This window comes from Apium graveolens, chromosome 6 (genome assembly GCF_009905375.1).
Source record: "Apium graveolens cultivar Ventura chromosome 6, ASM990537v1, whole genome shotgun sequence".
Lineage (NCBI taxonomy): Eukaryota > Viridiplantae > Streptophyta > Magnoliopsida > Apiales > Apiaceae > Apium > Apium graveolens.
This window is the reverse complement of record NC_133652.1, coordinates 32,721,748-32,793,836: the sequence shown is the minus strand read 5'-3', so window position 1 is coordinate 32,793,836 and position 72,089 is coordinate 32,721,748. Positions and strand designations below refer to the sequence as shown.

General features: G+C 34.2%; 5 protein-coding genes across 7 annotated transcripts; 1 reads left to right on the top strand and 4 right to left on the bottom strand.

Moving 5' to 3' along the window:
- Positions 1 to 13,463: 13,463 nt before the first annotated feature.
- LOC141664388 (glycerol-3-phosphate acyltransferase, chloroplastic) lies at positions 13,464 to 23,326 on the bottom strand. Of its 2 annotated transcripts, XM_074470328.1 has the most exons (13): positions 22,983 to 23,322; positions 21,496 to 21,593; positions 19,814 to 19,900; positions 19,615 to 19,712; positions 18,331 to 18,388; positions 17,803 to 17,904; positions 17,664 to 17,725; positions 17,449 to 17,559; positions 16,559 to 16,637; positions 15,760 to 15,879; positions 15,567 to 15,680; positions 14,740 to 14,918; positions 13,464 to 13,815 (listed from the first exon to the last, which is right to left on the bottom strand). In XM_074470328.1, exons 1-12 carry the CDS (start codon positions 23,230 to 23,232, stop codon positions 14,784 to 14,786), a joined length of 1,314 nt encoding a protein of 437 aa, XP_074326429.1. In that variant the 5' UTR covers positions 23,233 to 23,322; the 3' UTR covers positions 13,464 to 13,815; positions 14,740 to 14,783. The 2 variants fall into 2 exon arrangements, with proteins under 2 accessions (XP_074326429.1, XP_074326430.1); XM_074470329.1 differs by lacking the exon at positions 13,464 to 13,815 and having other exon boundaries at positions 14,739 to 14,918; positions 22,983 to 23,326.
- Positions 23,327 to 26,292: 2,966 nt separating this feature from the next.
- On the bottom strand, positions 26,293 to 28,228 carry LOC141664389 (dolichyl-diphosphooligosaccharide--protein glycosyltransferase subunit DAD1). The gene is made up of 5 exons (XM_074470330.1): positions 28,066 to 28,228; positions 27,912 to 27,959; positions 26,955 to 27,042; positions 26,842 to 26,885; positions 26,293 to 26,599 (listed from the first exon to the last, which is right to left on the bottom strand). The coding sequence occupies exons 1-5, from the start codon at positions 28,153 to 28,155 to the stop codon at positions 26,516 to 26,518; spliced, it is 354 nt and encodes a 117-aa protein (XP_074326431.1). The 5' UTR covers positions 28,156 to 28,228; the 3' UTR covers positions 26,293 to 26,515.
- Positions 28,229 to 36,696: 8,468 nt separating this feature from the next.
- On the bottom strand, positions 36,697 to 37,386 carry LOC141664864 (uncharacterized). The gene has a single exon (XM_074470819.1). It carries the CDS (start codon positions 37,384 to 37,386, stop codon positions 36,697 to 36,699), a length of 690 nt encoding a protein of 229 aa, XP_074326920.1.
- A 5,292-nt stretch (positions 37,387 to 42,678) lies between these two features.
- On the top strand, positions 42,679 to 48,242 carry LOC141666862 (uncharacterized protein At1g32220, chloroplastic). 2 transcript variants are annotated; one of them, XM_074473082.1, is made up of 7 exons: positions 42,679 to 42,925; positions 44,085 to 44,187; positions 44,288 to 44,376; positions 44,703 to 44,758; positions 44,975 to 45,121; positions 47,031 to 47,156; positions 47,865 to 48,242. In XM_074473082.1, exons 1-7 carry the CDS (start codon positions 42,804 to 42,806, stop codon positions 48,143 to 48,145), a joined length of 924 nt encoding a protein of 307 aa, XP_074329183.1. In that variant the 5' UTR covers positions 42,679 to 42,803; the 3' UTR covers positions 48,146 to 48,242. The 2 variants fall into 2 exon arrangements, with proteins under 2 accessions (XP_074329183.1, XP_074329182.1); XM_074473081.1 differs by having other exon boundaries at positions 42,681 to 42,925; positions 44,079 to 44,187.
- A 697-nt stretch (positions 48,243 to 48,939) lies between these two features.
- Positions 48,940 to 54,711, bottom strand: LOC141663808 (uncharacterized). The gene is made up of 5 exons (XM_074469634.1): positions 54,455 to 54,711; positions 53,848 to 53,957; positions 52,845 to 53,476; positions 51,946 to 52,060; positions 48,940 to 49,202 (listed from the first exon to the last, which is right to left on the bottom strand). The coding sequence occupies exons 1-5, from the start codon at positions 54,530 to 54,532 to the stop codon at positions 49,160 to 49,162; spliced, it is 978 nt and encodes a 325-aa protein (XP_074325735.1). The 5' UTR covers positions 54,533 to 54,711; the 3' UTR covers positions 48,940 to 49,159.
- Between the last annotated feature and the right edge of the window lie 17,378 nt (positions 54,712 to 72,089).

Here is a 72,089-nt window from a genome sequence, read left to right as displayed (position 1 = left end):
AACTCACTTTGGACGATTAAAGAAAATAATAACAAGATATCTTGAAGTTCGATTACTTATACATAACACAATCTTTAGCCAGTATGATGCACGGACATTCTCTAAATATGTATAAAATATTGATTTGTTCATAATTATTCAATTTGTTTGTATGTTAAAAATGTGATTAAAAATATTTTATGTATTTGATATGTTAAAAATGTGATTGATTAGTGATACAACACTTAGTGTCAATACAAGTTTGAATTGTACTTACATATATATACATACATATATATATATATGAAAGTTCCTTAATCTTTGTTTAAATTTGAATTTATTTGTATCATAAAAATATAATAGTTAAAGTGACAATAATATACATAATGTATCTAATTAGATGCATAAATAGTTCAATGCACATATGTATGTTCGATACATAGTTTTTTCAGTTGACATCTAACTCATATGTTATTAATTATCAAATTTATAATATAAATACGTGAATTATAAATGTTAATATTTAGAATTTTAAATTTCACTGAAATATCAAAAAGTACTTAATTTGAATTAGGTTTATGTTTGATACGTTTCTCACGTATAAGTATTGGATGATATATTATTAATAATAATATTATTGACAAAATATATGTATATTTGGACTTATTACTGAAACATAAATCTAAATCAAAATAAGTAGTTTTTGATATATATTTTAGTGATATTTAAAAATATAAATATTAATGGTGCATTAATTGAAAGAATAAATTTGAAATAAATATCATTAAATTATGAACGTACATGAAAATATGTATAATTTGTTGATTTTTTTAGATTTTATTATGTGTTTATATTTTAATTGCAGTTAGATTATTTTTTTTGTCAAAAATGTGATTGATGAGTAAAAATTAGTAGCCCGATCGAGTATTCAATTCGAGTATTCGCTTTTAAAATGCTAGTCTGGTTCGAATAAGTACATATACATGTGTGTGTGTATGTGTATATCTCTGTATATATATATATATATATATATATATATATATATATATATATGAATACTAATCATATAAATTTAATAAATTTTAACAAATGATTATTTAGTTAAATAAATTTTACATTTACGTTAATGTATATATAAAGTACACAATGATGAAGCATATTAATGATGCGTCAATTAATATATATTAATTATGAGCAACAAATATTATATAAGTATTAATAATCAACTAATAAATATTAATTTTGAGAATAAATATAAAATAAATATTATATAGATATTAAGTACGAGCATAATAGTCATATAAATTAATTTACTCAACAAACTCGCTTATTGTTGTATTATACTGATTGGGCCTATATATATATAGTAGTAGTTAATAAATTAATTAGTTATTAAGTATATTTTAATAAAATTTAGTTATTAATGCATAGAGAATTAAATATCTTATAATAATGGAGGTATTAATACGAAATAAATAGGATGCGGTTAAAATGTCTTTTTACACGTTAAGAGGTATAATAGTCATTTTACTTGATTAAATTATCTAACCCTCACTTACACTATTATATATATAATAGATGAGAAAACTGAGCCTGAGATTCTGCTTAGTTATCTTACCAAAGGTTATAACACTTTTCTATACAAATACTAGATGATATTTTTATAATAATTAAATTTCCCTCATGTATTAATAAAAATAACCCCATTTATATTATATTTGTTTTAACATCGTTGTTAGTTACCTGAGACCTCATGGCCAACAATCTATAAATTAATTAGTTTTTAATGATTAGTAAGTTAAGGAACTTACTAAATAATTTGACTTCAACAACATTTACGAACATTTACGAAGTTAAGGAACTGAGCAAGAGTATATATAACGACTCGTACATTTTTGTAATATTTAAATGTGTAATTATTAAATAAGTTATGTGTATGGGATCTGTCAGTTGAATATTATTTTTGTTAATATTTTATTAATTATGTATGATTATGGGTGTTCGAGGATCGTTGGTGTAATTAGTTGTGGCGTTGTGTTATTTGTTTTATGGTTAAAAGTGGTTATATTCAAGATTTATTTTCATAAATATTTGGGTTGTCTCTAAAATTATTTTTATCACTTTATAATGTTATTTATTATTTTTAGGAATTTATAAAATTTAGAAATTAATATATTATTGTTTATTTATCTTTAAATAATTTTCTGATTTCATTTAATAGATAAAAGCGGGAATAAACTTACGAAAATTTTATTTAACTAGCTTTAGTTAGTTTGGAAATTTCAAAATTTTAGTTGGAATTTATTTCAGATTATATTAGCCGTGTATATCGTTAAACTCATTTGCGGGTCGGATAATACTTTTGTTGCGGGATTTATAAACGAAAAAAAAAAACACAAACAAACAGCAAATAGGGGGCAAGGGTTTGTAAATCGGATTTAACCCGATCTCCTCCTCAGTTCATTAGCTCTACTGATGCTATTCAATCTCTCAATTGTTTTCTCTCTCATGCAAATCTCTTCCTCTCCTCTATTCATTTCGATCCCTGTTCGCGGTCTCGTTTTTCGGGCCCCTATTTCCCGGCTGTCGCTGCCGTTTTCTCTACCGCCACCATCAATTCCAGTTGAAATCCTTAGCATCCCGGTCAGTGCAAAGCCAGTCAGAAATTAGTGTTAAAGCGTATTAAGGCAAGTACCCCTGATCATATCTTTATGGTTCAGTATATATGAATATAATGTTGTCTTATTCTCATACTGGAACAGAATGATTTAAGTTACGTATTCCCTGGGTTTCAAATTATTTTATTAACTTGTGTTTTGGGGGAAAAGTAACTTCTGAAAATACCTATCTCTAAGCTTTGAATAAAATGGAAATGTTTTGGGAAAATGTGCTGTGTTATAATTGTTTTGACAAGAGATAGGTAAGTGATTTGGAAAACTGGATAAAAATGATCAGATAATTGGATGAGTGTGCGCAGAAGGCCCGTAACGGCCTGGAAGTTAGCGTAAGAGGCGAAGTGGTTGCGCCCCCTATTATAACCACCAGCCCAGCGTGACAGAGACCTAGCTAGTCTCTGAGTTCCGGAACAAGTTTCATATGATAGTCTGATCAGCTGTCTCACCAGGAATCATCCAATGCATGTATATCTGAGCAAATGATTTTGAGGTTCCCGGAAAGGGACAAGTTTTATGGTTCCCGTAAAGGAACAATTAGTTTTATAGGTCCTGCGATGGGACAAATGATTTGGAAATGTAAGTAGCATGCTAAATTTAATCCTGCTATTTACACAGCAATATTAATAAAATGTTTAGAGAGCATGCTAGCTATTAAAGATCCAGTTTCAACAGTTTATCAGTTTTTATCTATTTACACTTGTTTTACTTGTTTTCCACTATCAAGTTGTAATTTCTGTTCCTACAATTGTTTATTATAAACTGTTTTAGTTAGTAATCATATAGTGGTACTGCTGAGCGGTTGATCGCTCACTCTTGCAAATGTGTTTGTATATTTTCGCATTGCAGATGCTTAGGGGATGTTGCTGTTTTGCTAAGGGCCAGTTTCCAACTCCTCCTGTGTCGAGCTCCTCTGAATAGGTTGTGTCTGGGAAGTGTGGTCTGTGAGTTGCTATAGAATAATAGTCACATATGGCAGGTTGTTTTTAATAAGATGGTTTGTAATAAGTGTGTAACCTAAGTTATACTTGAACCTGGAAAAGGTCTTGTGGAAGAGTTGTTTATATTGAAATAAAGTAAGTAGTTGTCTTATAATTATAGTTTCATTTTGTTAGTGACGTCAACTCCTAACCCGGGGTTGAGGCCGTTACAGGTTGGTATCAGAGCTACAGGTTTGAGTCCCTGATTTAGGTTAGGAGTAGAGTCGAAAAGGGGTAATATCGGTATATAGGGAGTGAATCAGCAACTCACATCTAAAGGAGCAAGTTTAAGAGTCTAGTTGAGGGTTCGAAGGCGTAACCCTGGCATATTTGGAGGATTTTGGAACTGCCATAATCTTTAGTGTGTTTTCCCTGGTATATGTACCATTGGTAGTAGCCAATAAGGATTCCTAGATAGTTTTCCACGAGAACGAGTTCGACCATGTGAATTTAGTTAGTGTTATATTATAGGTGTTGTTGCATGATGCTAGTGTCGTGTTGTTATTACTGTTGTTATTTTATTGTTGCAATTGTTGCTGATTTTGTTAAATCTAGCCACTCATTACAGTCGGACCCCAACTCAATGAGGGTGGGAATATTTTATTGCGGCAGTATTCTCTTGGCACATGAAAATGTTGCTACCCGGGGGCAATTCTTTTAAACTAAAATCATTTGTTATATTTCAGGAGAATGCCGCCCAAGAAGAATATCCCACCCAATTCCTCTAGCAGAGCTTCTGAAGGGGGCCCAGTTATGGGTGAGTTTCTAGATTTGCTGCGCCAACAGTCTAATCAAATGGCTCAGCAGCAAGAACAATTTCAGCAGCAGCAGCTATTTCTACAACAACAGCAACAACAACAGCAGTTCATACAGCAGCAGCAACAACAAATTCAACAACAACAGCTGCAGCTTCAGCAGCAACCTCAACAAAGAGAAGTGAACCAAACTGTGAGTTTTAAATCTTTTCAGTCGGTAAAGCCTCCAGAATTTAAGGGCGAGGTGGACCCAGTTGCTGCTAGGATTTGGCTAAAGGAAATAAAGAAAGCTTTCACCCTTACGCAAGTAAGTGATAATCTTAGATCAGACTATGCGAGCTATTTTCTCAAGGGTGAAGCGAATTATTGGTGGGAATCCACCCGTGCCGTGGAAGGAGAAGGCCCTGTCTTGTGGGCCAGGTTTATAGAGTTGTTCTTGGAAAAATATTTTCCGGACTGTTTGCAGAACCAGTTAGAAGTTGAGTTTTTGGAATTGAAGCAGGATGAAAAGAGTGTGGCCGAGTATGAGGCTAAGTTTACGGAATTGGCCCGATTGGTGCCTGTGTATGTGAATACTGAAGCTCAGAAAGCAAAGAGGTTCCAGCAGGGACTGAAGCCAGAAATTCGCAGTGGGGTTGTAGCCTTGCAGCTCAAGACATATCCCTCCGTAGTTCAGGCCGCGCTGGTAATTGAAAGTGACCAGAAGTTGGCTGCCAAGGAAAAGGGCGATAAGAAGCGGAAATCTGAAAGCATCACTGGTGAAACGAATCCAGGGGGATCCGGTCAGAAGTTTCAGAAGAGGTTTGGCCAGAACAGAAATAAAAGATTTAGAAGACAGAATTTTTCTCAGGTTAGGCCTGCTACCACCTCAGTTGCCTCCACTCCAGCTCAGTCATCAAATTCCGTAAGAGATTGTAAGGTATGTGGGAAGAGACATAGTGGCCCGTGCAAAAGGGATGTTCAGTGCTTCAAATGTCATCAAAAGGGTCATTACGCATCTGAATGTAATATAGAGAAACCCGCAGTTACTTGCTACAACTGTGGGAAGGTGGGACATGTTGCTCGGTATTGTAAGGCAGCTACTCAAGGTACTGCATCTCAAGGACCGGCATCCAGCACAGCTAAAGCCAGAACTTTCAAAATGACAAAAAAATCCAATGCTCAGGACTCGGACGTAGTGGCAGGTACGCTCTCTCTCAACTCCGTACCTCTTAAAGTTTTATTTGATTCAGGAGCATCAAAGTCTTTTATATCAAAGAATTGTGTGGTTAAGATGGACTTAATGTTAGAAGATTTGGTTGAACCTTTGACTATAGAAGTAGCCAATCAGGATAGAGTTTCAGTGAGTCAGTTTTGCCCTAAGTGTCAATTGGAAATCCACGGATACTCTTTTTCGGCTGATCTAATACCCTTCGAGCTAGGAGAGTTCGACGTGATTTTGGGAATGGATTGGTTGTCCCAATATAAGGCTAACATTGATTGTAAGAAGAAGAAAATTTTGATGGTTACTGAGGATAATATTAAGGTGACTTATTAAGGACAAAGGCAAGAAAAGAAATTTCTCTCGATACTCCAGACGAAAAAATTGTTAAGACAAGGATGTGAAGCTTACTTAGCACATGTGGTGGACGTGGAGAAGGAAGTACTTGATTTAGATAAGATTCCAATAGTAAGGGAATTCCCAGACATTTTTCCAAATGAATTGCCCGGATTGCCACCAGATCGTGAAATTGAGTTTTCCATAGACTTAGTTCCCGGAGCAGAACCAGTTTCAAAGTCACCCTATCGCATGGCTCCAGTGGAAATGAAAGAACTAGCTAAGCAACTCCAGGAATTATTGGACAAAGGCGTGATTAAGCCAAGTATATCCCCGTGGGGTGCTCCAGTGTTATTCGTAAAGAAGAAGGATGGAAGTATGAGATTGTGTATTGATTATCGGGAATTAAACAAGTTAACCATTAAAAACAAGTATCCCCTGCCAAGGATAGATGACCTGTTTGACCAACTTAAGGGAGCGTGTTGTTTCTCGAAGATCGACTTGAGATCAGGCTACCATCAGTTAAAGATTAAGCCTGAAGACATACCAAAGACTGCATTCAGGACCCGATACGGACATTATGAGTTCTTAGTAATGTCGTTTGGATTGACCAATGCACCAGCTGCCTTCATGGATTTAATGAATCGGGTGTATAAAGAATACTTGGATAAGTTTGTGATTGTATTTATTGATGACATCCTCATTTATTCGAAGACTAGAGAAGATCATGCTAATCATTTGAAGATTTCCCTGCAAAGGCTAAGAGAGAAGCAGTTGTACGCAAAGTTTTCGAAGTGCGAATTTTGGTTGGAGGAAGTTCAATTCTTAGGTCACGTAGTAGGAAAAGATGGCATTAAAGTGGATCCCGTAAAGATTGAAGTTGTATCCAAGTGGGAACAACCAAAGACTCCAAGAGAAGTCAGAAGCTTTCTTGGGTTAGCAGGTTATTATCGAAGATTTGTAAAAGATTTCGCCAAGATTTCAACTCCATTGACCAAGTTGACCCGGAAGAATGAGAAGTTTAATTGGACAGAGAAGTGCGAGGAAAGCTTCCAAGAATTGAAAAAGAGGTTAGTAACAGCTCCAGTATTAGCATTGCCAGATGAGACAGGAAACTTCGTGATCTATAGTGACGCTTCCTTGAAAGGTTTGGGTTGTGTATTAATGCAACATGATAAAGTCATTGCCTACGCATCCAGACAGTTAAAGCCTCATGAGCAAAAGTATCCAGTGCATGATTTAGAATTAGCCGCAATCGTGTTCGCGTTGAAGCTGTGGAGACATTACTTATACGGAGAAAAATGCGAAATTTATACAGATCACAAAAGTTTAAAGTATATATTCACTCAGAAGGATCTAAACATGCGACAACGGAGATGGCTAGAACTGATTAAGGATTACGATTGTTCTATTAATTACCACCCAGGCAAGGCCAACGTAGTGGCAGATGCCCTAAGCAGGAAGGAAAGATTGAATGCAATCAAAATTTCCGAGGACCTCGCCAGAGAATTGGAGAAGCTGGAAATTGAGGTTCGAGTAACAGACGAAAATCAAGGACAATTGTATGAGATCACTTTTCGGCCAGAATTGATGGACAAGATCCAGAAGTGTCAGGAAGAAATGATGAATCGAGAGTTAGATAGTTTAACTGGAGAAGAACTCTGCACACAAAAGGATAGCAAGGGTATGTATAGGTTTTCCTCGAGGATATGGATTCCCAATGTAACTGAACTAAGGAATGCGATATTGCGGGAAGCTCATAATTCCAAGTTTTCCATTCACCTGGGAAGCACTAAAATGTATCAAGATTTGAAGATGCACTTTTGGTGGCCAGGAATGAAAAAGGAAATTGCAAGTTGGGTTAACAAATGCCATGTATGCCAGACAGTGAAGGCGGAACATCAAAGACCAAGTGGATTGTTACAACCGTTGGATGTTCCACAGTGGAAATGGGAAGAACTCGCGATGGATTTTGTAGTAGGACTACCAAAGACGAAATCGAACCATGATGCAATTTGGGTAATTATTGATAGATTGACCAAGTCTGCACATTTTCTCCCGATCAATGAAAAGTATTCTTTGGACAGGCTAGTTAAATTATATTTGGATGAAATTGTTACCAAGCATGGAGTTCCTGTTTCAATCGTATCGGATCGAGATCCAAGATTTAATTCCAGATTTTGGACGAAATTTCAGGAGTGTTTAGGGACTAAATTGAAAATGAGTACCGCCTACCATCCCCAGACAGATGGCCAAAGTGAAAGAACCATTCAGACGATAGAAGACATGTTAAGGGTTTGTGCTTTGGATTTTAAAGGAAATTGGGACGAACACTTACCCCTGACTGAGTTCTCTTATAATAACAGTTATCATGCTAGTATAAGAATGTCGCCCTACGAAGCCCTGTATGGACGTAAGTGTAGGTCCCCTCTTTATTGGGATGAAGTAGGAGAAAAGAAATTATTAGGCCCTGAATTGGTTCAACAGACTAAGGATGCAATTATATTAATTCGAAAAAGGTTAGAAGCAGCTCAAGATAGACAGAAAAAGAACGCAGACCTTCATCGAAAAGACGTGGAGATGGAAATAGGATCGTTGGTATTGCTAAAAGTGTCGCCCTGGAAAGGATTGGTTAGATTTGGACAGAAAGGTAAGTTAAGTCCTAGATATATTGGACCTTTTGAAATACTGAGGAAAGTTGGTAAGGTTGCCTATGAGTTGGCATTGCCACCGCAATTACAACATATCCACAATGTATTCCATGTGTCCATGCTGAAGCGTTATATCCCTGATTCAAATCAAGTTATTGAATATGAACCAATCGATCTTCAACCAGATTTATCCTACGAGGAACGGCCGATCCAGATCCTAGATCGTAAAGAGCGAGTTCTTAGAAATAAGTCTATTCCTATAGTTAAAGTACTGTGGCGGAATCCTCGAGTAGAAGAGTCCACTTGGGAATTAGAGTCAGATATGCTTGACAAACATCCTCATTTGTTTAATTAGATCAGATTCTGAGGACAGAATCTTTTAAAGGGGGAAAGAATATAACGACTCGTATATTTTTGTAATATTTAAATGTGTAATTATTAAATAAGTTATGTGTATGGGATCTGTCAGCTGAATATTATTTTTGTTAATATTTTATTAATTATATGTGATTATGGGTGTTCGAGGATCGTTGGTGTAATTAGTTGTGGCGTTGTGTTATTTGTTTTATGGTTAAAAGTGGTTATATTCAAGATTTATTTTCATAAATATTTGGGTTGTCTCTAAAATTATTTTTATCACTTTATAATGTTATTTATTATTTTTAGGAATTTATAAAATTTAGAAATTAATATATTATTGTTTATTTATCTTTAAATGATTTTCTGATTTCATTTAATAGATAAAAGCGGGAATAAACTCCATTGTAATAATTATTTTAAAACTTACGAAAATTTTATTTAACTAGCTTTAGTTAGTTTGGAAATTTCAAAATTCTAGTTGGGATTTATTTCAGATTATATTAGTCGTGTATATCGTTAAACTCATTTGCGGGTCGGATAATACTTTTGTTGCGGGATTTATAAACGAAAAAAAAAAACACAAACAAACAGCAAATAGGGGGCAAGGGTTTGTAAATCGGATTTAACCCGATCTCCTCCTCAGTTCATTAGCTCTACTGATGCTATTCAATCTCTCAATTGTTTTCTCTCTCACGCAAATCTCTTCCTCTCCTCTATTCATTTCGATCCCTATTCGCGGTCTCGTTTTTCGGGCCCCTGTTTCCCGGCCGTCGCTGCCGTTTTCTCTACCGCCACCATCAATTCCAGTTGAAATCCTTAGCATCCCGGTCAGTGCAAAGCCAGTCAGAAATTAGTGTTAAAGCGTATTAAGGCAAGTACCCCTGATCATATCTTTATGGTTCAGTATATATGAATATAATGTTGTCTTATTCTCATACTGGAACAGAATGATTTAAGTTACGTATTCCCTGGGTTTCAAATTATTTTATTAACTTGTGTTTTGGGGGAAAAGTAACTTCTGAAAATACCTATCTCTAAGCTTTGAATAAAATGGAAATGTTTTGGGAAAATGTGCTGTGTTATAATTGTTTTGACAAGAGATAGGTAAGTGATTTGGAAAACTGGATAAAAATGATCAGATAATTGGATGAGTGTGCGCAGAAGGCCCGTAACGGCCTGGAAGTTAGCGTAAGAGGCGAAGTTGCGCCCCCTATTATAACCACCAGCCCAGCGTGACAGAGACCTAGCTAGTCTCTGAGTTCCGGAACAAGTTTCATATGATAGCCTGATCAGCTGTCTCACCAGGAATCATCCAATGCATGTATATCTGAGCAAATGATTTTGAGGTTCCCGGAAAGGGACAAGTTTTATGGTTCCCGTAAAGGAACAATTAGTTTTATAAGTCCTGCAATGGGACAAATGATTTGGAAATGTAAGTAGCATGCTAAATTTAATCCTGCTATTTACACAGCAATATTAATAAAATGTTTAGAGAGCATGCTAGCTATTAAAGATCCAGTTTCAACAGTTTATCAGTTTTTATCTATTTACACTTGTTTTACTTGTTTTCCACTATCAAGTTGTAATTTCTGTTCCTACAATTGTTTATTATAAACTGTTTTAGTTAGTAATCATATAGTGGTACTGCTGAGCGGTTGATCGCTCACTCTTGCAAATGTGTTTGTATATTTTCGCATTGCAGATGCTTAGGGGATGTTGCTGTTTTGCTAAAGGCCAGTTTCCAACTCCTCCTGTGTCGAGCTCCTCTGAATAGGTTGTGTCTGGAAAGTGTGGTCTGTGAGTTGCTATAGAATAATAGTCACATATGGCAGGTTGTTTTTAATAAGGTGGTTTGTAATAAGTGTGTAACCTAAGTTATACTTGAACCTGGAAAAGGTCTTGTGGAAGAGTTGTTTATATTGAAATAAAGTAAGTAGTTGTCTTATAATTATAGTTTCATTTTGTTAGTGACGTCAACTCCTAACCCGGGGTTGAGGCCGTTACAGTATATATATCCAATATAAATCAATTTAGAATAGAAATTAGATTTCACATATTTTTTTAAAAAATTAATATAAAATATAACACATATAGTATGCAAATCGATTGTTGAGAGATGTAGAAAAATACAATGAAATCGGATTTTAAAAAAAACTTACGGTTTGACGGGAAAAATTAAATTAAAAACGTTAGGAAAAAGCTGGAATTGGGTGTGGGAAGGTGCAGAGTAGTTGAGTGAGGTGATTTAAGGGGACCATTAGGTAGATCTAATGGTTTAGATAATTCTAAGTTTCTATTTTAATTTTAGTTTGTACTTATCATTTCCATATATATATATGAGGCTACTCCGATATAAATCAATTTAGAATAGAAATTAGAAACCATATAATTTTTTTAAAAAACTAATTCGAAATATAACACATATGATATGCAAATCGATCGTTGAGAGATGTAAAAAAATATAGTGAAATCAGATTTTAAAAAAACTTACGATTTGACGGGAAAAATCAAATTAAAAATGGAGGGAAAAAACTGAAATTGGGCGTGGGAGGTAGCAGAATAATTGGGTGGGGTGATTTAGGGGGACCATTAAATTAGGTACATTTAGGCCTCATTTGGTTCAATGTAACCCAAAACAGTAAGAGCAAGTCCAATAGTGTTCTAGTGGATTCCTTATAAATATTATAAAATATTAGCTCTTAGTGATTTAAGACATGATTTTGAAATTGAACTCCAACAATGATCTTTATTTTCATTCCTTAATAATATTATATTAATAAATTTGAAAATATATGGACAAAAAGTGAAAGAAAGAGAGAGAGAAAAGTAAAAAGAAGAAAGAGAGATTAATTTTTTATTGAGTGTTATAAGGGAGCACTAGAAGTTCCTTAAAGATAAAGAAGGAAGACCATGTCTTAGTGATTTAAGAAAGCACTGAGACACTGTTGGAGCACCATTTTTTATCAAAATCCTTATAATTGAATTTAAGAGCTCACATAAGGGAGCTATTGGACTTGCTCTAACTCACACTTCCTTCCTTGGAACTTCTTAAAATCCCGTGTTTGGTTATGTAATTTTTTGATTTAACTACATAACTCAATGTTCCATGCTACTTCTTGTTAGGAACAAAACACTGTAACCTAGTTACTTAGTTAATACATGGTTTTTTTGAGTTAAGTAGTTGTTGCATATTCATAATTTTTATAAATGGTACCATATATCAATTACCAAAACTCTTATTTTATAAAATAAATAAAAATTTGTATATTTAGATTAAATGTTAAAATAAATTAATTTTAATTTAAAATTTATTAATCTTATCATATTTTATATATGTAAGTATAAATTTAAATTACTTTTAGTTTTAATTGAACATTATATATTATTTTATATTAATAATTTCATTATATATCTTTATTTGTCTTTAAATCATTATATATATCGTATCTTATTTACTATCTTATTTTAAATTTAGTTGCTACATAAAAATTCATATTCTTTTATTTTACTATTATTATTTATAATCAAATTGATTTGTCATTCAATAAGTAAATTAGTTTTATTATTATAAATGAATAATAATCAATAATATAGCTTTAGACAGTAAGTCAGATTAAAAAGAATAAATTAACCATGAGTATTTATAACCAAACACAGGTTTCTACTTTTTCACGGTAACTATAAAACCCTTGAAACAAACGAGGCCCTAATAGCTTAGATTGGTTCTTAGTTTTTATTTTTATTTTAGTTTGTATTTGATCATTCTCCTGTATATATAAGTAATAATTCATTGAAACGGGAAGTTAAGAATATTTGGTTCAATGGAAAATTTGTTCGAGGATTATAACAGTACCTTCTCTATATTCATGTTCACCTGACAATATTCTAACCGTGCCAAATACCAATGTGAAATGATTCTTTAGGCCAACGCACCAGAACTTAAATCTTGACAAACGGTAAACTTATATTATAAATAAATAGACTTCATGATCGATCTATACACACATTGCAAAATGCTGTAAGCTGCCATTAATCAACTATTTTAATTTCGCACTCTCACTTGTTATCCAGAATAGAAACAAAGACATACACATTATACAAAGATTGTGTTTGTAAGTCTCTGCATTTCTTTATTGGAAACATGCTGGTGAAGAAAGGATTTGTAATCTTCGTACCTCACAAGAAACAAACATCAAAGACAAGGGACACAAGCTAGATTTTAATAAGCTTATATTACTCTAGCTGTACTGTTAATGGTGTTTTTCACCAGGCTCCTGCATAAAACGAGGCGCCAACTCACATTTCTTGTTGTTTTATGGATGGACTTACTATGTCTAGGACTTGCGTTATTTCCCCCATATTTTCCGCTAATAAACACTTCTATCATCACGTTTTATCGCTAAATTCGCCAAACCAAATGTTTTAATAATATTTGAATAATTATGCTATTAAAAGCTCAAATGTGGTAGAAGATCCTTTAGCATTTGAGCATGATAATTTTCAGAAAAGTAGTTTCTAAGACCAAAAAAGAATATTAACTTTTACTTTTCTACAAGTTTTCTTTAAGTTATGTCGATTTCCCTTTTTTTAACATGTGATACTAGTATAACATTTTTTCTATTACACTGATATCCAGATTTAAATTTTATACATCTACATTCTACTTTATTTGACAACAAACAACTATATGAGAAGTAAGACAAAATCTGTACACTAAGCGACTAGTATTATACCTATTCAGGTAAACTGGTTTGTAAGCAGTCTTTAAAGAGCTCGACTGAAGGTTCTACCCGCCACTGGGCAATAAAAGTCATTGCTCCTTTGGGTTGAATCTTCATCAAGTTTGTGTCCAAGAGCTATACAATGTCAACTTTTTTCTGCCTGCAAATAAATCATTTCTAAGACTGACTAATTTTGATTGGCAACCAGATGATGCATGTTTTAATTTTCAATTAAGATGCTTCCATATCAGTACATGTTATATTGCATTGGAGAACTAAAACCTCCAATTAAGTGGAGATGATATGTGCTTCGGTTCCCAGGCCAAGGCATGCATATTTTCACATAGAACTAATTCTAGTCAGAGCTCATATAAGTTGATTAATTTTTTTGTTACATCTCTTATGTGTACGACATTGAAAGACAAGTGTTAAATAAAAATGAAACAGAGAACATCCTCAAATATTCACAAGGATGCATGCAGGCTGTTCTCAGTCTAGGTAGCAAAAAGATCCGCATTACACAAAAGGATGCAAGTTAATACATTTATTAAGCAACTAACCAACAACGAAAATTAGATACCAATTCTATACTCATCAACAAGAGTGCATCCCCATTTTCAAAGTTTTTTTCTGTTGAACTTGCTGTTTAAAATAAACACTTTATATATACACGCACTGCCCATTGAGAATTATCTGAAAAAATGACAAAAATAGCCGATTTTTGAAAAAATTTAACAAAAATAGTCATTCTGAAAAAAGTGGCCAATTTTGGCCGATTGAATACTCCACTGTCAGTTGGGTATCCCAATTTGTATAAGATACTCCACTGGTAGTTGGGTATTTCATATATGGGATACTCCACTGCCAGTTGGGTATCTTGTATAAAGTGAATACTCCACTGACAGTTGGGTATCCCATCGGCTAAAGTTGGTCAACTTTTCAGAAATTGGTTATTTTTGTCAATTTTGTGTAAAAATAAGCTAAATTTGTCCTTCACCCGAATTATCTTTGCATTTACATGTTAATATTGCAAACGAAGATGGTGATAAACTATGGCATTAAACTAAGAAAAGTAAGAGGATACCTGATTATATAGTAGGTTCAGATAAGAGGTTCTCGCGGTATGGACTATTGCCATGGTTGTGACAATGAAACAGTAGGAATTGATGCATCCAGGCCTTGTTTCCCATGTATAGCAGATTTTAGCACATTGTATTGTTCATTGACAGAGTCATAGAGTGCCTGTGAATATGCCACTTTAGCCTGTGGAAAATTAGAAAATGAGCAGTCATTACTAATGCCAGGTTCACAATTTCACATTCACAGAACTCAGAAGGATGCCCAACCTAACAAATTGACATATATATTTCAGAGGCCGTTTCCTTTCCAATAGACATTACAAAAAATATTTATTGGATCTAGACATAGTTAACATGATTGAAGCCTAAATAACATTGGCTCTGCACAATGTAAACATTTACTGGGACTGGCAAAAAATGGCTTTTGAGATCCAGATCAATTGCTATGTGCCTATGTCACATCAATGTCATAAAAAAGGAAAGGCATTAAACAGTGGAATGCCGAATTGCCACTTGCTAGTATTGACCCGAGGGCTGAGGCAGGCAAAGTCACCAGCAAAATAACTTACAAGGAAATTCAAGTGAGCAGTCTGAGGTAAATTTGAACCTAACGCCTATTCACCTCTCACTTCTAGGTGTGCACTTTTACACTTACGTTGAATTAACCTTACTTCTACAAACAAACTCGTGCGTGTACCTGTCCCTGTGTTGGTCTAATTACTTTGGTTCAGGATGAACGTGTATGGACTATGGACAGAGCCTCCCAATATTATGATTCATTGATGAGCATTTAAAAAAAAACTTACAGACCGGTAAAGTAAATATAACTAACCTCTCCGGGGTTCTTACAGCCATTAGTAATTTCATTGAAATTAATTGGGGGCGCTATCGACAATCCAGTCCCATGAAAAGCAATAACCCGCCTCTCTCCAATTTCTTTCTCTACCTGTAAAATTACTGTTGCTCAAGGCAGCGAATTGGAACCATGGTGAATAAGCCATGACAAACTAGTTAGAAGAACAAACCTGAGCTGGAGGGGGCATGATATCATGGCAAAGTAGAGCTACTGGATATATATGACCAGGACGACCAGCATGTTCCATCAGCCTTCTCATGTTGTCTGCTGAAGAAGCATCAAATGGTGCCTGTACATCTTGCATCAGTATAAAGCTAACAAGATTGCTTTACAAGAATAGCGAACTAACTTGAAATTCAATACATGAATATACAATCACAAAGGATGTGGAAACCAAACCATGACTTGTGTGATGGGGATGACAAAATCTAAGACGCTATCAAAATTCTCTCTAAGTATTCATTCACATATATAACTGCTTACAAGATTGTCTCTGCTTATAAGTACTTGAGCATCACATTCTACTGGTTGATACAAATATATAGTATATAAGCACTCCCTGTTTTTCCTAGATTCTTAATATTTATATAGAAAGCCTTGTAAAGTTGCTTGGCTCCATATGACCAATCTAGACAGGTGAGTGGCTCAATCTTTGTCGCTTACATACATGTCTCTTTTACATCTTGCTTTAAAAATTAAAAAAGTGAAATGCATGCCAATTGGCAAAATATTATATAATCAAAGTATAGGGAATAGATAATGTTACATTGCTATTTGCTACTATTTAGGAGCAAATGCCACATTCCCGAGGCAATTATTAACTATACAAAAGTCAAAAGGCTTTGTGTTTTTTTGCCACAGGCAGCACATAATAACCTTGCTTGTAAAAAAGTGAATAAAGAAAATAATGAGTAATTACCACAAAATAAAATTTAATGCAATCAAATATTTTTTTGGAGATAGTTTACCGGAAACCATTCTTTTGTGACAGGATCAGGACGATCTCGTCCACCACTTGGTGCAATCCATATTATTTTTGAACCACTCCTGTTGTATAAATTAGGATAGTTAAGACATGTAAAGCAAAAGTTAGCATCGAAATCACCATGCCCTAATCAGATAATCACAGACTTTTTTTGCATGTTCAAGGATCATAAATTCAGAAAGTAAATGGCATCCACTTCATGATGTATGAAACAGCTGCTTTCTTTGTACATATGAAAAAAATTCAGTACGGAAGTCCTACAGTTCCAAAGTGACCAGAATCAAGACTGTAATCAACACATCAACATTACTTCTTTTGCGAGAATCTGCTTTTAAATTCTGCTAAAAAGTGACGATTTATCACTCTTTAATCAATTAGGAAGTTATGTTGCTTACACAGATTTTCTGAGCTCTCAGATATTAATACTACAACTGAAGATTTTTGTTGATAGTACAACAAAACAACATATTTAATTTAGACTAAACATTAGAAATTACACTATCATACTTGGACAATAAGCTGGAAAACAAGCAGAAGATTCTCAATTACTTTATCATATCCAGGTAAAACAGAAAATATGTAAAATGCAACGTAATTAATAACATGTCAAAAAGTAGAGAATTATGGCATGATGTGGTACCCCCACGTTAACTAAATTTGATTCCTTGTACAAATAGCTACAAGGAACGATCAATTGGTAGACTTTTGTTTAAAAGATGAAACACTATACATTTGCACACTGCACATCTCTACAGAGTGTTAAAGCAGCCTCCTTTAAGCTTCACATCAATGAGGGAAATCCTAATTGTTCCTCTGGATATGTGTATCAACATATCTGGTGCAAATATAACACATTAGTAGGGCTTGGCTTACCTTAGTAACAAAGCCATCTCCTTCAGACTTCTTGTGTTTGCTCTCTTTTTCATGTCTACTAGGTCTGGATCATCATTCATGTGCTTCTTTGAATACACGCACAAGAGATTTCTATAAAATATTATGTAGAACAAGCATATATTTTAATTAGTGAGAAAAAATAACAGAAATATATGGTCAGTTTTTGCTGTGGATTAAAATACTGTGATAAGCACCTGCCCATACTGAAGGGCTTGCAAAGGGGATCGGTTACTACTCTATCTCCAGCTATATAAGTCTGCATCACAATTTCCAGATATTGGTACCACAAATATGTTCATCGCACTTGAAATAAGGTAATATAAAAATTATTACCACTCCCTCCCCAATATAAGGATGTGTGGATTCAAGAAGCAGCGCGATTACGGCTGGATCTGCTTCAGTTTGATGGTTGGAAATCAAGATTACGTTTTCACCCTGAATTTATGGCAGATAAGTACTGATTAGATTCTAGAAAAGCAGAAAAGAACTAGAGAGTAGAGACATCAAGAACGAGGAGATATTCTAGTATGGAAATCTGAATCAAATTAGTCTTAATGAGCCTGCTTCAAATTAATTATCAATTGGCGGCTATTAAAAAAAATAAAAAGCATATTTGAGCAAATATTTAGGTCAAGTTATAAAAAACATGGTAAACTCTCTGCATGAACGTTTTCCCTTGTTTTTTAAAGCACTAACAGAAACATACACTACTCAAATATGAACGATAAAGACATGAAAATCAATATCAGCATGGTAACACAAATTAGTTATAAAAACAATATATGATGACAGCCATGACTATTAACTGGATAATAACAGCAAGAAAAGATTGAAAAGACACACTACGAACAATTTAGATACCTTTTGAAGTTTTTCTTCCATATCGTTGAATATTGATATATTCCCAACATACGAATGCCTATATTAAAAGATATGCTCACGGTTACTAAGTACACCAAACAAGGTTAATTACTCAAGTACACCAAACAAAAGGTAAAAACTGGTACTGTAATACCTTCGACACCTAAATAAGAGCAAGTCCAATGCATAGCTAATTTAGGACTAGATTTACAAAATGATCAATACAATACATAGCTCTAACTGAACGAAAAATGCCTAAATGAAAAATTAAATCTAAAGATAGAACCAAAGATGACTATACACATCCCTGCAACATCATCTTCTATTAGAAAAGAAAGAGGGGAAATATCTTTGGTTGATGAGTTTTAACTTAAATACAACAATAGCTATAGCCATTTCGGCATAAATATTGGAGTATAAGTTCTATTTTAGCACCAAAAAGCACATTTTTGGTGCCCATGTATAGAAAAAGCTTTAGTCATTTTAGCATTAACATTGGACTCGCTCTAATGCAATGCAAAAAGCTTTAAAGTGGAATCTCTTATATGTATCTACATATCCAAAAAAAATATCTTAGGGACGAAAATACCTACTAGACTAGATAGACAGATGTAATAATTAATCATTAGATCCCAAAAAATCCGACATAGGATGCATATCTCGACAACATGCAGGCTTCGACCAGATGAAGCTTACAGTCGTGCATAGGGAGCCAACCTAACTTGGTACCCTAAGAAACTCGCAGTTAGGAACTTACAACACTGAGGCCTGAGCCGACTCCTTCTGTGTGTAACCAAAGATTTTTTTCCCATACTTTTTTTTAATTTAATCTTTGGCACAACCAAACATCCATCAATTGTTTCTTTTTGAGAACTATCACTCTATAAATCTATACTTCTGGTATCTTCTACTTTGCATTTTGGTGAAGAGGTGCAGCGATCAAATTTAGTGTGAAATATATATCTTCCTCCAATGAAGAAAGTTCAGGTAACTAAAGTAAGTTACATAAATCATATTTATTTCTAGGGACATAATATTGTCATACTTGACTAATTATCGGCAAATTAAAAGCCATATATTGAGATGTTGGAATTTAGTCATATGAAACTGATTTGTAAAGTATTTGACTGATGAGGACCCTTTAGCCTTTAAAGTGCTTCTGTAAAATGGACCACTTGACCAATCCAAGGCTTCAAGCATGACACATCCACTTAAAAGAACATTAGAGAGCCAATAATAGTATAATACAGAACAGAACAGCAAAACATGTATGTTGCTACTTACCTAAAATCGATCAGAGGACGGATATACTCTTGAGCAAACATGTAGTAGTCAAACGGTTCTCGGATGGCCTCATGATAAGGTGAGAAGAGGAAAGGGTCCTGTAAAATGCCAGTTACTTCTATTAAAAAAAATGCACTAGTGCATGATTATTGAGTTGTTGACAACATGAAGACAACTTGACTGTCCTAATATGTGATACCTTCACAACCATGAAGATACGATCCAATGCAACAGCCATGTTAGCCAAAACAACCTCCTCTGCCTTTGGAACTCCACTTTGAAAAACCTGAAACATTACACTGTCATGAAGCTGAACAATTTATTGAATAAATTTCCTACGAGATCTGAGAGTTTCTAGAAGACAAATTGCCTCCATCCACTTCAAATATTACTTGTAACACTAGTCCCCGTTAATATATAGTTGATATTTTTTAATCTACAAAACAAATAGAACCTTTTATTACTTTCTAATGAAGTTAGGACTGCATCGGCACTGTAACCCAAAATTATTAACACGTCAATGAAAGAGATTAATAACTGCTCTCATGACATTTAAGGCTCTTCCAAGAAAGAAATATAAATGTTGTTTCTTCTAGTAGACAAGAATAGATTCTTAAAGTTACAACAACGTGCAAAACTAGCCACTTAATGCTTCATCATCTAGGCCCAAGTATCAGAAGGCATGCAGAATTGGCTAAGAACTCACTGTCTAGACTAAAAAGAATATTTTTAGAATTGCTCATATTTACACATATCTACTATGAATGGTTTTCACATAAATAAGACCAGATCCAAACTACACAAATAAGGCAATTTTAATGTATTAAGCACAATAAAAAGTGATAAATGAAGTCCACTAGCTCTCAAGTTATCAGTTAGTAGTCCTTGCTCTTTTTCAGAGATCAGTACAAAGGGCTTGGTCATTTTAACATTGTATGAGCCGAAGTAGGTGCATTTTAAATATTATGTGCAACTCCTTTTTGTAAAACAAACAAAATTTCAAGATAAATTTAGCCCTTCAAAAAGCCTTAGAAGCTTCAAAGAAACAGTAAGCCTTTGCATTGATGGTTCCAATCAGAATTTGCTATACTTTCTTACTATAAAGAAGGATGAAAAAACATAAAGCATACAGCTTCAACTTCAGAACAAATGCTGCGGAGGCATATGTAAATTACCATTTTCAGTTACTGTCACAATGAAAATGAAAATAATGAATCTGACAAAAGAAACTTTACATGCTTGTATACAAACACGGAAAGTTATGTTCCAGTACAATCCTAATCCAGTTCTTTTTCATAAGCAGCAAGTTCTAGTATTGTCACGTGTTACTCTGACATAAAAAATATCAGGGGCATTTTGGTTATAATATGATATACAGGAATGAGCTTATGCTTAATGATTATACATAAGATTGTTTGGTTGTATATTTTTCAAGTTGAATAGGACAATAACACTGCCAAAAATCGATAATAGTGGCTATTTAGCTCACCTCAATTTTTGTGAGTCGTTCCAAATGTTAAAGGGAAGAAACGACAGGAAAGAAAAAGTGTAGGAACACCTTAAGCCTGATTCATAATCTAATTATAGTACATCTTGAATCATTGTAAATGATATCTTATGTTATTTTTCTTTTTGTTGTATAGAGTTCAGACATGGCATCCTGATTATGCAGTCAAACGGGACATTGAGTGTTTTGTACATGATATGAAAGTGTAATCTACATAGAGTGTCAAGTGCCTGTCAAGTGTCAAGCGCACTAGATGATTCAAAAAAATTACAAGTAATGCAACCTCACTCTAGTACCGAAATGTAAGTTGACATCTTACGTAAGTTATGCTTTAAGAATTTGATAAGAGTGAGCTAAGGAGGGGAAAAGAGTACCGCGTCTTTATAATTATAGTATAATTCCTCCATTCCACGAGCAACATTTGAAGGTAGCTTCCCAGCTTCCTTCTCTTTTTGGATTCCCGAAACTAGTTCTGTGGAAAGATTAAAGAAAACTTATTAAGGCAAAGAAGGAACACACAATCAGGTATATGAAGGAAGAAATTTAAATCTTATGTCACTGAGGCATGTTTGTAATACACTGAGAGAACTCTAGTAATAAACATACTAGCCATCCCATCCACTATTAACATGACAGGTTTTTTTAAACAGTACTTATTTGGATTTTTATTCTTTTTGTATTTGGCTTGAAAGCATTGCGAATTTGGTAGGTATTTCATCAATTTATTACTTGTCAGCAGTTGCATACTTTTCTGTTAATTTTTCCATATTTTTGTAATTTAATAAGTGGCAATAAGTTGTCCGTCGCGACTAGTGAATGAGGAAGCAGGGTGCTGCGAATTGATCTCATGTCTGTATATATCGAAGAATATAGCATTCCAACATAAGCGCGACAAATTACATGCCAACACATCACAGTACTCGTCTACTAAACAGGATGTTACCCTCAATCATAATTTAAGTGCCCCGAGGCACCAACAGATGAAATCAATATAGATACGACTCTTCCCAGTAGCTGCCACGAGGCACCCACAGATGAAAATTAATATAGACACGACTCTCCCCAATAGCTGACCTTGCTTCCACGATTTCCGGATGATCTCATGTCCAAAAATTATAAATTATATAATACAAGAACCCTGACTTGACACAAGTAGCGACAAAAATACAGCGCCAACTTGTCACATTAATAAATATATCTCTCCCTCACTCTTGAATCTGATTGCCACGAGGCACTAAACAAGTGGTAATCAAGATGGATACCACTCCGGCCAATAGCTAACTCAAAACATCAAATTGATATAGAATCTTTTATCCAAAAAATTCAAATTTTATTCTATGCTCTACCTCTACTACAATGCATCAATTCCTAATCTAACAGTAAAAACAGGATAATACTAGTATCAAACTGAGATACCAATAATACAGAAATAGATAATTACAAGAACACAGACAGATGCATAAACAAATTCACAATTTAGAGTGTATAGCAAAAGCAGTAGGACTTCGGAAATAGGAACAAACAAGAAACCATTAATAACAGATTACAGACATGAATAACAAAATTAACATCTAGAAGTATTTTTTAAATATATTTCGATAGTTTTAAGTACTAGTTAAAATAATCACAGCTAAACTAATCTTCTAGGCTTCCTTTAAACGGACAGTATATCATGCATCTCAATCATTATACATATTTCATTATTGCATATAACATATAAGCACAAGTAAAACATACTCATCAATACAATTAAAAATGCAACAAATACAAATTTTAAACTAATTTATTCAAATTTACATAAATTGGGTATATTAACACAAAAATGCACCGAAATTTAGTTAGCGGTGGATGAGAAGAGTACCGGCACCGGAGCGAGCATCGAGAAATGTGCGAGAATGCGAGGAGGAGAGAGATGACTTATTGTCCACTATTAATTCAACGACACCTCTCGCAGCATTAGAAGAGCAAAGCACCACCGCGAACGACGGCGGTCGGCGCCGGAGAGCAGATCGAAGGGAGTAAAAGCACGTCGCCGGAGGTGGAAGAAATGAAAAAGAAGTTAATTTAGGAGAGAGAAGTGTAGGAGAGGATGAAGTAGAGAGAATCGCCATGGAGAGAGAGAGAGAGACGAGCTGCTTGCTGCTGCTAGTTGTTTCTTATCTACGAGTTTGTTTTTGTTTGTGTGTATATAGCATTTTCGTATGTATAGCATAAACGTACGTGAATGAACGCAGCAGATTGGGGGAGTCGCGGTAAATTTTGGGGGTAAATTTTGTTTATATGTCGGAGAAAAGGGGTTAAATTAATGGGGGGAACTACGAAAGTGGTAGATTGTCGAGCTGAGGTGGCGTATGTGACGTGGCCTACATGTCACTGGTCAGCTTATTTTTAAATGTCTTTTATTTCAATCTGCATTAATAATTGGGAATTAAAACAATAATCAGTGGACTTTCCAAAATTTATGATAAATTAAACTCCATCGACATAATTTAAAATTTGCATGTGTGTTTTATATGGAAGATTAATGGAGGTGTAATTAGATGGTTTTATTGACTCTTGCAAAAAAATGGATCCAGTCTTCTTTGAAGATGTCTTCCGAGAATTGTAAAATTCAATGCTTGTTTGGTTAGATTTCTTTTTTAACTAAATCGGCGGAATAAATTAATCAAGATAGCGAGAGAAGTTATAAGCGTACTTTAGTTCCTCCACCTTTCAACTGTAACTCTGCAATGCATGAAGGTCAGATTAATACTCAAGGAAAACTCAACACCAACAAAAAAATACCGATGGAAATTGTTAAATTAAGTAATAATTGATAAAATAATTAAATAATTAAAATATCATTTTTTTTGTCCCAACATAAAGATAACAATGCATTTTTACTTTCAAAAAAATAAATTCGCTGAAATTATTTTTTCCCTGATTCCTGTTACTTAAAAGATATTTAACGGTAAATATTTCTCAAATTTTAAGCTACGATATTTATCTTAAACAAAAGTTGGACGTGTATATATACGTATCTCTCTATCTTATAAACATGGTAGAAATAGTTAAAATAAATAATAAATGTTTAGAAAGGAACGGATGTGGTTCACCAGTTCTGCACCATTCTCCTTTCGTCTGTTCCATGTGAACTTCGGGAGTTGGGACGATTATATCCTTATCTCCTTCTTATCCTCTGCATTTGTATCTTTCTGCATGTTTTTCTTTCCTCAACATGTTTTATTTACATCATTTATTTTATTTTTTTTAAATGAAACCAACTATTTGTTTGTTACTGAAATTCCAGCAAGTCCAAAGTATAATTCTATTTAGTCTTCATATATTATATGAATAAAATTATAAAACTCAACTCCAATTCATATTTATATATTAATGGATAATTAATATTCCATCTGTACCTTAATACATTGCCTATATTGTGAATGACACAGGTTTTAAGAAACAATCAGTGAGTGGTAATTAAAAAATGCAAGTGGTTTAAACAATTGTTTTACATAAAAAAATTCAAAAAATAGTGGAAAACATCAACAAATATTCCCGCCTAATTATGAAAGCAACTAATCAGATTGCAGCATTACATACATACAGATTACAATCAAAATTTACAAGTATAAATGGGAAAATAAACATCAGATTGCATCATTGCTTTACCCCCTCTATTCATAGTTATACTTTCCCTTTTGATTTGAATGAACTAGCAGAAGAAGACACATAGAAGAACCGGAAAATCATCATCACAGAAGGAGGCCAAATCTCAGTTGTGATTTAAGGATGCAAGTAATAATGCAAGTAGTAATGTGGCTTCTGAACAATCAGGCAGAGGGGAAACTGAAGCATGGTGCAGTTCAAGAAGTGGCAAATATGTTCAATGTATTAAGGAGAACAATCAGCACAATATGGAGCACTGCAAATAGGCAAAAGGCAGCAAGTGAGCCGTACAACATATCAACAAAGGGTCATAACTCAGGGAGAAAAAAAATACAGGTGCAACCTAATACAATAACTGAGATAAATATGGGGACAAAGCATGCATAAAAGACTTGGCAGTACAACTGAAAGTTTCTTCATCTACAACTAGGAGTGCCAAGTGATATTTTGCACCAAGAACTACTTTTTGATGTTATATTATAGCAATAGATATAATTATTTTCCATCCAGCAGACTTGCTCTTACATTTAAAAAAGAATCTGTTATATTCTAACTAGTACATTTTTGTTGTAAGTTTGTAATTTTTTTTAATTTGCAGACTAGTTATTTAATTATAAATTAATTTTAACAGCTTATAAAAAAAACCCGTCAAAAAGGCATTATTGTATAAAGTTGCATGATCTGACATGTTTAAAAGAATAATCTGTAAATTTTACATGAGAACGTGTTCGGGAAGCTTGGATGGCAATAAGTAGGTTTTTTTTCTAGCAGCTCAGATGACAACAATGTGCAGAGTTCGGAGCAGGTTTCTCTCCGACTCCCCTGCAGGCTAGATACATGTTACGTGTCCCGTAAATATATTCAATCCGTACTCTGTTTCTTAGATCTTTAATCCTTGTTTGAACATTCAGGTTCTTCTGATTTGTCCATCTAATCTATATTTCAGAAATTGTGCATAGAACTATATCTCGAAAATAGAAAGAAAATAATAAGAAGCTTAACAAGTATGAGCAGGGCCGGGCTAGATAGATTTCTTTAGTCCGGTATTTGCTATCCCTCTGGAGGGAATGAACAAGATCAATAAATTTGATTTGTTCACTATTATGAAAGCCGGCCCCATATGGTAATCACTCTTCTCTTCTACCCTTCACAAGACCAATGAAATAATTTCAAATCACTCTAAAGGATTGTGCACTTCTACCCGATAGGCCTGTAATAGGATTGATCTGCTCAAGAACAAAACTACAAATGTTGCATGACATTCTTCAGCCTACCCATGTCCAACCCTTTTGGAACTCTTAAAGGTTCTAAGCAAGGGCAACCTTTGAGGTCTACTATAGAGGCTAACCATTTTTACTAGATAGGGGCCTGCAAAGTTGTATTACTTTGCTCTTCGCCTTCATAAGATGAAAAACAGAAGAGGTTGCATGTCTTCTTTCATCCTACACATGTCCAACGCATTTGGACCCCTTACTCTTGAATTTTCAATAAAAAACATCTTACTTAACAATCACAAAACATTCCGCAAAATAAATATTTAAAAAGAAACAAAAATTCAACTTTTTCTAAACATCCAATCTAAATAAAAGTCTATAAAGTCATAAAGAGCTGTCCCAAATTCAATCCACAGATATAAAACTTTAACATAAGATGTGGTTGATGTGGCTTAAGCCTACAAAGAGAAACATCGGCGGCCTCTATAGGTTTTGTTTTATCTCAATATTGTCTTCGTCAATCAACTAATTATCCGAGGAAGTTCATGATAACTAAATGGAGCACCAAGTTGCAAAGAACAAAATCTGCAAATGCACGTTCTGGAGGCAAATCCTGCATATTTTCATACAATAGATGTCTAAGAAATGGATGTTGAAATAGAGGTTATGATGTATAGAGGCTTCAGAAAATGTTGCATCAAATATCCCAGGTTAAGAAAACTAAGAGATCCGCAGCTATGGTTATAGTAGTATATCATGAAAGGAAATAAAAAGCAATATAGGAAAGTATATTTCCAAGTAGCCAAATGGTTTTCAGCTTCTTGTCAACACAAAAAAATATAAAAAAAGCCTTACCTTAAATTCCTTGTTCTCTTTGTTGACTTGAATGCGAAGACAGACTGTTGAAAGGAAACAATCAGTAACAGTTCAATGTTCTCAACAAATAACCCCTTTTAAAGTATTCTTACCAGCGAGGACTGCTGTTCCGACACAAGAGAGCACTCCAGACAGGAAAGAGTTGAATGGGAATGACCCTACTATAGCCACGTAGACTACCTGTTCATAAAATGATTGACAAATATGATGTACAGAGTACAGGTAAGTTTGATTTGAATAAAAAGACCAACTACAAGAGTGCAGTTGCTAACACAGTTTCACATTAATAAGAATTTAATACTTTGTGCTGCCCTGTAGTCCAGTGGCCTAGGTTCATAGGATTTCACACTAATTTTCTGAGTATTTACAAGAGGTTACAAACTTAAACTCATTATATAACTTTCCATATTAGTTGCACGAAGTAGTCTAGCAAATAGCTTATAATTTATTTGTCAGAAAAGATGAGAAGAATTTCTTTGTGGCTTTGGGCCCAATCTGGCATAGGCTTATCAGCCTGCCGAAGATATTTAAGAAACTGTAGAACAGTGCTCCTTCAGTTCCTTGATTACTTGCATTTCGAAGTTTTACGTATTTAAGCAATTTTTATCCTATTTCTTCTTCACGAGGTTTCCTTATAAATGTTGTAGATACACGGTGGTTTAGGTAAAATGTGCAAGAATCAAGTTTTCGTAAAAGAACTTAACAAAAACTGAGCACGATCCAAGATATTCAACGTAACTAGAACCTGATATTCAGCATTTAGAATTCAAAACACAAATTTACAAAAATGACTGTTATTCAGGAGTGCGTGTGTTGAACCACTTGTTGTTTACATGAAATGTTAATTTTAATATACTTTAAATCTAAATTATGCTTAATTAGTGTTTGTATAATTACGATAGATCCTGAAACGTTCTAACAGGGCTAATTGCAAAAGATAAAGGATCGAAACTCGAACACAAATCCAGAAAACAAAACGAAAAGAATACATGAACAGATCTACAAAATTGATGTTTAAAATTGAAAATAAAAAAGGCGAATAAGGTCACCTGGATGAGAGCAGTGGCGACAGCAAACATCACGTACAGATCGATAATCTACCGAAAATAAGAGCGAATGTTAAAAATAATAGACACGAATAAAGAGAATTAGATGGATATATGTATGTAAGTATATATGTATAGAAATAGAGAAAAATAGTACCTTGAGATTGGTGGGAGTGGCGGCGTAGGCAGAACGGAGAGAGTGAAAAAGAGCCTGTGCATCCTTACTCGTCGCCGACGACTTCCCCATTTTCCTTTCTTCCCTTTCTCAGTCTACTATTTCGTTTTCGTCCCTTTTCTACTGATTCTTTATGAATTACTTGTTGGTTGCGTTGTTAATTTTTTTCATTTATTTTGTTTATTTCACTGTAACCCATCACTTTTAATTTTCAAATTGTTTTATTAATATCTATGTAAACATATTTTCTCAATTTATTAAATTAGTATGTTTTAAAATTCTAAATCTACTCGATTAATTTCTGATTAATCTACTATAAGGTACCCAACCCATTTGATTAATTCTTATAAGTTTTTCTTAATCGGGGTATTAATAGGACCGAGTAAAACTGAGCACAAACCGAAAAACCGAACCGTACAATTACGGTGCAGTTTGGTTTAGATTTTTTCAAAAATTTTGATTACTTCGATTTTTCAATTTAAATCGAAATAATATTGGTTTGATCCGGTTTGTCTGGAAATCAATTCGATTTAACTGAAATAACTGAAGTATGCATATATATAGGGGGCTACTCCAATGAAAATCAATTTAGAATAGAAACTGGAAACCAAATAATTTTTTAAAAAAAAAACTAATTCGAAATATAACACATATGGTATGCAAATCGATCGTTGAGAGATGTAGAAAAATATACTGAAATCGAATTTTAAAAAAAAAACTTACGGTTTGACGGGAAAAATCAAATAAAAAACGGAGGGGAAAAGCTGAAATTGGGTGCGGTTGGGTGCAGAGTAGTTGGGTGGGGTGATTTAGGGAGACCATTAAATTAGGTAGATTTAATGACTTAAATTGGTTCCTAATTTTTATTTTTATTTTAGTTTGTATTTGATTATTCCCATATATTCTTAATATAATATAATACATACGTGCAAAAGAAGTAAAGACACACGGTCAAAGCAGCATTATTTCCCCCTTGCACAATGTTAAAGCAGAGCATGATCATGATTTTTTGCATTATCTGATCATTTTGAACAGATTTTCCCGGCTCCGTCCCTTTTATGGTATAGATGAATAAGAAGTTCAGGTTTTTGGTATACAGATTCAAAAAATTCCAAAAATGGTACAGAACGCCTGTACTTTCGGGAATTCCCAATTGACACCCAGAACAAGTGGCGTTCTGGGGTCATTTATAATTTTTTTTCTGCCCGGAATGACTTGTGTTTGTTTTGTTTTGAACGGAATTAAATTAGATGAAGGGCTATTTTTGGACTACCATATTAAATAAATGGAAAATGTTTTCAGTTAATTTTTTTTGTGGGCTTGTAATGTAAACCTATTTTATGTGTTTATTTTTTAATTTAAATAAAAAACCGTATAAATAAGACTTTTCTAGCTCCAAAAAAAGGTGTCGTGCAATATGAGTGCAAAATTTTTAGGTGAGGGCATGTTTTGGCACGGGCGTATGTAAATAACCGTAGATTTTTTGGGTTCCAAATTTCTTTGTTGTGTTGTAATGTAAACCTATATTTTGGGAAAAATATAATTTTGAATTAAAAATGTATATGACCAACACTTTTGTAGTTTCGAAAATGGTGTCTTTAGCGGCGAGTGCGTAATTGTCACGCGTTGGCAAATTTGTTCACGAGCATATTTAAATAACCGAAAAAGTGTTTAGGTCCATTTTTCTATTGTTTGGTATCTTCTATTGGCATATATTCTCAAGCGGGGGATAGTCCAACTTGGTCAGGATTTAGGAAAAAAGTTATTAGGGTCGTGACAAGTATTAGAAACGAAAATAACTGAATGTTGTTGCGTAGGAGTCGTCACTCGTCAGTACATGTATGAACTGGCGCGAGATTCTGTCTGCGGCATTGGGATAGAGCTTACAAAAGATGAGCAACACAGACTATTACAAAATGAGAACTACCTTTCCGACGATTATATGTCCGATGATTGACTTTGAATTATGTGTTAACTTATTTTCTCCCTTTTTATATATTAAATTTTGTTTACTTATGGGAATATAAACATGTATTTTACGAATTCTGCAATTATAAATACACTTATGAAATCATAATTACTTTACGTGAACTGTCATTCAAAGTAGCTTATGTCTTCTTAACCAATTCACTTATAAATACAAGGTCACAAACTCATGAAGTCACACTCCTATAAAGTAATTATGTCTTCACTCCCAAACGGCCTCAGGTGGATGAGGTTTACAAAAAATATGACATAATGGAAATCAACCTTATCGAACAAGACGATAACTTAATAGCAAGGTACGTTGTGGCTCATCAATAACACCTACAGATGGAGGCTGAGGATGAAGAGTCTGGTGAAGAGTCTGATGAATATGTTGTTAACCTTGCTGATTTTTAGCAAATAATGTAACTTATTTGCCTCATTGTAATAGTTTTTTCCCTCGAATAGTTTTCAAAGGTAATGAACATTTAATAATTCAGAACTTTAGTCACGTGCAAATGTTTTATATGATTTGACAACTCAAACTAATAAATTCACCTTCATCATTATTGCCCCAGTTCAAAGTTTAAAGTTTTACCAGTTCATTTTTTTGCCTATAAATATCTACGAACCTATAAGTCATCATCTCAATTTCATCCCTCTCTAGTTTAACATTCTCCACATTTTTAGATTCATACACTGAGGTCATGGACAAGGGCAAGGGACACGCAAGCTCGGAAATGCATAACAACGGGGAAGTTAATTGGTATAAATGGACTGAATCTCAGGCACCTACTGAATCTCACAGAGCAAAAATCAGTGAGGTCAAGCAATTTATCTGAAGAATGCGAGCTGTGGCGCCCTCCAAACCCGGGTCATAAGTTTGGGGTCCACACACACACACCTTATTTATAACCTACTTATAATAATAAAGATAAAATAATATGCTGTGACCCTACTTACCAACTACCACGGACCGCAACAGGTTAAAGTATGTACACAAGCCACACACACACACTTTATATTACAAATGTCCAAATTCCAACTATTCAAACTCAGAACTGAATATTAATCATTATTACAAACTTTTACAAACTTAAACTATCTCAAAAGCTGTCAGTTAGCTTAACTCGATTAACCTGGACCCCTAGCTCTCGCACTAGATTGGCGATTCTCGCTACCAACTGGTTCCTTCTTAACTGAAAAAGAATATGAACAACATCGCATAAATGAGCTAACTAGCTCAGCAAATCACAATGACAAGACATAGAATAATGATCATCAAGTGAAAAGAGCTAAGGTATCAAGTGAATAATGATTTAGAATTGGATATTATGTTTTCATTTTTCTAAAAAAAATAAGGTTAGGTTGTTGATCAGTCATGCACTAACCCCGAGCAAGGCACTCAGCTCTGCTTTAATTACTAGATCCAAGGCACACATTGGCCTAACTTGACCACCAATCTGGTCTGACCACGAATCTGGTCCACAATTTTATAAACAATCAAATTCTAACATAATAACAGAATAAATAATGTAAATCAATAAACAAAATCATAAGCAACATTGGATGTTCAATAATGAAATGGTTTTAATATTCACAAAGGATCAATATGGAAATTTCAAAGAATGGTTGTTAGGTAATGAAAGAATTGGATAACAAAGGAATCAAAGTTTTAAGGTTGCAAGGATTTTGTCTTTCAAAGCATAAGGTACAATGGTTTGAATATGTAAGTAATTTGATTTAGTGTTTGGCATTTAGTTGATATGTATTTGTGGAGTAGTATCGTATATCTGTGGTTCGTATTCGGGTATACAACAACCAATGGTTCAGAAATAATAAGGTTTACGACTCAAGGATCAACAACTGGAATCAAGGTTTAGGGTCCAGTGCTTCAAAGCACTTGCAATATAAAACAGGATTATCAATCAACTACAATATATCTCGAGTAAGTTCAGAACACTTGTCTGATATTATCTTGCTATACTTCTCTAACTTCCGATCACAATCTCCTACTCCTCGACTATCTGTTTCCCTTTCCTACGCCTTGCCTCTTCTGCTCACATATCATAAACATCTATCAATACTCAACTCATACGATTTTATTTGATATACATTTCTATCTACCCTTCGTTTTACCCAAATTCGATTAACGGATTGAAAGTTATGCTATAAACAAGTAAACACCGAACATATAGACCGACAGTCAAACAAACAAGTCACATATAGAACATAGCATGTCAGATAATCAATGAAATTTCATTTATAAGGAAGTTTCGGGTCATAAACAGTCGTTCGGATATTTAATATGATTTTTAAAACATTTTTCGGAGTCAAAACGGGTCGTTGGGTAGATTTTAAAGCAATAAACAGGGTTCGGTTGACCACATCTGGCTTCAAAATAATTTTCTAATAATTATCGAGCCTTAAAAACAATTTAAAATAATATTTTAAAGTTTGAAACTATTTTTCAGAATTTTTAAATTATTAATAAATAATTGAATCTAATTAAATAATTAATTAAAATCAATTAATAATTAATTAAATCAATTAATCAATTAATTTTCGAATTAATTGACCAAATAACTAATTAATTATTAACTAAAATTAATTAACTAATTAATTCAGATTTATTTTTGAATTTAAAATAATTTTTGGAATTAAAATAATAATTTTTGGAATTTTCAAAGATTGAAAACGAATTTTTATAATTAAAATAAATAGAAAATATGATTTTTAAATAATTCAGAAACAGGAATCCTAAATTTGCAATTTCTGGAAAGTTGAGGAACTCAACTTCGTCTTCTTCAAAACTTCAAGGGTCTGTTTGCAATTTTGCAAACCCCCGCCGTCAACTCGCCGGAGTGTGGCCGGAGAACACGATTTCGGCCACCTCAGGCCACCAAACTCTCCAGAATTAAACTACATGCTACCAACAACTTGTATATGCAATCAAAACACACAACCATTTCCAGAATTGGCCGGAAAAAGCTCAAGAAACTCGCCGGTTTCCGGTGACCCGACGTAAACTTCAAAACACAACTCCGTTCAAACCATGAATCGTCTGTTAACGAGCTATACATCAATCGATTGCAAATTTCATGAGGAACAAAACCCACTATATTTCAACATCTAATAACCCATAGAACAAAAAGCCCTAAATTTCAATTAAGAACATTCATACGAGTTATAAACCCTAATTTTTAAAATTCGAAAATCAAACTCAATTTTGAATATGTTATTGAACTCCAAATCAGTCATATGACATATGAAAATCATCAAGAAAACAAGATCTACAACATGCAATCATCAAATCATTCAAATAATCATCCGAACAAAAATTCATATTTTTAATCAAAATAATTCGAAAATAAATAAAATTACAGAAAATAAACCTTTCATTCTGCAGTGAAACAAGTTCCGGAATCTGAAAGTACACTCCAAATCCTTCGTTTTGGTTACCAGAGCTTTCCAAACGGATTTCAATAACACCTTGAAACTGTAGTTTGATTCTCAGAAGGTTTTCTGAAATTAGGGTTTTTCTCTGGAAAATTCTATAATTACTGTTTGCAAATGATTTTCGGTACGAAATAAAATACGGTAAATGTTATTTATAATTACGGAAAATTAGTATCTCGTTGGATCATTCCGAATATAAAATAGTACGTTTATTTAGAAAAACAGATCCAAACGGTACCGGTTTTCGGGATAATTATCCAAATCAGTACAATTTGTACTGCAGTCTTGGTCTCAGCGCCTGATTACACGTATTATGAGGTGATAATTGTAATAGTTTAAATAAAAGATCCTATTTATCAAAAATACGAGTTTTATTGATTTACCGAATCGAATAATGTATCGAAAATATTACGTCGGGACCCGCACAGGACAAACCGTACACCGGATCGAAAAAGTCGTAACATGAAAAATGCTCGGAATATTGCAATTGGGTTAGGAATGAGTTTTCGGAAGAGTTTTGGGTTATAAAACATAAAAACGGATGACGTCGGCTGGTTCCCGATTGTATAAAATAGTTTATAAAAACTCGGAAAAAGAATTTATAAAATCCATATATTTCCTATAAAATCATAAATCAACATAAAAATAAATAGGAAGATATGAAAATTATCTATATTTTATTTTGGACATATAAAAATTAAAATACTCAATTTATATTATTTTTAAACATCCAAACACATATACCACTTAACAAATACTTCACAGAATAAACACGAAACATGCATAATATTTATTTATTAGCAAAAATAATTACGCGATATATCCCATATATTACACGAGCTATACGGGCTGCACAAGGATTCGCCGTCTGTGACAATGAACAATTTATTGGGTACAGGGAAATGCACTTCGAGTTTATGAAATCATCGATCCGGTACGAAGATAACATTAATAAGAATTTCAACGCTGATAACATTTCAAAGGAAGAACATGATTATGAATTAAAATAAATGTGTCGGTACTACCACTTCATGGAGGACGAGCTTGAGATGAGGTAAAGAGAGGCCGAGGATGTAGTCGCAAGGTGTAGGAGTGAAAAAATACATGAAGAGGAACAACAGTGGGATAAGAAATATGCTAAGTATATTGTCAAACTTGGGAATTTTTCTAAAGGCCACGATGATGCTGATATGGCTACAAACATCTGTTATAGCACTCACGGCCCCGACCCATGGCACCGCGTCAAACTCGGTTGAGTAGACACGCATCGACCCACAAAAATGGGGAGGGAGGTCATAAGCATACTTCCCCTCACATTCAAGGGGATGGGGAAGAAAATGATGAGAAAGCTAACGAGATTGAAGATCAAGATTTTGATCATTACGTAGTTAATCTTGCGGATGACTAAAGAATTTGAGAGTTCTTTCATTATCCCATTTTTAGTTGCAATGTACTTCCTACTTTATCATTTTCATTATCCCACTTTCCGTTACAATGTACTTTTAAATTCATTATCCCTCATGACACCCTTTCTCGGGTTTCAAATTAAAATATAAAATGTAACATATACACTACAAATATATTTTACATACCTACCAAACAATAGAAAAATGAACCCGACAAATTTTCGGTTATTTAAATTTGCCCGTGCACAAACATGCCCTCGCTTAACAATTACGCACTCACCGCTCAATACACCATTTTCGAAGCTACAAAAGTGTTAGTGATATTAGTTTTTAATAAAAAAAAATTGCCCAAAATATAGGTTTATATTACAACACAACAAAAAAATTTGGAACCCAAAAAATCTACGGTTATTTACATACGCCCATGCAAAAACATGCCCTCACCTAAAAATTTTGCACTCACATTGCACCCTTGGGGCATTCTATTTGATTGTATCGAAAGGCCCAATGAATTGGGATTTCCCTATTGGTCCAGGTCATTTCGGGGCAAGCGGATCCTTTATGATGAAGCTTTTTGGATCTAGAAAAGTCTTATTTATACGGTTTTTTATTTAAATTAAAAAATACACACATAAAATAGGTTTACATTACAAGCCAACAAAAAAAAATTAACTGAAAACATTTTTCATTTATTTAATATGGGAGTCCCAAAATAGCCCTTCATCTAATTTAATTCCGTTCAAAACAAAACAAACACAAGTCATTCCGGGCAGGAAAAAAAATTAAATGACCCCTAAACGCCACTTGTTCTGGGTGTCAACCGAGAATCCCCGAAAGTACAGGCGTTCTGTACCATTTTTGGTATTTTTTGAACATGTATACCAAAAAACTGAACTTCTTGTTCATCTATACCATAAAAGGGACGAAGCCGATTTTCCCATTGTATATTGATATTTTTTTGTTCTGCACTAGCAATGCTATATTGATTTCTTTGTTCTGTAGGTTGTGCTAGCAATAAAATGGTCGACTTATTTTTTACAATTAAACTCTTTTTAGCAACTAAAGTGATTGAGTCGGGTTTATTGTCTGCTCCTAACTATTTCATTTTTGTTGCAGAAATAAAAAATTCAAAAATTTCGATTTTCATAAACCGAACCGAATAAATGGAAATATTTCGATTTGGTTTTTGATTCGGTTTATGCGTAAGTTCAGTTCGGTTTATGAAAAAATTATCACTTCAGTTTTCGGTTAATTCGGTAAACCAAACCGACCAAATGCTCAGCCCCAAGTATATATAATAATTTATTAAAATTAAAATACTATATTTTGTGGAATATGGATAATTATTAAATTTAAGATAATATATATATATATAATAAAATAATAAAATTTATCTAATTTTTATTCCAATTAACCCTTGATTTTTGATTAATGCTAAATTAGTAATTCAACCAATTATGTTCGATTTATGAGTTTTACAACAATATTTATTAATCATTAATCGATTTTATAATATCATGACATTTAATTTCATTAGTTTTATCTTTTTGCCTACGTAAATATCTTCTTCTTTTTTTTGCCGAAAAAATAGATACTTTCATTAATTAAGATCAGACTCAAGTACATGAATAATTTCTGGAGAGACATTATCTACCTTCCATATGCGGTCCGCTATAGAATAACTAAAGCTTACTAATGTATGAGCTAGGTTATTCGCGGATCGCTTTACAAATTTATGGTCTATGCCTTTGTCTTTCATTTCTACCAGAAGATTTCTGCACTCCTAGATTATAGCCCCCAAGTACGACGCCATTGTTGCACTGCCTCTGATCGCCTGAACAGCCTCAAGACAATCTGTTTCGACTATAACTCTTTGCATCTGTCTTGCTTTGATCCAGCTCAAAGCTTCCCTTATTCCCATGGCTTCAGCACATACCAGAGTCATTCTTCCTTCCTTACAGCTAGAACAAGCTTCTAACAGCTCTCCCTTACAGTTTCTTGCAGCAAACACATAGGTGTATCGGTTAGAAGAGTCATAAACCGCAGCATCAGTATTTAACTTAATCGTATGTTCTGTTGGAGGAGTCCATAGCTCATCACCATCGTCCAGGTTTAGCAATCCCCATGAACGATCAAGAAGTTTGTCCTGAGCTTCTTTCCATTGACTAAGAACCACTCTAGCTGAATGTACGGCTTCTATCACTTCCATGCACTTCTGATTCCATACCAGGTCGTTTCTACACTTCCAAATCGTCCAGCACATCATAGCACCTATATGCCGGTTCTCACTACTCCACGTATTGTAAATATTTAGTGCCCAGGAGGTAAAGGATACCTGAGTAGTATTGTCGTTGTAATTACCAATCATCTCCCAACAAGGTTTTGTGAACGAACAGTCCAACAGCACGTGTTTTACATTTTCCACCTCGCTGTTACAAAGGACACACAATGCATTTACACTAACCTGCTTCATTCTGAGCATATCCTTCGTTGGTAAACATCACGTAATAGCACGTCACATGAAGTTCTTGCTCTTTGGAGGAACTAATAAATTCCAAAGCCGTTTTCAGAAACTAGTGTTACCAACTTGATTGTACAGAGGCTTTGATTTTTGGACTAACGTATATGTTGTTTTCACCGAGTAGTTTCCAAACTTCTCCCTTCTCCAGTACCAACTGTCTACGTTCCCAACTGACAATGGAATAGAAAAATAAGATTGGCATCACGTTCTATGAAGATGTCTTTAATCAGGTCTGCATCCCACTGCCTCACATTTGGAACCATCAAAGTAGATACCATATGTCCTTTAATAGCTTCACTTTCAGTCATCACAAATGGATTTTCAGTACTAGGCAACCACGGTTCATTTGCAATTTGCACTGTTCTACCATCACCCACTCTACGTCCCAGGCCTTGTCTTAAAATAAACTGAGCTGCTAACAGACTACGCCAAACAAAGCTCGGATTTGCACCAAGTTTAGCACCCAGAAAATTATCATTTGGAAAGTATTTTGCTTTGAATATCTGAGCCACCAATGAATTTGGATTTGTGATTAAACGCCATCCTTGATTTCCTAATAAAGAGATATTAAACTCGTGGATGCTTCGAAACCCCATTCCTCCATACAGCTTTGAGACGCACATACGCTCCCAGCTCATCCAATGGATGCTTTTTTCTTTCTTTCCTGATTTCCACCGGTATTTGCACATCATCTGTTCCATGTCTTTACACATCTGTATCGGTAATAAAAAGACCGATATTGCATAAGTGGGAATTGACTGCGCGACTGTCTTGAGTATGATTTTTTTACCACTCCTGTTCAAAAGACTACCATCCCAGCTTTGAATTTTGCTGCATACCCGGTCTTTCAAATAACCCAGTACTGCAGTTTTATTTCTGTTCATACAGTTCGGAAGTCCAAGATATTGAGTATTAGAATCAGCTTCGTGAAAGCCTAAGGTTTCAATCACTGCGTCCTTGATTTCTTGCTTTACATTGCTACTGAAGAAGACGCTAGATTTACTTGTATTGATTTTCTGGCCAGATGCACGCTCAAAGATAGACAATATCTCCATTACTTGTATAACTTCTTCTTTGGTGGAATGACAGTATATATAACTATCATCCGCAAAAAACATATGGGACACTGAAGGAGCACCTCTGACAATTCTAATTCTTTTGATAAGGCCTCTTCGTTCATAAGACTTGATAAGAGCTGACAATCCCTCCATACAAATAAGAAACAGATATGAAGAAAGTGGGTCGCCTTGACGCAGCCCCCTCTGAGGTATTATGTTTCCAAACTCTTTACCCGAATGAGCTATTTTATAACGAGCTGTAGTCACACATTGCATGAAAAGATCAGTAATTGAGTCGACGAAACCCAATTTAAGAAGCATAGCTCTGATATAACTCCACTCGACCCTATCATAGGCCTTGCTCATATCGAGTTTCAAAGCCATCCACCCTTTCTTGCCTCTTGTTTTCCGCTTCATATAATGAATAATCTCAAACGAAACTAGGATGTTGTCTGAGAACAAATGTCCTGGTATGAAAGAGCTTTGTTCGTCAGAAATAATGAAATTAATTACTTCTTTCAAACGATTAGCTAGTACCTTTGATGCAATCTTGTACCTCACATTACAGAGAGATATCGGCCTAAGGTCGGCCATGTCTTGTGGGTTTTTCTTCTTTGGATCCAGGATAATATTGGTATCCGTATATTGCTCTCCTAGATTACATGTGATAAAGAACTCCCTGACCATTTGAATCACATCACCTCCGACTGTTGTCCAATATTTATGGTAGAATCCCGGGCTCATCCCATCAGAGCCCGGAGATTTATCAGAGTGCATATGAAAGATTGTTTGTTTTACCTCTCGATCTTCAACGAGTTTCAGCATAGATTCATTCTGCTCGTCTGTGATTTTTCTATCAATACAGCTGGTAATTGGATTCCAGTATGACTCCGACGAAACAAATAAATCGTTAAAATACTCTATCATTAACTCCTGCAAACCTCCTTTCCAGTCTACCTGGACTCCATTTTCATTCAATAGGAATTTTATTTGATTATTTTTCCTTCGTGCTCGGGCTGGGGCGTGAAAAAATTTGTTGTTCTTGTCGCCTTCCTTTAACCATAACTGCTTTGATCTTTGTTTCCAGAAGATCTCTTGTTGAGTAAGTATTTCTGACAGTTCCTTGGTTGCAGTTTGGTGTTTCTGGATGGCTTCCATATCTCTTCGACCTTTCGTAAATTTTATGATTTTATTGCATCTCTCGATTCTCTTGCGAAAGTTACCAGTAAAATTTTGATCCCAAACAACCACCTCCTCAATGCATCTGGCTATTTTTATTGGCAAACTTATATCGTGATTTTTACTCCACGAGTCCACTACTATTAATTTGCAGACTGGCTCCCGAAGCCAAGCATTTTCAAACTTAGGCTTTCTAATACTTGGCAAATCCTTGGAAATCATTGGCTCGAGTAATATAGGGCCGTGATCCGAGGTTGAGATCTCGATATTGACTAACCTTGCATCTCTAAACAAATTAAGCCATGAGGTAGATGCTACAACTCTGTCCAGGCGTATTTCAACCCATTTGTCTGTGCCATGCCCTCTTTCCCACGTAAACGGGTAACCTTGGAGCTCCATATCATGCAAGTCACACTCTTCTAACACCTCGTTAAAGCCATTAATTAACCATGAAGGATACATAGGACCATCCCTTTTATCAGCTTGACCCACCACGTTGTTCATATCGCCAATTATCACCCAAGGTAGTTGACTCTGAACATGCAGATTTCTAATGAGGTCCCAGGTTTCTCTACATTTTAACATGTTCGGTTCACCATATAATCCGGTAAGTCTAAACTGATGCCACCCTTGAACATCAACAATCGCATCTATATGGTTGGTACTGTAGGACTGAATTGTGACTTCTTCTTTACTTCTCCACAACATTGCCAAACCCCCTCCCTGCCCTTGACAGTTAACAGCAAATGCACCTTCAAAACCAATTCTTTTTCTTACATTTTCTACCTTTTCTTTTCGACATAAAGTTTCATTGAGAAAAATTATATTGGGCTTCTTTTGGATCATTTGACCCTTTAGGAATTGAAAAGCCCACGGGGTGCCAAGCCCGTGGCAATTCCAGCTAAAGATTGTCATAATCCTAGGCGGGCCCGACTTTCGAAACCCGCCCAAAATTCATTTTTTGACCTATCAGTTAGATCAGGTAAATCATCCTGATCCATATTTTCATTTTCTGATTCATGCCCTATTTCCGTGTGTAATCCTGTAGATTCCTCTCCCCCGCAATCAATTTTTTTTTTTTATTTTCCACAATAATACTTTTGATCCCCATTTCAATTTTTCCTCCATCAGATATATGCTCTTTATTTGAAATTCCTGATTTTCTGCTTAACTTATCTTTCTGTTGTGAAACATCTTCTATGATCTTGCCATCCTTATCAATCACCGAAATATCAGGAACTGAATCTGCACCTCTAACCACTTTGTCCGGCACCGGAATTCGCTTGTCTCCTGTACCACCTGATGATTCCGGCACAGTCTCGCCTCCACTTCTCATCCATTTTGATCCTATTAAATTAGTCTGTCGTCGGGGTGGAGCTCTCATCCACACGCCGTATAGTTTGACTATCTCATTCTTCGGAGTATCAAATATTTTGCTGCAAAACTTATCTGCATGACCAATAATTCCACATATGAAGCAAAAAGTTGAACATTTTCATACTTTAACGTAATCCATCTCCACTCATTCCCCATTTTTCGAACTTTCATTCTTCTTCTTAACGATTTTGTGATGTCAATGGTAACTCTTATCCGCATTTACTCCCTCCAAACACACCTTTATAGTTGCTTGGACATGATGAAATATATTTCCCCACATGGTTACCAATTTCTTGCATTACTTTCTCAATCATGAACCCTGGTTGTATATCATGAACCTGTACCCACAAATCGATTTTATCCAGAGGAACACAGCGAGGATTCATACTTTCATTCATACGCCCTATTAATAACACCTTCTTTCAAACCATGGGCTACCTTCAACCACCCTGTTGAAATCTATTTCAAGGTAGAACTGGAACACAAATAAATTGACATCTACCGCCTTGATATAGACTCCTTTACCCGGTTTCCATATTGCTGCCGGAGTGTGTTGCATTGCCTGAAAATCTAGAATCCCTTCGGTTAAGAACTTTCCAACCAAACATAGTTTTGGATCTGCTATGTTTTGTTGCACATCGACTGTATCGTTTCCAACCTCTCCTATTGCTGTACCTCATTCATCTTCCTCTTCCAGACTTATCTCGAACATTGCTCGTGTAATATTCTCCATGAAGCTCATTATGATTGGGCTACGAAAAACAAACTAGATACAATAAGAAACTATTAGAGACTAACTTGCGATAACTTTCTTAACAAAACAAACCATGACACATGCCAAGACCAATCAAACATATCTTTAACAGCTTTTTGTTGGCTGGTTTAATAAGAAAAAAATAGAGCTGTTACTTTGGGCTTGCCGTGCAACATCAACTTCCTATGTAAATATCTTAGTAATTGTGTATCGAAGAGATAAGATGACGTCTGTACTTATTTCCTCTCATTTCTCATTCTGTTTTTATATGTTTTGACATGATTATTTAATAATTTATACACTTAAATATTTATGGCTTAATAATTCATATAAGTTTAATATAAAGAAAATAATTTTAGTTTAAAATTACCAAAAAACTACCATTATATTTTTCGATTTTACCATATTTCGATAATATTTGCCAAAATACGGTGCAACCATATATGCAACTCATTGTATTGAATTTTTTTTGGTGCATCGGAGATTGCATGTAATTAAATGCATTTTGTTGAACTGAGTTGGAGAAAATTATTTTTTTATTAAAAAAATTTGAAAACATAATATTTTTGCAAATTCTTTAAAACATGACATAATTTTTCACTATTTTTGCAAACATGTTTTGAACGTGAGCATTTTTTTTAAAAAAAACCCTTAATTTTTCAGAGTCGTAAAATTTTTCATGAAGTTTTGTAGTCAAATTACATCACAAAAATAAATAGTTATAATTTTAAATGCAGTAGCGTAGCTTTTATCTTAAATAAAAGAGAAATGTGAGATAATTTTTGTTTTTAAATTGAGAAATCAGAAATGTGATAATTATACGAGCATAATCGAGTTACAAACCCAAAAAATAGGCCATCCATACAAAATAGTGTAAGAAGCACAGAGTCCACCAAAATTAACCAAAACGCAGAAACATACAGTAATACACATATTGGCAGTGCTCCTAAAAATCCAGGGGCTAAAGACTGAGCAGCACACAAATCAAAGTAGACACGACGATGATGATATCTTTTGCTTCTACTTCGTCACACCATCATGTTGTTTCTATATCTCCCTCTTTTCTCAATTTTAATCCTTCTCTCTCTCGCTGCTGCTTCTCCCCACTTTCACTCCCTTCTCGGTTAGCCTCTCTCTCTCTCTCTCTCTCTCTCTCTCTCTCTCTCTCTCTCTCTCTCTCTCTCTCTCTCTCTCTCTCTCTCTCTCTCTCTATCTCTCTCTCTCTCTCTCTCTCTCTCTCTCTCTCTCTCTCTCTCTCTCTCTCTCTCTCCCTCTCTCGCCCTCTCTATCTCTTTAATCCCTCCCCCTCCCCCTCTCTCTAAATTACTGTAAATTTTTATTTTTAATTGGATTTATAGACTGATAGTTAATTATTCCTTGATTTACTTTTTATAGTTAATGTATTGGATATATGTTTTGCACTGAAATTTCAATTAACTGCACCATATAACTATCATTTATTGTTTCAACGGATCATATTATGAATTTTATAGAGGTTGTACATTTTAGCTGCTCTACCTTCTGTATTTGTTATTTATTTGAATTCAGCTGGTATTCCTGATACTTAACCCCCCCTACCATGTAAATTTGAAGTCGCACACATACAACATTTGGGTTATTTATAAGGTGATACTAGAATACATACTATTCTTTTAATTGACGGCTCCGATGTATTGCAAAAATAGGCTTTCAAGAGTAGACTTTAGATGTATGATTGCAGCCTGCAGGGTATACCAATCTCTCACGGTTAATACTTCTGATGTTTACCGGAAACAAGTGAGCTTTGACAAATATGGTTTGAATGGTTTATTTTGTCCGTTTTGGATTAGAGTTTATGAGGTACTGACCAGTACGGCGGTGTCATTCAAGCAAATGAATTTAGCAATTTCGGTTAGATCTATGGAATTTCTGCTGGAACATATAGTTGAAGTCGCTTAGTTGGATAATCTATGGATGTGTATTACTGAGGGCTTGACTTCTTTTGACCACAATAATACTATTACTGATTTTGTGTCTTGAATCTTGATTGGTTGTTGTGGCTGCAATTAGATTTAGGACAAGGTGGTAAGCCTGATTTTCCTCATATCTTATGAGCACGATTTCAGCTAGAATATAGCTTTGTTTGTATATGCTTGTACATTCTTATGTTTCCTAGCAGATGACTGGTGAATATGAAACATAAAAGTAATAGATTTAATATCTCTGTTTCCTCAACTTCTAGTTTTTGAAGTTTATTTAGTTAATATATTGATGTATTTTGATTTTTTCTTCTTTAGTTACAGGCCGTGTAAATTGAGAGTCAAGTGTGCTTATGCAGGAGCGGGGGTAACAGAGGATTTTAACTCCACTACTATAGATGTTTCAGCTGATATTAGGACTGAGCGAGTAATCACTAATAACTTCTGTTTTCTCTTTTATATCGATTATAAAACATGCTGTTAACTACTAAAAACACACGAGTCACTAATGTACTTTCCTGTAGTAGGTTGTTGTGCTAGGGGGCAGTGGTTTTGTTGGTTCAGCTATATGCAAGGCTGCAGTGGCTGAAGGTATCGAGGTCATAAGCTTGAGCAGGTACCTAGATATATAAGGCTGCACGTACGTTTGTTCATTTTACATGGTTACTTCATCCCCACATGGTCAATACATTGAACATTAGTGTATATTTCAAATGAGGTATTGCAGCTGCAAATGATCATCCAATTCAACAGGCTAGTTTTTATTTGGAAGGGTTAAATAGTTTTAATTTCTGCATGTATTAGTAATTAAAAAGTTCTGAACGTCCATCACAGCCAAAACCAATTTGAAGAACTAATCCAGAAAAGCTTGTGAGTTATTAGGACTCCATTCTTTCACCCTTCAGAGAGTTATTAGACTAATTAAGCATTTTTTAATCACAGGTCAGGGCGCCCTTCTGACACAAGCACATGGGTAGATCAGGTCACCTGGAAAATAGGTACCCTCATTTTCATTTCTGCTCACAATGGATGATTATGTATGAGCCATAATAGATGAATAGTTAACGAAGGAGTAAACTATTGATTTTCTTTTTAGGCATCTTACAACTCTACTGTGCTCAGTATTATAATACAAAAGTTCATAAGCGGCCTTTATATAGTGATGCTGATTAGAATTGCCGTCTGTTTAACTTGCATCCATTCATATCTAGCAGGAGATGTATTCTACACAAACTGGGATGAAGTACTTCTTGGGGCTACAGCAGTTGTTTCAACACTTGGAGGTTTTGGTAGCGAGGAACAGATGCAACGAATTAATGGAGAAGCGAATATTGTTTCAGTAGATGCGGCAAAGGAATATGGTGAGATATCGTCCATTACTACCTATCCGCAATGTATAATTTGAACTTGGGGATTTAAGATCCCTTTTTGTACATCTCAAAGTGTTCCATACAAGACTCTTGTGTTCTAGGAGCATCTTTTACTGTTTTTTGCTTTTCTAAATGTCAGTTTCCATGCCCAATTCCTGACTGGGGTATTATCGAAAGAATCTAGAGTTCGAGTAACACGTGTTGCCACAAGAGAATGACTCTTCAGTCCGAGAATAGAATTATACAAGTTTTCACTGTTCGACAATTCAAATTTTAGAATGAAGTCATTGTTCATTTGCTTCAGGAGAAGTACCCATTCTGTCAGCAAATTTTATGATAGATGAGTACTTTTCTACATTTAAAGATGCATTGAATGCCTGCACTCATAATGGGATCAGGGGAGATACTTTAATGAAATCAGTGTCATGACAATTAAGATGAAATTAGTGTCATGAGAATTGAGGGTGCTCTGTATATTAGTGTAGTACCTTCGCTACTTCGCCTTTTGTCAAGATTATGTTTTTCTTACAAGGCATGCCCTGTTCTGACATCGTTCCAAAATTCTAATCCCCCCTCCTCTGTTTATAATCTTATATGGCATCTGATTGTAATGTGCTATGAAGACGATCAAAACTTTTGCCTTCTTGACCTCTGACTCTTTGTTCTGCAACTCTTAGTCTCTTACTAGACAGTTTTGCCTGAATTAATTACCAGTATTTGACATCTTCACTTCCTATAGATGTTAAAATTTAAAAAGAGGATAAATCATGTACTTACCTTCGTGTATTTTAGCTTAGAGCCATCTGTGCCTAAAATGTGGTTGTCATGTTTTTCGACCTTTTATTACATTTCTAATATATTATGAGTTAAAGATACTAGCTTTACAACCCATGCAGGTCTTCATTAATATTTTTATATTATTTAAAAATTATAATAAATTTCTTTTAATTAATATTAAATAGTATATAGTTGATGAGATTGAAACCATTAGCCTTATTAGTATATTTATAAATAATAATATTAATATCTGTTGTTGGCGGGATTCGAACATGAAATTTGCATAGCATATAAATAATAATATAAATATTTGTTGTTGGTGGGGTTCGAACCTGGGAGCTTGAGTAGTGTAAAATAATAAATATTTGTTGTTGGCGGGATTCGATCCTAGAAACTTGATTAGTGTATATTATTTTAGTATTTAGATCTAACTGTCTTGATCACTTGATTAAAAAGATCCGACGGTCATAATTGGGGATAACCAAACCAACCAAAAAAAGAGCATGCCAAAATATATCCCATTCGTAGATTTATAATAGTATAGATTTCTTTAGAATTGTACAAGTATGTATAGTAGCTTGAACAGTTCTTCGTAGACTTGTTAAGTGCAGTTTTAGAAAACTGCTTAAAGTTTTATCAATGATTCGGACATTCACAGTCGGCTAGAAAGATGAGGGTAGTCCAGCAGTGACGAAGCTGTTCCACGTGCTAGATGAGGGCTAGAGTTTGATTCTCACCCCCACCCCCATGTACTTGAAAATTAATGCATTGACAAATATGTAAATTATCTCTGAAAGAAATTAAAATTGAAGGAAGTCCATTGAGTGTAGATGGCATTAAGCCATTAACATTTTTATGATATTGGTTAGATTTTTGATGAAGTTCATGAATGGTTGGATTGTAGATTTGCCATTTACTTGCTTCTTCCCAACTTACTTAACAAAAGATTCAGAAATAGAAAAATCTTTTGCACCGAATACAATATCCAGTGAATTATAAGGTTTATTATGGATATTTTTTTAGTTGGTTTTGCTACAAAGTGGAAATACCTTTCCTTGATGTTTATGTTACTTTTTTCTTACTCCAATCCGGTTGGTTCCACTAATCATATCTCATCTTGCAGGGATTCCCAAGTTCATACTGATATCAGTGCATGACTACAATTTACCATCATTTTTGCTTTCATCCGGATACTTCACTGGAAAGAGAAAAGCAGAATCACAAGTTCTCTCCAAATATCCAAGCTCTGGTAATTGATGATTAAACTTCATAGTCTTAATACTTTACTGCAAACCCTGTTTAAAAACGAATTTGGAGCATCCTTATAGGGATTTGACGTCCTGTAGCTTTGGGAGGAAAAATTACAATTACAGAAACAGAGAAATGTCTGTTTAGTATTGGAATTCTTGCTTGCAAGCCTCTTATAGTCCTATGTGAATGTATATCTATATATTGAACACGAATGCCTGACTTATGTGCTTTTATAGCACAAACTGCTCATTGACCATATACACTGTCCCCGTTCCTCATGGAACTCTAGTGTTGGCTTTGGTTGGGGTGAATGGATTGGAATGGAAGGAGATTTGTATAAAATGACTAAATTTCTAAAACTTTCATTCTCTGACTCGTACCATTCCTAACCACATAAACTCTAATTTAACCCCCCCACCCCCCTCTATTTGAGATGGAATGATCCATTACTTGCACTACCTGATTTTTTTCCTTTCAAATTCTCCCTCCAACTCCCTTTAATTTCCATTAATTTCATCCATTCCGTTCCATTCACCCCAACCAAGCACAACACTAGGTCCTTTACGACAGTGTAATTCAGTCATAAACTTTGCCATTTTTCAAAATTCAGATCTTCACCATTTGGTGCTCAGGACAAAAAGTGTGTTAATGCCACCCGCTCCTAAAATTCTAACTTAGCTACTCAATTTTACTTTGAGATTTGCAGGTGTTGTATTTAGACCAGGGTTCATATATGGGAAGAGGAAGGTTGATGGATTTGAGATCCCTCTGAATTTAATTGGGGAACCATTGGAGAAACTACTGCTTGCCACACAGAACTTTACCAGGCCTTTAAATTCCCTCCCTGCATCAGATCTTTTGTTAGCTCCCCCTGTCAGTGTTGATGATGTTGCACTAGCTGTAGTCAATGCAGTTAAAGATGATGACATCTTTGGTGTCTTCACAATTGAGCAAATAAAGGAAGCAGCTGCAAATGTGAAGGTGTAAGGAAGATACAATATAGTGTGTTGTATCTGATTAGCGTGAAATGTGTACTTTTTAAGCAACTCCTGTTACATTGAAATATATAGAGCCAAATTTAATAGCTGGATGAAAATATGAAATAGACTGATCTTTTGTTGTGATCTATGAAATGATCTTGCCTATAAACTTAAAAGAAGCAAATTGCAGAGCAGACATTTATGGTTTTATATGATACTCCTATGAAACAGCAAACTGATTATAAAGTTGGAGGTGAGTACGGAGACGTTATAACCTATTTTTACTTTATCAAAGGACAAAACTCACAGGATTTGGTTGGTAGTCGGTAACTTTCTATGGATGTGCAAGTTTAAAATCGCTCACCTGCGAATGACTTAAATAGCCCAGCTCAAGGGTCTAATATAACATATGAATACTATTTAGTACATGATAACGCCTATAAAATTGTGGGGGGTTTTTGGATTAAAACATAAGTGAACAATGTTTCCTGTAGAAAAATAGAAACAAAATGAATAATGTAAAAAAATTAGGATGCATTGGTAAATGGTTTTTACTTGGACTCGGTAGAATTGAAACAATTAAATATATTTCGAAGTGAATCTAACTAAAAAAATATGTCCAGCATCGATGTATATTCATGTAGATCTGGCACGGTCTTCAACCGCTTGCCCTGGTGAAGCAGTGATACAGATTGATAATCTGCCGATCAAAACTCAACAAGTTACCTCCATAAACTAGGCAATAAGAGAATGCAATAATTTGAAATTCAATATGCAAATTTAAATACCAAATTTGATGTCTTTTTGGGTGTAAAAATTTGACTTCACAAAATACCTCTCCCTCAAGAACATTTTTTCGAAACTTAAAAGTACTTGACAAAAAATATAGTTTTACATTCCACCTCCATGCCGTAAAAAATACCAAAAGTTATATTGTACATGTATCACATTGCTGGTATTACAAAGAGAGCACTGCCGATTGCCGATATATATTGCCTCTGCTTAAAATTTGACGATGTGACTAGCTCTGTCGTTCTTTTGCAGCAGACTGCTCCATGAGATATCTACAAACACAATAAGGCAATGAGATTCAAAAAAATAAAAAATAAAAATCTTCACAACACAGCTACAAGATTAGAATAGATTCAATTAACATACTTCAGTGAAATTAGGATACAACCCGGATATTGCGACTACTGCTGGTTTTGAATTTTGATACAACAACATAACCAAAATAAATGCATGGCGTGAGAAGAAAATAGATTATTAAAAAATTAAATTAAAAAAGGGCCCTTGGTCCATGACCAAGAATAACATGCTGACCAAGACACAATTATAACCAATATCAAGCAGCTCCATACATCACATTTTAATATAATCATTATTAAACTCCTAAAAACATCCTCGATTTGTATTATGAGTACATCTCATATGTATATCAAATATACAAACTGGTAAAAAAAATTTACAAAATTCATATATCCTTCATTGAATGTACAAGTAAAATCCCAACGGACTTCTTAGAATTCCACGAAGTCATTTTTAATTTTCAAAGCATATATTTTTATTTGACAAACATTTAAACTCTGAAGAATTCTTTCGAGAGTAATTCATTGGTCTAAAGTTTTTTCCTTCTACACTTGCTAATAATTATATTCAAGAATCTTTAAGAATAAAATCACCATCTTCAGTAAAAGGAAGAGGCACAACCTGCATGCCAGTGATTTATAATTGGTTACCGAAAAATAATCCGGCCACTTTTGGCCAAAAAGAATAATGCCCGACACTTTTGGTTAATCTCATATGTTTCTCTTTTATCTCTCGGTGAATCTCCATCACCGTGAACAAATATAAAAAGGAAAGAATCAAGCATTCTTAACAAAATGTTTTCTCAAATTAATTTCTATAAGATACATCTGCAAACACTCGGTATCATACAAATAGAGCTGCAAATGAACAGAGCCGTTTATGAACAAAACTCGGGATCAGCTCGTTTAAGTTAACTCGGCTCGGCTCGTTTTCCGATCGCGAACAAAAAAACAAGCTCGGATAATTAAACGAGCCGAGCCGAGTTTTTTTATGTTCGGCTCGTTTAGCTCGGTAACTCGACTCGGCTCTGATAAATTTTTTATATATAACATATAATAAATATTTACTAATCACTTGTATAAAGATTTTAAATTTTTTAATTAAAATTTAATACTAATTTTAAAGTAAAATGATTAATTTAATACATATTTTAACAATAAATAATTTAATTATTTTCATACATATCACTAGAACTTGATTACTTTAACAAACAATTTCTAATTAAACTAAACCCTAAATTTCACCTCATACTTTTATTAGAGGAGTCTATGATAAAATCGACCAAAATTACGATTTCGAATAAATTAAAATAGTGAGTTGTTAAAATAAATTATAACATTATAATATTTTAAAAAAACATAAATTAATTTTTGATAATTATATTTTTCAACCACTTAAAGGGGCTTACTTCCTTTATTTTATTTTATATGTCTTTTCTAATCTAACCAATTTAACTGAAATATCAAAAATTACTAAATCTTTGACAATCGACATCAACAATTTAAAAGTAATGTACGATTTCTAAAGTTATGAATGTTTCAATAATTTAAAATAAAAATAATTTTGTTCTTAAAACTCGACTTGTGAAAATAAATTGATAAAATTATATGAATTAAGAAACAAGTGTAGAATGTGAGTGTGCGTATATAATTGTAAGATGAAATTTTGTAAGATGAAATTAGTATTTGATCTTCATATAACTTATAAAATTATAAATTATACCTTATGCTTGGTCGATTAAAAAAATATGTGCGAACTATTAGTGGACAACTCGACTCGGCTCGAGTTCGGCTCGAGTTCGGCTCGGCTCAATTGTTTGTGAGCAAACTCGTGTTCGGATCGGCTCGTTTATAAACGAGCCGATCGTGAACATTTTTTTCGGCTCGGTTTTTAAACTCGGCTCGGACAGAACTCGGCTCGGTTCTGTTCGTTTGGAGCTCTACATACAAGTGTATCACATTTCTCCGAATTGTTCAGAATCACTTGAAAGTTTTTAAGATTAAGTTTAATATTTTTCTGATTTCTAATTCAGAGCATTACTTGCATATTATTATATACATATCTGCTTATCTGGAAGCATATTTATAATTGTTGTACCAACTTAAATATTGTGTGAAAGGATAAATGTGGTGTCATTTTAGTTTTTATAAGGGTGACTTTTAAGCAGGGGAGGTCAATTTAGTTTTAGTCCATGACTCCATGCTTCAAGTCAGGATGCGACAACAAGAAGTTGAGGATCTCCACAAGATAAGAAACAAAAGAAATAAGATCTAGGAAGGATAATCGGAGTAGAACAGGAAGCTACAAGTTATTAAAGTCTTGTGAATAATTTGATATGTTGTCCTCAAATGAAACTGTATAATACATTGTCAAATGTTTCTCGACCTAAAATCTCCGGTCCTAGAGAGGAGCTTGGAGAGGAGTAGAGGACTGATTTAGCGAGTGTATATATCTAGTACAAGTTACATATATTTGTGGACCAAATTGCTGGTGTGGCAATTTATATCTCAATTCCATTTTTGCAATTTTAAAAGTGATCAGCCTAATTTTATATTTATTTTAAAATATCTTATTAAAATAAAAACGACTTTAAATCTGGTCAACCCCTTCAAGATTAAGAATACTGTACATGGGACCAAAGTATTACCATAGGCACGGGAAGTGCTTAATAAGAAACAGTTTAGCTTAAAAAAGGAATAAGCCTGTTGTAAGACTTACTTGCAAGTGTAGAAGCCTGCAGAATACCATGCATTCAAGACAACAGTAAGGTCTGTTTTGGAGCTGCAACTTTGTGTCAATTTCCCTTTATCTATCTCTAGCTTCGTCTCCTCATCTGCAATCCATGATATATTAGAAGAGACAAAAAGCTAGATCATCTTCTGAAATTCTAAGTACATCTTTTTAATATCTTCTCAGGGGAATGGACAGACAGTATGATGACATAGTAGCTAAAAGATTTCACTAGCTGGACAGGCACAAATAGTGGAGAAGATACGGGCTAGAGGGATTTATAGCCCCACTAGAACATACTTCATTGGCTTGACCCGTTATCCTCGTGGACCCACAATAAGCTAGAGGAGATAACTAAAATTTCTAGACATCCACCGAAAGATTGACTTGCTGCAGCGTCAATATGATTTTAATTCTACATTATACCCTGTTGTACAATTGCCATGTAGTTTATTTGCCTAGAAAATCTAAAATAATCAATCGCTATTATTATTTATGAAATAACAAATACCAAAGTGCTTGCCATCCGATACATTTGTAATTATGTACAATGTACATCAACACATTAATTAAAAAGTAAGAAGCTGTTAAGAAAGATACATAGAGCTTCGAGGTGTTCAGAACAACAAAATCCAGTTCAACTACCAATTATTTTTTTGGCTATTACATAATTATCTATATACTACTTGCTAATACCAATATAGCTTAGAAGACAACTTACGAGTTAGGTAGGTTAGTTATACTAGTAGAATAATATAATAGATATAAGAAACATTAAACACTTCCAGATCAGTAATGGGAATTGTATTTTTCTCACCTTCATATCATAAAATTCTACAGACTTAATTTAGTAAATTGTATTATGGAGGGTAGGGGGAGGGACTAACCTTTGCTTGTGTTGGCATCACCAGAAGCTTTTGCATTCAATGCAGAAAGTGCTCTATCAGCTGCTCCCATTGCTATATTAACCAGATCATCTTTTTCAACAGATGACGAATTTCCATTGTGACCCGTTACTGAAGTGGTATGACCAAATTCACCAACACAAGCTCCACCCAGAGTACATGCAGGCAATGAAGTGCATGGACCCAGCATACAGGAGCAACAAGAGTGTGCTACAGCTGGGCACCCCGTTTGGGGTTTGACTACTTGAAGCTCTTGTGAAGCAGAAGTGCCATTCATCTGTTCTATAGTATCAGTTGGACAAGAAGCTTGTGCTGGTACTTGATGCTCTTGAGAAGCTGAATTGGTACCCCCTTGCATGCTAGCATCATAACCTCCGTAATCCCAAGATCCATATTGGTAAAGTTGGTTCAGAATATTTTGCCTCTGCTCCTCAACCTCATAATACTGACTTAGCAAGTGATTATAATCCTCTGTAGATTGTGTATTTGAATAGCCGGTTTGCAAATTTTGACCATCTATTTCACCCACAATACTACCATCATCTTGTGGAGGATTAACGGTTTCTTTTGTTTCTGTTGTTGATGCAACAGCGTTCACATCGGTCTCAAAATCTCTTTACGCTCGCAAAGGCAAAAAGAGATATTTTAGCATTGGATGTACATCTTAATGGCCCAGTAAAAATCATATGACAAATCAGAAAACATGACACATTGGAGTTTTAATTTTATATTTAAATTACCATTTGTGTAATTGTTTTGCCCTGTAATATGATATATTCTTATTGATGGACACAGAAGGTGTTTAATGATCTTGTTTCACAGCTAGTGTTTACTATTGTAAGTTAACAAAATTGATAACTTAAAAAGAACAAAAAAATTTAAAAAACTCGTAAAACGTCAGATACGTAGCAATGATCCAAAAAAGAATTCTCATATAAATATATTAGAAAGTGGATGCATATGTAGTTTGATTTAGAACAACAACCTGTTAACCTCGTTACTTTCCGACACGAGACCAGCAGCATTTTGTTGTTGACTACCTACATCCTCCTCTTTGACAGATGAACTCTTCTGACCTTCCATTCCGTGCATTACCTAAACACAAACAAAAAATCAACAAAACTAGACACCAAAACAAGAGAGTAAGCACAAATACAAGAGTAAGCATTGTAAGATGTAAACTTTCTACATACACCAAGTCACTTCACTCACTTAAGTACACTGTATACGACACTAGCTCAAATTTCAATTTCTTATTTGTTGATAAAAATTAAAAGCTCCAATGTTCGATTATTTCCAGTTTATATAAACCCAACTTTGTTACATCTACTAAATACTTATGATCCACAAAACCCCAACACAGTATTGAAACAGCACCAAATGTTGGAATTGTAAACGGAAGGAGCACATATTATCATAAAATTTTCATTCGCTGATAAAATATGTAATTGAATTAAATGTGAGGCCGAATTGCACAATCCAGCGTGTAGTTGTTGATAGCTCCGAACATGAATTGTGAGTAAATAAAAAAAAACATAAATTAAATAGAAAAGTCCCTAAAATTGGAGGTGGGAGGGAGAGTAGTAGGTTGCCTTGAAAGTGGAGATAGCTGTATCGAAGGCTTTGATGAGTATAGTTTCATCCCATACTTGTTCTTCTTCATTCCCCATTCTGCTTTTCAATATTTTATCAATTTTCGCTTCCTGCTTCAACCTTGAGCTGTGTGTGTGACTGTGTAGTACTAGTATCTTCTGTATGCATGTGTTGGGTTGGTTTGGGCTTGGACTAAATTCTAGTTAGGCCGGGGAATGAAAGCCCGTCAACACAAATTGTTTTGGGGCAAAACCGCATAAGCATTCTGGGCCAGCTCCTTTATACAAAAACTAACCTAACAACAAAAAAGAGAGAGAGTATAGGCCAGCTTTGATGTGTCGCCTATGTTAGTGTGTTTTTCAATATAATAATACTCACTCCGTCCCCATTTATATGACTTGTTTGATTTTTGATGGTCAAATTGACTCAATTTTGACCGTAAATAAAAACTCATTTTTTCATTTTTAAAATAATATAAAATATACATATAAAAGTAGATTAAACATACTTTCTAATGATATAAATTTTATAAGTATTTTCGATATTATACTATGTGAAATTTTCGGTCAAAGTTGGATCAATTTGACCGTAAAAAGTCAAACAAGACAGATAAATTGAGACGGAGGAAGTATAAGAATTCATATAAAAATTCGCGGGCATATATATAAGCCAATGAATTAAAATTAGGCATTTGTCATGCTGTATTATTTAGGAAAAGGAAATGTTTGAGATAAAAAATTGTAATTTATAAGTTATTATAGTTTAGTATCCGAGTATTATACTTTGAAGATAATATAGTTGAGATTATCTCACCTAACTGTTGACGTACAAATTTGGTAACAACAAAATTCGTAGTTCGTAGCTGGGAATAAGATCTGTGATGGTGGTTTTTCGCCTGCAAAGTGAGCGGAGTGTGGTGGTTGTGTTTAATGGTGGCTGAGATTGCTGGGGATTAATGGTGGCTCATTCGCGCTCTCCACTTCTGTCCCCTTGCAATTTACCTAGCCAACGTAGTTCTTGGGAACAAGAAACCTAATGGGTTTAGATTTCTCATCCTGAGGCCCAGTAGGAAACCTACTGGAAACCGTCCTCTACTAGCTTTGGGAATGTTCGCCGATGAGGCCTAACCACAAAGGCCCAAGGCTCGTGCACGGCTTCGAGACTTCGCGGATAAGGCATCTCCACGACCGAGGATAACCCTCCGCTACCAGCTATTTTTCTGGTCTGTAGACATAGTTATAGCCATGGTCTGCCCTAAATATTGGACGCATCTTTGTCCCCCGGATAAGGAGCCCCTACCAGATTGCAGGACAAGTGATCCCAAAACTTTTGGGTGCAAAGTGCAGGATACCCCAAAGTCTCCCAACAAGGACGCCCATTTACTACAGAGACAGAGCTCCCAAAGCACACACCAGAGTTCACCCCACATCCCCAATAAGGACACTCATTTACTACATGAGGAGGCCTTCCATCCAGACATACCCCTAGAGGTCTTTGATCACGGACACCCCATTCTTGTGGTTGCATTACAGGAAGAAGTTCTAGAATAGAGTACCTGCAGAAGATATGTTAGTAATAATCATCTTTTTCCTTCTTGAAGCATCCAAAGAATTCATCCAAGCAATATGTTGAAGTTCCATCCTAAGTTGTATTAACCATCAAGGTGCGCCCTAACACTTTCATGTGTTGGTGCCACAATGTGTGATTGGTTATATCCTTCTTCATCCAGTAATTGAGGGCACGTCCTAACAGTTAGAGCGCCTCGTGATCGATAATTTATGAGGGTGTGCCCTTTCCTTTTTGAGAAAGGGGAAAGCCCTAATTAAACCTGATCTAAGTAATTTTACCCTAATTTCATCTAATTGACCCGAGTATTTTCTTGTACCAAATTTCGGGCAGAACTACCCCCCAAATTCCATATGTCATTGTAAATGGGATTGGAATTTTCAATCCTCTGGTCATAGAAATTTGCACAAGCCATCTGAAAATAAGACGTCTCATCTCGATTAGGCGAGTCCGCATAAACTGAAATGAACTATTTTTATGAGACGTGGGGATGTGGCAAAGAATAATACCCCACGTCCTTTTTGTTTATAAGTACAATCGAAAAGTCTTTTCACTATTTTACTTTAATTTTTTCATTTTTCTCTCTCTAAAAATCAATTGTACCGGCAACGAAAGTTTTCAGCCACCGGAGACCGGCGTTTCATCATCATTCTTCACTTCCATTCCATTCAATCTCCACAAGAACATCAAAGGTACAACATACTTATTTTCCTTTTTTAGGTTTCATTGAGTAAATGGCTCACAATGATGAAATGACTGTTCGTCTTTTGCTTTTTATGTTCTTCATGATTTCTGTATACATATGTATGTATATCTTGTATATATCATTTTGATCTGAAATTGTAGGCTTTATCAATTCAAAATCTGTTATTAGAATTCCAACCATTATTTTGGCATAAACTGTGTAGGCTATTGAAATTCATTACGTGTTAGCCTAGATTGAGGGTGCGCCTGGTAGATTACGTAAGTTGTGTATTATAATGGGTGCAACTTAATATAAAGACCATTTAGGACGCGCCTTAAAACCGAAACTAGGACTCGTCTAAATTCAATTATTATGTTACTCTTCCACACCACCCACTTTTTTGTATTTCTTTTTGTGAAAGTGCCCTCAAACAGATTTTTTCGTTTATTTTGACAGTTGGAAGGGGAGGGCGCGTCCCCTTCTTCGCCATTTCATCCTTTTGAAGAGTTCTGCACAAGGTTGGGAATCTACTATCCCCTAATTACTCCTATCAAACCTGATTTTTCTGACGCTCATAGAACTCCAGAGTTTCTTGATCTTGAGGCACGCCTTATTAGAGATTTTAAAGAAAAATCATTCATGGAAGATTATTCCAGTGATTCTTCCATAGACAATATGCCTTTAAATCCACACAAAGGAAAGAAGAAACGGATTTCTAAGGAATGATCTCATGTCCAAGATAACCCGGATCTTGATGATTGGTTTGAGAATTTAAATAGGGATATATATAGGGGTGTTGAAGTCGGAATTAACATGGGTGATGGGCCATCTGTGGTGAATTATAGGTCCAACGCTCCTCAGGTATCCACTCAAGACACGCCAAAATCTCCCCATGACTCATGAGGGCGCGCCTAGTGAGGAAGCTGCTGTTCTCCGTGAAGAGATGAACTTTTTTGATGAAGATACTTATCAATTCTCCAATTCTCTTGAACCATCTCCCGTCCCTTATGTTCATTTGGAGGTTTTTAATAGCGAAATAAATTTTGATTGGAGCAAATAAGAGAAATGCTCAAAAGCTGTGAAGAAACGCTTCAGGAAAGAGCAATCAAAGTTCTTCTGTGTTGGACTTTTATCAAGTTGGTCAGATGAGCAACTTGATTGGCTGTTGAAGTTTTATGATATGGAAGGTATTTGGGCGCGCCCTCTTATCATGATGCGCCCTCATCTTTTAAACTACGGGAAAAAATTTAGAATTCCAAGGATGGTTACCAGCCCTAAGTTGATATCTCTAGGAGTGTGCACGTCCTTACATCCCTACCTTAAGGAAGTAATTGAGCTGTATGACTTAGCACTCCTCCAACTATCACCAAACAGTTACAAGTTTGTACTGGCTTTGTACATTATTTACATGGATTTGAATTTCCCTCAGCCAACCATGGATGAGGTAAGCCATTTCTTTAGTTTTAGAAAGTTTGATCATGGCTACTATTACCTGCTTGTTGACAAGCAGCACAATAAAAAAAGGATTTTCTTATGAAAAAGTTAGCCATGAGAAAGGCTATAAATAAAATTTCTTTTATCTCTATGATGTTCCCAGAATCATGATTCGGTTTAATACTTCTCCAAGTAAGGACGTGCCCTTACTTTTGTCATTTTAGTGTCTTTTCTTTTTCTTCTTCCTTAATACTTATTCCCATGTTTTCTAGAAAAACCATCTATAAAAGAACTTGAAGGCCCATCTAAAGTTCGTGCTGAAGCTTTGTTGATGGTTGCCGCAGAAAAGTGTAATTTAAAAATGTTGGTAACCAGATCCAACTTGATGCGGGTTGGGATCCTTTCTGACAAAGTTGGAACAAAATACAAATATGTCAAGTTCAGGAAGGGCATCCCAGTCTCCCATGTTATAAATGTCGATAATGATGACGACAAGGAAGAAGAGGCGGAGGAAATTGAAGATAGCATCCTTCATGACCCATCTTCATTCGGTTAAAAACTTTAAGGCACGCATTGTTGTTAGGGCGCGACCTTACTGTACTTGATCAAGCTCTTTGTTTTTTAGCTTAGCTAACATTGCAAATCTTCATAGCATTATATGTGCCTTATTATCTTACTTAGCGTTATTTTTTATATTAATATATTTGTTTTAGTATCACACCCAGTTTGTACTTTTTCACCATATACTTCGTAGTTCATGCTATTTTATTTTGTCATCTTCTTTTTATGCAGTGCTTCATTTAGGGTGCGCCCCCATCGTACTAATAAATTTGTTTTTGTTTGCTTTGCAGATATGGTTCTTCCAAAAATTCCCAAGTCTTTTGGGGCGCGTCTTGGGGACAAGCCAAAAACTAGGGTGCAAAAGAAGGATGCACAAAAAACTCATACTCCAGCTCCCATTCCTATTCTCATTCTACAGCTGAGTTATATGCTAAAAAGGAATGTGGTTGATTTGACTGAAGGTCAGGGCGCGTCCAAGAAGCTGAGACCTGATGGCGCGCCTTCTGATTTTGGGTCTTTGGTACTCAATCATTTGGGTCCATCGGCATCTGTTTACATCACAGATGGAGATGTTAAGGAGTGGTAGGCTATGAATTTGGAGGAGTCTACCAAAGCTTCTATTAGGGCCTCAGTTCAACTCATGTTCCACTCTACTCGTGTCACGGATAAAATTCTGGAGGAGAAGGTGCGCCTGGATAGGCTTCAGGGAGATAATAACTATCTCCGAAATAATCTCTAGGATAAAGATCTCTTTCATTCTAAGGATATCAAGGCCAAGGACTCTCAAATTTATTTTCAGAAGGGTGAACTTGAGAATCAAGGTTCTCAGCTTAAGTTGGCCAACGAGACAGTTGATAATCTACACACATAACTTGGTGAAATGAAGTTGAGGGTTGAATACCTTGAAGATCAACAGAAAATGGTTGGCCAAATGAGAAGAGGGAGATAATTGATGAAGCCTTTGCTCGTGGTTCATCATTATTGTGTTGAATTCATGGCCAACGACCCTAACTACTCCTTCGAGAAGTTTGGGGAGGAGACAGTGTCTAAAATGGTGGAATTCAAGCAGGAATATGCTACTGAAATTATACAAAAAAAGTGGAGTTGGGCTTGGAGGAAAATGACAGTGCTAAAGGCGCGTCTAAAGACGATGATGCACAGGATAAGAGCGCGCCCGATGTTGATACTATTATCCCTCTCCAAGTCATTCCTCCTGATGAAAACAATCAGGGCGCGCCCTGAGTTTGCTTCTTTGTTTATCCAAACTTTCACTATCTCAGTACTTGAGGTGCCATCCCACTTTTGATGTTGTGCAAATTGTCTAATTTGAATATTTTTGTTACTGTTGCCTAAATAATTTATCTTCTTTTAGAATTATCTTTGCATATGTTATTTCTTTGATGTCACACAACTATTTTAGGCCATCCATATAATATTCTTTAGCATGCAAAAATTTTCAAAGTCAAAAATATTTGGTTCTGGGCGCTTCTACCATCAGGGTGCGCCTTTTATGATTTTTACATTTAAATAAGCAATTTTATATGTATGTGCTAAAGTATCTTGATATTATTTTTCAAAACATAGCTTCTGGACAATATATTTTTTCCCTGGCACTTCTACCATAAGGGTGTGCCGTGAAGTCGGAAAGTTAATCAGGATATGATATGGTTGAGGCGCGCCTTCGTGTGTTGGGACGCTCCTTTAGAGTATAAAAGTAAAAGTAAACAGTTATGTAATTTTTCTTCAACTTTTATTCATAATGCGCTCTAGCATAGAAATTTCACCAGTCTCATGGTTGCTATGCACTGTGGGGAAACTATTCAAAACTTGAAAATTTGATCCTTCAACTAGTTCCAAGGTAAGTAGTTACATGCACTACCCCCCTAGGCTAGGAGGAATTTATCATCTTCTAGTCTACTACTGCTTTATTAAATCTACTATGGATTAATATAGAGGAATGGGCCTAAGTCGCACCTTACTAATAATACTTTCGCAAATGCTCTGCATTCCAAATTTGTGGGATGAGCTTCCCATTTAAGTCTTCTAGGTGATAAGTTCCTTTCCAAAGTATACCCTTAATTTTATAGGGGCCTTCCCAGTTAGCTCCAAGCACTCCATGCTGAGCTATCTTTGTATTTGGCATTACCTTCCTCAAAACCAAATCACCAACTTTGTATGGTGTGGTCTTTACTTTTTGTTCAAATATCTGGCGATCATTTGCTGATAAACTGCAATATTTAGTTGGGAGTTAGTCCGGCTTCTTCCAAAAGGTCCAAGTGAAGTCTTTGGTTTACTTCATCATTTGTTTCATTAAAGAAATATCTATGAAAGGATTAAGCCCCTATCTACGCAGGGACCATGAACTCGTATCCATAAGTCAACATAAAGGGTAATTCATATGTGGTTGGCATATATGTTGTATTGTAGGACCAAAGAACCATATGAAGTTGTTCTGGACAATCCCTTTTCTTTTCTTCCAACTTGGCTGTTAAAGTATGCTTGGTAATTATGTTTATTGCTTCAGTCTGACCATTGTGAAAGGACATCTACGATTAATTATTTATTTTGGTATTTGCATAATTTAACATAAAGTTTAAAACACGTATATCCTCTCCAAATAGACATGAATTTAATTGACATAATCAAAAGTCAAAAGTCATATCTAGCAAAATATTTTCAAAAATGTTTTTCAAAGTGTATTCATATTTTAAATATAAATACAGGAGATATTTCAATTTGCTAAAAATCAAATATATATATTTTAAAGGAATATACTCCAAAGCAATGAGATCGTAAAAGAACTATCGGAAATATGATTTTTCCTAGGCTCTCTTGCAATTTTAATAAGGCAACAAGTTTGAAAAAGGAATATCAGAACTTGGATATTCTTTAGAAGGCTCGTGCTAAATTTATTTCAAAAACAGATGGTTTTTAAAGGGGATAAAATATATATATTTCACTCCATAAAATATTTATAAATCCAAAGATATATTTTTACACTCCTAGAAATTAATATTTTATAAAGGAATATTAATATCTCATTTTATCCCCCTCCTCATATTTTTCCAAGTAATTTTCTCTCGTATCTCAAAATACTTTCAAATACTTAAAAATATTTCCCACACTCTCAAATTATTTTATACCTAAGGAAATATGTTCTAAGTATTTATTTTAGCCCAAACGGAGCTAAAAATGTCTATATGTTTTCATAAAAGATCGTTCCTATTTTATTTAAAATCGAACAATTAAATCCAAATAAAATACTTCCACTTGCTAGAAAATCTTGAAACTTAAGATTCATCACTTAAATGATATTTTATATGCATGGTTAAAGTTTCGTAATTTTTAAGAAATTTTGTCCGGGTGTGATTTTTCTGGGTGTTGACCAAGACTTTGACCGAGCGTTTGACCGAGCTACCTTTGACCAAAATTGACCAAAACTTGCAGATCATCATTTTATGATATTTAGGTAATTATCATATTTTTGGTTGTATTTATTAAAGGGTTTTCAAAGTCGTTATATTTAATTGTGCTAATTACTTAATTAACTAAGTAATTAATGATTAATTGAAAAAACTAAAATCCATTATTATATAATTAATAGTTGCTGGGATTTTTCTTATTTGTCCTATATGCAAGTTGCAAACTAACACACCTTATCCTCCATGTCATCAATCCACACCACTCTCTTCATCCACCATTCATTTTAACTCAATCTCAACCACTCCCTTCAACTAACTCCTTCTATAAATAAACACCCACCCCCACCATTTTTTTACACAAGCTATGAGCTAAATAATTGTTGGGCATTTTCAAGAAGTATTCTCTCTACACACTCTCTAATATCCAAACCCAAATACTTCATCTCAAAAAACCTCTCTCTTACAAATATATATCATATATTCAAGGTTTTTGATCTTCAAGCTTAGTTCCACCAACCAAGCTCTATCGTCCCAAGCAAAGCTCATCCATACCACTTCCTTGCCTCCCGAAGGGCTGTCCAAGTTCGACCAACAAGCCAAAATCCGGCCGAACCTCCGGCGAATTTTTCCGGCAAATTTTTCCGTTCATCTCTTAAAAATGGTAAACCTCTTAGCTTCCATCCGAGTCTTAACCGACCACTCTTAATATTCATATAAGAAGCTTAGTAACACATTTTCTTCATCTCTACAAGCTCTTATATAGAATAACTTAAAGAAAAACAAATTCGTATAAGGATTATTTTCTACAAATTATACACTTCTAGCACGAAGTGATAATTTCAACAACGCTTGGTTTATATTCCTAACTTGCACATTTAGTGTTTCGTGGGAATTAAATTAAAAATCTAGCATTTTATTCTTTAAACTTAAACGCACTTATTTTGGACATATATTGATATATTCGTTATAATTGTTTAACAAGACTTAAGCAACTTCCCTTACTAACACTTTTAGTGTTCCGTGGGAAAAACTTAAGGCTTATATTATATATATATATACATATTTATTATATTTAGTTAAAAGATTTAAGTGAATTCCCTTACCAGCACCTCTAGTGTTTCGTGGGAAAATCTTAAAGTTTTTAAGTAAATATAAGTATATATATAATCGTATAAGAATTAAGCGACTTCCCGTACTAGCACCTTTAGTGTTTCATGGGAAAAACTTAAAGCTTATATTGTATTATATATATACACACATATAAACTGTGCTAATATAATTTAAACTCTGCTCTTATATTATTTTGATATATTGTGTTTAAATTACGCACCTTTTATTTTTTCGGCCAAAATATTTTATAAGTGCAAATAGTTAAAGAATAAGTGTAATGCTCTCGATTTATAAAAGTCTACACACGACTATATTAAACGAGACATTATTTTATCAAAGATCCGAAAGTTTAACGCTTCACCGAGGACTTGATATATTTGTTACTTCGGAAATAAGATATATTATTCGAAACGAAGTAAAACCAAGTATACTCTAAATTTCACTTAATCTAAAGAAAGTATACATTAATATTCTTTTAAGAATATTTGTTTGTCATCCGGTCTAGTTAAGTGTATTACTAGTCCGAACTCTTTTTATCTAACCAAATTCAAATGTAATTTATGATGTACCCTCAAGACAAAAGGGTACCTATGTATTTAATTGATCTATTTTGTATGTTTGCCTTACTGCTAAGCAATACTTGTGGTACCTTGATAGTGGATGTTCGAGACATATGACCGGTAATAAGTCACTATTGAACAACATTAAAAAGGTCACTGCTGGAAGTGTCACGTTCGGAGATAGCAGTAAAGGTATCATTATTGGCATCGGTGACATCGGGAACGAGCACTTCAAGATATCCGACGTACAACTAGTCACGGGATTAAAGTACAACCTTCTCTCGATAAGTCAACTTTGCGATAATGGAAATAAGGTAATTTTCTATCCTACTCATTGTTCTATTCTTAATAAAGATTGAAAATTATTCTTTACGTGTCCTCGAGACAAGAATGTCTATACATGTGACATGAGTAAGCATGTTAATATATGCCTAATCACTACTATAGATGATCCTTGGTTGTGGCATCGAAGATTAGGACACGCAAACATGAAGTTGATTAAAAATATATCAACTAAAGAACATGTACGAGGAATACCAAAATTAAATTATAAAAAGGATCACATATGTGAAGCTTGTGAAATTGGCAAACAAATACGAGCCTCTCACAAAGCAAAATTTATGGTATCTACCTCACGACCTCTCGAGCTTTTACACATGGATCTTATCGGTCCAGTCCCTGTACAAAGCCTCGGAGGATGTTCATATACTTTGGTAGTTGTTGATGACTATTCACGATTTACGTGGACAGAATTCCTCAAAGCCAAAAGTGATGCTTTTGAATCTTTTTCTTCTCTGTGCAAAAGAATTCAAAACCAACAAAATAATACCATAGTTTATATAAGAACTGATCATGGTAAAAAATTTGAAAATTCAAACTTTACAAGTTTTTGAGAAACTAATGGTATCACTCATAAATTTTCTGCTCCTTACACTCCTCAATCTAATGGAGTAGTTGAAAGGAAGAACAAAACATTACAAGAAATGGCAAATACAATGATAAGTGAATATCGCCGTCCTAAATATTTTTGGGCCGAAGCAATGTCCACTGCATGCCATATACTAAATAGAGTCTTATTAAGACCTATAATTCAAAAGACTCCATATGAGCTTTATTTTGGTAAAACTCCTAAAGTTAATTACTTTAGAGTATTTGGAAGTAAATGCTATATATTAAACTCCAAAGATTACCTTACAAAATTTGATCCAAAATCAAATGAAGGTATATTCCTTGGATATTCAACAAATAGCAAAGCCTATAGAGTATTTAATTTAAATTCTCTAGTGGTGGAAGAATCAATGAACATAGCATTTGATGAAACAAAACCATCACCTAAATACAAAGATCTTTTAGACAAAGAAGATGTCACACAAGACAATATTGAGAATGTTATTCGACAATTCAAAAATGTGGATTTTGGATCATCACCCCCAACAAATCCAGTGGAAGTGTTAGAAACAGATATTGAACCACCTAAGATGTTCAAAATATTAGAAGTCGTCCTTTAGATAATGTTCTAGGAGACTTAACTAAAGGAGTTCAAACGCGGTCACAAGTTCAAAACGTTGTGAATCACCTTAGTTTTCTATCACAAATAGGACCTAAGACCGCTAAAGAAGCTTTGTTAGACGAAGATTGGATCTCCGCAATGCAAGAAGAATTAACCCAATTCTCTCATAGTAAAGTTTGAGAACTTGTTCCAAAACCCAAAAATACTTCCATAATTGGAACTAAATGGGTATTTAGAAATAAGTTAGATAAAAATGGAACTATTGTGCGAAATAAAGCTAGACTGGTTGCACAAGGCTATACTCAAATGGAAGGTATAGACTTTAATGAAACATATGCACCGGTAGCACGAATTGAGTCAATTCGTATGCTATTAGCTTTTGCATTTCATAAGAATTTTAAAGTATATCAAATGGATGTAAAATCTGCATTCTTAAACAGGATACTAGAAGAAGAAGTATATGTTAAACAACCTCCCAGCTTTGAAGATGCAACACATCCAGAATATGTATACAAATTATACAAAGCTCTATACGGATTAAAACAAGCCCTAAGAGCCTGGTATGAAAGGTTAAGCAAATTCCTGTTAGAAAATAATTTTAAAATGGGAACGGCTGATAAAACTTTGTTTACAAGACATGAAACAAATGATATATTGTTTGTACAAATATACGTAGATGACATCATATTTGGTTCAACAAATGATGCACTATGTAAAGAATTCTTTGACTATATGAGCAAAGAATTTGAGATGAGTATGATGGGTGAATTAAATTTTTTTTTGGGATTGCAAATAAGACAATCTGACGAGGGCATTCATATTTCACAATTAAAATATTGTAATGAAATGCTAAAGAAATTTGAAATGGAAAATTGCAAACCAATTTCCACACCTATATCAACATCTGACAAACTAACAGAGGATCCGAAAGGAATTCCCGTTGACACTAAGAAATATCGAGGAATGATTGGTAGTTTATTTTATATCACCGCAAGTCGACCAGATATACAATATAGTGTTTATAAATGTGCTAGATTTCAAGTAGCACCAAAATAATCTTACTTATCCGTGGTAAAAAGGATATTGAGATATCTTAAAGGTACCACGAATATTGGTCTTTGGTATCCTAAAGGAATACCATTTGACTTGACTTGTTATTCTGATTCAGACAATGCTGGACATTTAGTCGACAAAAAAGTACAAGTGGTACGTGTCAGTTTCTGGGTGGATGTTTAGTTTCATGGTTTTCAAAGAAACAAAATTCCGTATCTATATCCACCACTGAAGCTGAGTATATAGCTGCTGCCAAACGTTGTGCACAAATATTGTGGATGAAACAAACATTGGCAGACTATAACACAAAATTTGATGTAATCTCTATTTTATGTGATAATACGAGTGCAATTGATTTAAGTAAAAATCATGTGCTGCACTCTAGATCCAAACACATAGATGTGAGACATCATTTTTTACTTGATCATGTCAACAAAGGCGATATAAAAATGACTCATATTGAAACTGAGTTTAACATCGCTGACATCTTTACAAAACCGTTAAATTCTGACAGGTTCACTAAACTCCGTTTGGATTTAGGAATGTTGGAATATTTAAAATAAATAATATATTCTCTAAATATATTATTGTGGGTAAACAATTATATATATAAATCTATTTTAAAATAAAAACTTCTTTTCTACTATCTGTTAATTCTCTCAATAATTCAGATTTATCAATAAATATTTATTGATCGAATTTTGAGAAAATTAAATGGACTAAGTGCATTGAAAATAAAGTTATTTTAAAATAAATTGAATATTATTACTCATTAAAATATTAAAATTATTCACTAAATATATACATATATATACATAAATATATATATATATATATTCGAAAATAGTTTTTAATTATTTTCTAAAAATAAAATCTATTTTCTATCTTAGTTTTTTTGCCCAGCCCAAAATACAAATAATTCTATATTTTTTTAAAATTTCCGGGCCTCAAAATTTGTTTTCAGCCCAATACATCAACCCAGCCCATTCTCTAAAAACCTAAAATATGAGCCATTGATTATTAATCAGGATCTAATACTGACCGTTCATATACATAAATATATAGTCACCCACTTAGGATTTACACTGTTCATCAGTCTCTCATATCGCCTCTTTTCTCTCTCGTTTATCTCCCTCATTTTTTCTCTCTGAAACTCGTCGTCGTTCTTACTTTTCCGATGAGTTCATCGTCTTCTTCCACTCAAAACTCAATCAATTCCTCATTTTAGATGCTATATATATATTATAAGTGATTCAATCCTAAGACGATTGAATCAAAGATAGGGTTGGGAAAATCAAAAAGATTTTGACTAATCGACTCTAGTTCAAAGCAATTGAACTTGGGAGTAGATCGAAATCAACATGCATATAACTATACATATATATTCACTGTTAGATTCGATTAAATCAACTGAGTCACAAATCCTAACTTGAATTCGAGTGTTTTTATGCAGGATATACGAAGAAGAAGGGTATATTAATGGTAGATCGGGGAGAAAAATGATGTTTGGAGAAGGAATCGACATGACTCAGTTGAGTTAACTCGGACGAGTTACCGAGTTAACTCACTGAGTCACTCAACTCGGGGTCAAACGAGTTGAGTCAGGTGAGTATCCATGAATGATTCAATGCCATGGACTCGGGTATGTTTCATTTAAATTCGAAATTATTCAGTAAGCAACTCTGTGATTATTTGGGATTAACTATATGAATGATTGAATCGAAGATTGATTAGCTGCTTTGAGTTTTGATTCAAGGGTTTAATTAAATAAAGGTGTTTTGAGTTTTTGATTCGATGATTTTGATAAATAAGGTTAACTGAGATCTAGTTTGATGGTTTGCCTGAACTGAATGAAATGTGTGGCTTGATTTTGTCCCTGTAAATTAAAATTGCATGAGTAACCTAACTGAGGTATCAACTGTGTTTTGACAAAATTAACTTCATTCATTCGATTAACTTAATGTTGATAAATAAACTAAGTATCAGTAATGGATTAACAGTGTTGTTTTGATTTGAACTATGAAACTTGATTGCTGTTGTATTAATTGAAAGTTCCAGTAATGCATTAACAGGGTTATTTTGAGCTAAAATGTTAAACTTGATTAATGATTGGACTGTTTGAAAGTTCCAGTGAGTTATTGACAAATTTGTTTCAATATAGCTCAATTTGTTTTGAATCAGTTGAGCTATCAGGAGTGTGTTGATTTTATCAAACTTTATTTTTGAAAGATTATTTGAACTTAATTAAAAAAAATCAGTTATTTCTAGTTGTTGATTATGTCTGGTGTATGAGAATTGTAACATATATGGTCACTAAACTAAATGAAATATCTGCTTTTATCCCTGTGCATGAACTGTTGTTACAATTATTAGTGGTATAGTAACAGACTAATCTGGATTTAAATGTTGAACTTGACTTAGGTTATGGTAATCAGCAGAACTGTTGATTTGATTCATCTTAACTTAAATGATTAAATTCAATATTGTTGACCAATCTGAGGCATCAGTTATAGGATATTGCTATTATTTGATTTAAAGTAAGTAAAGAATCAGTTGGTTTTTAGTAAATTCAAACATGTGTCACTTCTGGTGATTAAGAACTTTGATAAATTAAACCATTAAATCAGTTTTACTTAAAATTGGAATTTTTTTGCTTAAAGGTTATGGACTGCTGAGAAAAGTGATTTAATCTGTTAAATAACTAATGTATGTTCTCGGTTTGATTGCTTATATGTTTAGGTCTAAATCAGATGGCTTATTTTGTTAAATCATTTGTTATGGGTTGATCAGTTATTTGGTAACTCTGCTAGATAATTATAATCAACGTAAAACACATTATGTAGTGAATCAATCAAGTTATAATATGAAATTTGAATTATACTATTGACTGTTGTATAAAGCTTATATATAAAGTGTGAATTTGTGATTTCATTGATGAGTTACACAGTGAAATGATTATGTGCAGTACTCAGGGTTCTTACAATATGATTTAAGTCTTTGTTTACTTGGCTGGACAGATTTATCAAAATTACTTGCTGATTTTTAAGAATTACTTGTTGCACTCTTCATATAGTATAAATCACACACACACAATGCCCTGACACTAAGACCTGGCTGGGAATCCCTTAGAGAATCCCAGTATCTGGATCACTGGTAAAACAACCACAAATAGAAACTAAGTTCATTTTTGCATATTTTATTTGTAAGAAGTTGTTTATGGCTTTACTTGGTGGCTGATATCCTCTATATGTGTGTATGAATATGCATCTGTGATTATTTGGTTGCTGGTATTTGTGAAAGTGGAAAGTAAAACAACTTAAAAGAATCCAAATCAGTCACATCAATCATGAACAGTTGAGTCTTGGTCATTTAATTCACAATGTTACAAAGTGATTGCACCTATTTAATGAAACTCTGTCCCTTTGTGTAATATATGTTCTTTTGCACTCTTTTGTTTATAAAAGGGATATATTAATGAACACTCATTAGATATTTAATGCATGCTTCATTAAATACACATGCACAACCACTGAGAGTTCCTTTTACTCTCTGCACAAGCCCTGCATACATAAGCACTGCATATCCCCTTTCATAAATGCCTTCATATAAAAACAACTAAAAATAAAATACAGTCAGTAGTAGTCAACTTAATCTTTAAATAAAATTAGAAGTAAGTGTCTAAAAGAAGACAATGCCTGTGATTTATGTGCTTATTACTTGAATGTTTTGTTGAACAAACTGACATGAGGTCATTTATATCTGTTGTGCATTTAAAATTTGTACTATGCATTTGCATGCCATGTATACACATACCTAAGTGTATTGAAATTGAGAGCCATTTAAAAATAATAATAAGACACACACTTTCAGAATTTAAGAATAATATTAAGAAAATTCGAATTAATTAAATTAATTTGATAATTCGAATTAAATTAATTATAATCTAAAAATTTAGACAGAAATGTATCTCGTTAAAATTCTTAACTCACAAACGCAGATTTGAAAAGCCAAAAGACACAAAACAGAAATTAAAATTAAAAATACCCAAAATCAACAGACCCAACTCGATTTTTAGGGGAACAAAATGAAGTGCAAAAGATTTTTTTTAAAAAAAAAAAAAATTGGCAGCACTTCTGTATGTATATACGTGTGTGTATATATCAGGAGTGATGTTTTAGATTGCTGAGTAAAAACTCGAGCAAGGAAGATAATGGCGATGTAATTGGTGTTTGGTCGAAGAGAGAGAGAAGAGAAAGACTGTTGAAATTTGGAAAAAAAATGAACTGAACTGATGAAAATTAAACACACAAAAAAACGATTAAGTAGTATAACTGGTATGACAATCCGGGATTGTCATACCGATTGTCATACCAGCTTAAAGACAGAGAAAAAATAAAAGAAATAAAATTAATAAACATTAAATATATATAACTGGTATGACAATCTGATAGTCATACCGATTGTCATACCGGTATAAAATAAAAGAAATATATATATATATATAAGGTTTATAACTGGCAAGACAATTGATAGTCATACCGATTGTCTTGCCAGTATAAAACTATACTGATAACCAAAATAACACAATTATATACTGAAATGACTTTCAGCAAGACAATTTCAATTGTCTTGCCGATTGTCATTCTGGAAATAAAACAATTATAAACAGAATTAGTATGTACATATATATATATATATATATGTACTGAAATGATTTTCAGCAAGACAATTTTAATTGTCTTGCCGATTGTCATTCCAGTAGAAATACAATTATATACTTACAGAAAATATTTATAAAACAAAGACAATATTTCAGAATTAATTATTTTTATTCCAAAAATAGATTTCTGTTGAATTTTAGCAAATAAAATTCATAGAAAAATATTTTTAGAGAAAATAAAATATTCTGAGATATTTGAAATTAACAAGTAGAGTAAATAAAACAGATAAGATAATATAAATTACATAGAATTAAGCAAGAAATATGATAAAATGATAAAATAAATTTGCAAATGAATTTTTCATTTATGAAAAATTCATTTGTAAATTCATTCAAGAACAAGATCTCAGATATTAACTAAATTAATCACTAAAACTATTCAACATACCCAATTTACCAACTAATCTGGTAAATGTGGATTCATCAAGTGGTTTAGTGAAAATATCTGCTATTTGTTCTTCTGTTGGAGCAAAAAATAGTTCAACAGTACCACTCATGCCGTGCTCTCTAATAAAATGATACCTGATGTCAATGTGCTTTGTCCTCGAGTGCTGCACAGGGTTGCTGGTGATGGCTATTGCACTTGTATTGTCACATAAAATAGGAATTTTGTTTAATACAGAGCCATAGTCTCGTAGCTGGTTCCTAATCCACAAGATCTGAGCACAGCAGCTTCCAGCAGCAATATATTCAGCCTCGGCCGTTGAGTTGGAAACTGTTTGCTGTTTCTTGCTGTACCATGAGACTAGCCTGCTTACCTAGGAATTGACAACTCCCTGAGGTGCTTTTCCTATCAACAACACTTCCTGCATAATCTGAATCTGTATATCCAACAAGGTTAAAACCAGATTCTTTAGGGTACCAAATACCTAGATTTGGTGTTCCCTTAAGATATCTTAAGATTCGTTTAACAGCAACGAGATGAATATCTCTGGGATCTGCTTGGAACCTTGCACATAAGCATGTAGCATACATAATATCTGGTCTACTTGCAGTAAGATAGAGTAACGAGC

Coding starts and splice junctions, on each gene's coding strand:
- LOC141664864 (XM_074470819.1), bottom strand. CDS start 37,386: ATGAAGCAGGTTAGTGTAAATGCATTGTGTGTCCTTTGTAACAGCGAG.
- LOC141666862 (XM_074473081.1), top strand. CDS start 42,804: ATGATGATATCTTTTGCTTCTACTTCGTCACACCATCATGTTGTTTCT. Junction 45,122..47,030: donor AGATGCGGCAAAGGAATATG/GTGAGATATCGT, acceptor CTCATCTTGCAG/GGATTCCCAAGTTCATACTG. Junction 47,157..47,864: donor CTCCAAATATCCAAGCTCTG/GTAATTGATGAT, acceptor TGAGATTTGCAG/GTGTTGTATTTAGACCAGGG.
- LOC141664388 (XM_074470329.1), bottom strand. CDS start 23,232: ATGGCGATTCTCTCTACTTCATCCTCTCCTACACTTCTCTCTCCTAAA. Junction 21,594..22,982: donor CGATGCTCGCTCCGGTGCCG/GTACTCTTCTCA, acceptor ATCTTTCCACAG/AACTAGTTTCGGGAATCCAA. Junction 15,880..16,558: donor TCACAAAAGAATGGTTTCCG/GTAAACTATCTC, acceptor CAAGATGTACAG/GCACCATTTGATGCTTCTTC.
- LOC141664389 (XM_074470330.1), bottom strand. CDS start 28,155: ATGGGGAAGTCGTCGGCGACGAGTAAGGATGCACAGGCTCTTTTTCAC. Junction 26,886..26,954: donor CGGAACAGCAGTCCTCGCTG/GTAAGAATACTT, acceptor TCCTTTCAACAG/TCTGTCTTCGCATTCAAGTC. Junction 26,600..26,841: donor AAGAGAACAAGGAATTTAAG/GTAAGGCTTTTT, acceptor GAAAATATGCAG/GATTTGCCTCCAGAACGTGC.
- LOC141663808 (XM_074469634.1), bottom strand. CDS start 54,532: ATGGGGAATGAAGAAGAACAAGTATGGGATGAAACTATACTCATCAAA. Junction 53,477..53,847: donor GAAAGTAACGAGGTTAACAG/GTTGTTGTTCTA, acceptor GCGAGCGTAAAG/AGATTTTGAGACCGATGTGA. Junction 52,061..52,844: donor TGATGCCAACACAAGCAAAG/GTTAGTCCCTCC, acceptor CATGGATTGCAG/ATGAGGAGACGAAGCTAGAG.